The 72,089-nt window shown below is 40.8% G+C and overlaps 1 protein-coding gene across 4 annotated transcripts; it reads left to right on the top strand.

The window, feature by feature from the left end:
* The first annotated feature begins 29,889 nt into the window (after window positions 1–29,889).
* On the top strand, window positions 29,890–55,706 carry LOC121992400 (nudix hydrolase 15, mitochondrial-like). 4 transcript variants are annotated; one of them, XR_006114884.1, is made up of 5 exons: window positions 29,890–30,232; window positions 30,324–30,466; window positions 52,310–52,429; window positions 52,505–52,783; window positions 55,579–55,706. XR_006114884.1 is itself a non-coding variant. In XM_042546727.1 (4 exons), exons 1-4 carry the CDS (start codon window positions 29,971–29,973, stop codon window positions 52,727–52,729), a joined length of 750 nt encoding a protein of 249 aa, XP_042402661.1. In that variant the 5' UTR covers window positions 29,890–29,970; the 3' UTR covers window positions 52,730–52,864. The 4 variants fall into 4 exon arrangements, 1 of the variants encoding a protein (XP_042402661.1); XR_006114883.1 differs by lacking the exon at window positions 55,579–55,706 and adding an exon at window positions 54,884–55,185; XR_006114882.1 differs by lacking the exon at window positions 55,579–55,706 and adding an exon at window positions 54,494–55,185.
* The last annotated feature ends 16,383 nt before the right edge of the window (window positions 55,707–72,089 follow it).

The following is a 72,089-nucleotide window of genomic DNA, read 5'->3' as shown; positions in this document are numbered from 1 at the left end:
TACGTATAAGCCATCAGCCGAACGGCTGCTTTGTCACGCGTCTCATCCATGAAGTCCAGCTCCAGAAGCCTCCGCCGGGCGTTGTCTTCGCCATAGTGTTGTATTCTATTGGACTCGACTCCCACCTCGACCGGGATGACCACCTCACCGCCATATACGAGGTGGAACGGGATTACACCTGTGCCTTCTTTAGGGGTCATTCGGATTTCCCATAACACGCCGGGGGTCCACCCAGCTTCCTCTGCTGTGGTCGAGCCGAACTCGCAAAATTCGCAAGATCTCCCAATTGGCGACTTCAGCTTGCCCATTACTCTGAGGGTACGCTACGGAGGTGAAGGCCTTCTGGATGCCATACTCCTCACACCACTCTCTGAGTTTCCGTCTGGCGAACTGTCTACCATTGTCTGAGACGAGTCGACGCGGAATGCCGAATCGACAGATGATATGCTGCTAGATGAACTTTTGGACCATCTACTCAGTTATTTTGACCAGCGGCTCAGCTTCGACCCACTTGGAGAAATAGTCCACTGCGACGAGTAAGAAGTTTGGCTGCCCGATCGCCATGGGGAAAGGTCCCACAATATCTATGCCCCATTGGTCGAACGGGCACAACACAGTGGAGGCCTTCATCTCTTCGGTCGGTCGGTGGGAAAGGTGGTGATACTTTTGGCAAGATAGGCAGTTGACTACTGTCCGAGCGACATCTTCCTGTAGAGTCGGCCAGAAATACCCGGCCAGCAGGATCTTCCTTACTAGCGACCGACCGCCCGGATGCCCTACACAGGAGCCTTAGTGTACTTCTTGCAGTATATAGTCGGCATCCTCTGATCCGACGCATTTAAGTAATGGCCTGGAGAAGGCATTCTTTTAGAGCTGGTCCCCGACTAAGGTGAAGCGACCGACCCTTCTTCTCAATAAGCGAGCTTCCAGTAGTTTCTCCGTAAGTGTACGGAAATATCACAAGTAATATAAAAGATTATTGTATCCACAGGGACTGGAATAAGCACTAAGAATATCTCAAAACGAATTAGCTAGACAACAAATCAATGGATTAACAAAGTCTAGGTGTAACTATGAAAAGTAAACAAAAGAATGAAAGAATAGGCAATAAGAATAAAGGCAATGATAAGGGATATTTTAGGAGTTTTGGTTTCTTTGTAAGGTTCTTAAATGTAAATGATCTACCAAATCATTTTTCTCAATTGTCCATCATTTGTAGAAGGTTGTCAGTTCTCTCTTGCAATAGAGAACCGACCTAGGACTGAAATCCATACCTAGATTGATCAATTAGGAATGAATCTATATTGTCCTTACACGGGTCTGCCTGTCATGAGCGTCCCTCGGAAAATCAACATAAGAATCCATCACTCATCAACCCATCAAGATATAAAGATTAATGCATAAATCTATCCTACCCTCTTGGAATACCTAATTTCCCCTTCAAGATAATCCCTCAAATGTCCTTACACGGCCATGTTCCTGCCACAAAGGTCCCTCGGAAAATCGAATGAAGAATTACCTCTACAAGATCCACAAGATATCCAAACATTCAATCAAGCATGGTAATTAGGCACAATCACAACATTCCACATGAGATCAAATAGATGCAAAACAGGACAAAATCATATAAATGGGAAATTGGCATATCCACAAGAGTTTTACATCAAGAATTCTTTACAAATACTCCCTCCATCCTAGAATAAGATATCTACTCCATAAATCGAAGAAAGAATCCGAAAGAAACAAAGATTACAAGCATTTCTAAACCCTCAAATCCAAGAAAGGAGAGAAAGAAAACTTATCTATGGAGAAGAATGGTCTTCGGATCCAATCCTTCGATCTTGGAGTCGAATTGGTGAAGATCTTCCCTTAGATCGCCCAGAAATCCACCCAAGAATGGAAGGAATTCGCCCAAATCTTCCTTTCTCCCAAAGGGGAGAAGATCCCCTTTCAAATCTTGAAGGAGGCCTTATATAGAAGAGGGGTTTGGGTGCCACACGGCCCCGAGGCACGGTCGTGTGAGGTTCACACGGCTTGCTCCACTCTCTTCTCTGCTAATCTCACACGGCCGTGACTTGCCTCTATCAATGCTCCCCTTGCACGGCCATGTAGATCCACACGGCCTGCACTGCCTTCACCTCTGGAAACCTGGCACGGTCGTGTGGTGCACACGGCCAACACTCTCCTGCTCTCTGGAAACCTCACACGGCCGTGTAGCGCACACGGCCGAGGCTTCTCTAGTCTCTGGAAAATTGACATAGTCGTGTGGTGTACACGGCCCAGGCTTCCTTGGGCTTTAAAACTTGGCACAGCCGTGTGAGGTTCACACGGCCATGCCAACATCCTTCTCTGGTGCAGCTACACGGCCTCTCATCCTTACACGGCCTGGGCAAACCCCCATGGCAAGGCCGTGTAGGGTTCAAGTGTCATGGCTTCCTCCATCGCTTTGCTTGAAGATTTGGCCTCGAACACACATCTTTCACCAGATTCGACTCCTGTGTACAAAAAATGCACAAAAGCAGATCTTCGAACAAAGAGAGTAAATATGCTAAAAAGGAAAGCTGAAAGTACGCAAATGCATAGATCAAGCATGCTTAAAGTATGTGAATGTGCGTCAAAACATGCTAATAAGTGTATGCAATCTACGCACATCACACCCTCAGACTTAAACCTTTGCTTGTCCTCAAGCAAAATGCTGCAATCCAGATCCATATGCTCTACAATGCTCTCATATCCCTAATGCATTCTCCTAACTCTATCAAAAGGTTTCATTAGTAAGCATAATCATGAAAACAAGTTAAGCATGGCTCAAGCATAAGTACCCTGTGCATAGCGCAAAGACAACTCAAAACTCTTCAAGTTTCAATCTATGTCCTAGTCAAGTCGTCATCAAATTTGAATTCCTAATGTTTCCAGTGATTGACAAGTAACCAGTGATAGGCACTTACTTGTAACACCCATAAAATGATAAGCTATACCTATGAGTATTCTTCCTTTAGAATAAAAGAAAAAAAAGAGAAATGGAAATAGAAACAAAAATAAAATAAAAAGGAAATGAGGTTAAGGTTTGAACCTTGAACCTCCCACAAATAATAGAGTTAAATTGGTGTATGGTACCACTAGGATAATGAATGATAAATGAATAGAAAAGAATGGAAATTGTAGTTAAGAGTAAGAAGATAGTTAAGTAAAGGAACAAGAGAAAACCAAGTAGCTTACCTCCTTTTCCTCTTAGTTAAGGAAAGAAGCAAGCAAAAGCCAAGTTGCTTTCCTTCCTTTCTTTCCTCTAATTTCATGGGAATTAAGAGGGGGTAGAGATAGAGGGGTCAAGGGGATGAATGAAGACATGTTTCATTTACATGAGAAATAAATAGGATTGAGAGAAGAAAAGAAAGTTGTTAATCCTTCCTTCTTCTTCTTCCTCCTCCTTCTTTCTCCTTCTTCCTTCTCCACCGAGACATAGAGCCCTCTCTCCCTCATTTCTAAAAACCAAGCTAAGGTTTTCTCTCCAAGAAAACTAATTTCTAAGAAGGAGTCTCAAGGTTTACTCCTTACAAGAAAGAGAAAACAAAAGGAAGAACTAGGAAGAGAAGCTCCTTCTTCCTCCTCAAGGGTACCACTTTCTTTAGGATCAACAAGCGAAAGGAAGTAAGTATCCCCTCACCTGTGGTACAAGTTGTTTATGTTTTCCATAAGATTAGAATGCTTAAAACCTAGGATCACAAAGTGGAACTTTCGGCCAAGTGTAGATGAATGACCTAGGAAAGCTTAAGACCTAAACTAACCATGTTCACTATGTCCTTATGATATGTAGGCCATGATAAGAGATTGGTTTGGTTTTCTTGTGCTTGTATGTTGCTTTAAACTTAATCTCATGCACCTAAGGTGTTCGGCCAAGTCATGAATAAAAAGGATTAGCTAAGTTAAAAATTTAGGTTATCATGCTCATGATCTTCTCTATGAAATAGTATGAAAGATTCTAAGTGTTTGCATGCTTGTATGTTGTTTAGAGTTTATCTTCCTCTTCATGAAACTTTCGGCCACTATCCAAATTTAGGGTTAAAGGAAGCTAAAAATTTAACCTAGCATGCTCATGTATCTCTTTATGATATGATATGGATTTAGCTAGATATCTATGCTTGCATGTTGCTTAGAGCTTGGTTTCCTCTTCATGAATGTTTCGGCCATGAACAGATTTTAGGGTTCAAGGAAGATAAAAATTTAACCTAGCATGCTCATGTATCTCCTTATGATATGATATGAATTTAGCTAGATATTTATGCTTACATGTTGCTTAGAGCTTGGTTTCCTCTTCATGAATGTTTCGGCCAAGGACAAATTTTAGGGTTCAAGGAAGCTAATAATTTAACCTAGCATGCTCATGTATCTCCTTATGATATGATATGAATTTAGCTAGATATTTATGCTTGCATGTTGCTTAGAGCTTGGTTTCCTCTTCATGAATGTTTCGGCCAAGGACAAATTTTAGGGTTCAAGGAAGCTAAGAATTTAACCTAGCATGCTCATGTATCTCCATATGATATGATATGAATTTAGCTAGATATTTATGCTTGCATGTTGCTTAGAGCTTGGTTCCCTCTTCATGAATGTTTCGGCCATGAACAGATTTTAGGGTTCAAGGAAGCTAAAAATTTAACCTAGCATGCTCATGTATCTCCTTATGATATGATATGAATTTAGCTAGATATTTATGCTTACATGTTGCTTAGAGCTTGGTTTCCTCTTCATGAATGTTTCGGCCAAGGACAAATTTTAGGGTTCAAGGAAGCTAAAAATTTAACCTAGCATGCTCATGTATCTCCTTATGATATGATATGAATTTAGCTAGATATTTATGCTTGCATGTTGCTTAGAGCTTGGTTTCCTCTTCATGAATGTTTCGACCAAGGATAAATTTTAGGGTTCAAGGAAGCTAAGAATTTAACCTAGCATGCTCATGTATCTCCTTATGATATGATATGAATTTAGCTAGATATTTATGCTTGCATGTTGCTTAGGGCTTGGTTTCCTCTTCATGAATGTTTCGGCCAAGGACAAATTTTAGGGTTCAAGGAAGCTAAGAATTTAACCTAGCATGCTCATGTATCTCCTTATGATATGATATGAATTTAGCTAGATATTTATGCTTGCATGTTGCTTAGAGCTTGGTTTCCTCTTCATGAATGTTTCGGCCATGAACAGATTTTAGGGTTCAAGGAAGCTAAAAATTTAACCTAGCATGCTCATGTATCTCCTTATGATATGATATGAATTTAGCTAGATATTTATGCTTGCATGTTGCTTAGAGCTTGGTTTCCTCTTCATGAATGTTTCGGCCAAGGACAAATTTTAGGTTTCAAGGAAGCTAAAAATTTAACCTAGCATGCTCATGTATCTCCTTATGATATGATATGAATTTAGCTAGATATTTATGCTTGCATGTTGCTTAGAGCTTGGTTTCCTCTTCATGAATGTATCGACCAAGGACAAATTTTAGGGTTCAAGGAAGCTAAGAATTTAACCTAGCATGCTCATGTATCTCCTTATGATATGATATGAATTTAGCTATATATTTATGCTTGCATGTTACTTAGAGCTTTGTTTCCTCTTCATGAATGTTCGGCCATGAACAGATTTTAGGGTTCAAGGAAGCTAAAAATTTAACCTAGCATGCTCATGTATCTCTTTATGATATGATATGAATTTAGTTAGATATTTATGCTTGCATGTTGCTTAGAGCTTGGTTTCCTCTTCATGAATGTTTCGGCCAAGGACAAATTTTAGGGTTCAAGGAAGCTAAAAAATTTAACCTAGCATGCTCATGTATCTCCTTTTGATATGATATGAATTTAGCTAGATATTTATGCTTACATGTTGCTTAGAGCTTGGTTTCCTCTTCATGAATGTTCGGCCATGAACAGATTTTAGGGTTCAAGGAAGCTAAAAATTTAACCTAGCATGCTCATGTATCTCTTTATGATATGATATGAATTTAGCTAGATATTTATGCTTGCATGTTGCTTAGAGCTTGGTTTCCTCTTCATGAATGTTTCGGCCAAGGACAAATTTTAGGGTTCAAGGAAGCTAAAAAATTTAACCTAGCATGCTCATGTATCTCCTTTTGATATGATATGAATTTAGCTAGATATTTATGCTTGCATGTTGCTTAGAGCTTGGTTTCCTCTTCATGAATGTTCGGCCATGAACAGATTTTAGGGTTCAAGGAAGCTAAAAATTTAACCTTTCATGCTCATGTATCTCTTTAGGATATGATATGAATTTAGCTAGATATTTATGTTTGCATGTTGCTTAGAGCTTGGTTTCCTCTTCATGAATGTTTCGGCCAAGGACAAATTTTAGGGTTCAAGGAAGCTAAAAAATTTAACCTAGCATGCTCATGTATCTCCTTTTGATATGATATGAATTTAGCTAGATATTTATACTTGCATGTTGCTTAGAGCTTGGTTTCCTCTTCATGAATGTTTCGGCCATGAAGGAAGCTAAAAATTTAACCTAGCATGCTCATGTATCTCCTTATGATATGATATGAATTTAGCTTGATATTCAAGCTTGTATGTTATTTGGAATTTATTGTCCTTCTTCATGAACCTTCGGCCATGATAAGGATCAAAACCTAGGAAAGCTTAGAAATGTGATTAACATGCTTATGACCTTCCTTGTGATATGATATGAAGTTAACATGAGATTCTTATGCTTGTATGTGGTTTTGAGTTTAAGTTCATACTCTTGAACTTTCGGCCATTATGGGTTTAGAAGCCTAGATATGCCTCACATGTTACGTTATGAATTAAGAGATGTTATTTAATGATTCCATGCATGATCATGCCTTTTCTATGATAGGTGTTGTGTTCATTTACGTATACTTATGAACCATGCATGATTATGTCTCTTATGATGTGCTATGTGCCCAAATATGCATGCTTTATGATATGACAAATAACATGCTCATTTATGTATGCTTATGACCCATGCATAATAATGTCTCCTATGATGTGCTATGTGCCCAAATATGCATGCTTTATGATATGATAAGCAAAGGCCTAAGAGTTGCTTCCCTTCTTGTTGGGATTAAGAGCACTCTTTATGACATGATAAGTGAAGGCCTAAGAGTTGCTTCCCTTTGGGGATTAAGAACACTCTTCATGATATGAGAAGATAAGATATGCTATGCTATGACATGAACCATGATATGCTATTTTACTTTGTATGGCTTGTACCAAGGGTGGACTCCATAAGCGCCCCTAGGCCGACGGACTATGAACGGGTCTAGTAAAGGGATTGACTCCTTAGTACGCCCCTAGGTCGATGGTAGTAGTACGGACCTAGATCCCTAGTAGGTTCGGGGCTAGCTACCCTGTCCTAGGGATTGCGCGCATTTATGTATGTATGTGGTACAAGCCGGGCCCTCATGATGATATTATGTTCAAGTACTATATGATATATTTTAAGACATCTTGCATATGGCATGACACATGTTTTAAAAGACATCTTGCATGATATGATTGATGATTTATGTTATGATATAGCATGATGTTCTTGATGGTTTATGATATGACATGCTATGCTCTTATGATTTATATGACATGATGATTTATGATATGATATAGCATGATGTTCTTTATGGTTTATGATATGACATGCTATGCTCTTATGATTTATATGACATTATGATTTATGATATGATATAGCATGATGTTCTTTATGATTTATGATATGACATGCTATGCTCTTATGATTTATATGACATGATGATTTATGATGTGATATAGCATGATGTTCTTTATGAGATAATAGGTTATGATGCTATGTATTCACCATATGATGTTAGATGATTATATTCCATGATTATATACTTATGTGTTTATGCTTGATATATGGATTTTGTGAGTAAGAAAGGATTTTACTAAGCCTGTGTGCTTATAGCTTACTTTCCTTGTACCACAGATAAAGGCAAAGAATGGATGACCTAAGGGAGTAGCAGGAGAGGCAAGGAGATGTGTGTGGTAGTGGCTCGGCTAAGATAATTAAAAGACCTGCTTATGTTATTTTGTTATGATGACATGAACTAAGTGTGTTATGTTATTGTCCGCATGACTTCAGGATATTTCTAATGTTTTACTTTCGAAAGAAATTTTAATATGCATGTATGTTTCCGCAATAGTAATGTTTAAGTAAAGTAACCCCGCACCCACTAGCAGGAGGGGTGGGCGTTACAGGTTGGTATCAGAGCGAGGTTTAGCCCTTCCGCTACACACACATTAAGCCTCCATCCTGCCGCTCCAAGTAAGACTTTCTGTACTTAATTTATTTTATTTATGTATGATAGGAAATGTTTTAGTATCCATGAACCTAAGTATGACTGATATGGATTTCTTTCGTGTATGATAAGCAATATTTAATGTGCATGAATATAAGTAGGGATGACTCTAGACTTATGCTAGCCTCATTGTTATTTATGAAAATAGATATGGCTAGAAGACGCGGTAACAGGGCTGATGAGACAGTGACCCCACCAGATCTGACCCAGGTAGTCACAGATCTCCAGCGTCAGATCATGGAACAACAATAAGTAATCACTGCTCTGATGAATCAGCAAGGAAACCCTGTCACCCCACCAACAAATCAGAATGCAGTGCCCGTCATACCAATAGCTGCACCAGTACCACCGGTAGCCCCTACCCCAGTGGTCCGACAGGAGACCTACTTGATACAGTGGCTAAGGCAGAAGTCGGAGAACTTCTCGGGTACTTGTGAGCCATGGGACGCCCAAGCCTGGTTCACGACAGTCGGAAAAGATCAAATGCGTGTCATTCTGTTTTTCCGGAGATGCAAGAATGTGGTGGGAAAGAGTTAAGGCTAAGAGACAAATTAATCTGATGAACTGGACGGATTTCGAGACAGAGTTCTTCGAGGAATTCTTCCATATGCAAGTAACGAACCGGCATTACGACGAGTTCACCGAGTTCCGGCAAGGTGACTTATCAGTGAACGAGGCAGTGAAGCGCTTCAAACGTCTTGCACGCCTCTGCCCAGAGTTAGTCCGCACGGAAAGGGAAAGGGTTAGGCTGATGCTGAAAATGCTTCGACCCGAGATAGCATTGAATGTGGCCGGCAGAATTAATAGACCGCAGACTACAGAAGAACTGGTCAGCAGTGCCCTGATCACTGAACATTATCAGAAGGCGATGAACGAGAATAAGAATCAGGCACAGACACAAGGACAGAAATCTCAGGGTACCAAACCCAGCTGGAAAGGAAACTCAAATGGAAAAAGGAAACAATGGAACAACATCAAAGGAGGACCAGCAAATAAGCAACCTAAGTACCCTCAGTGTACCATTTGTGGGAAGCAACATTCCGGAGTATGCCACAAGGGTACGAGGAAGTGTTACAGCTGTGGACGGGAAGGACATATGGCCAGAGACTGCCCTACCCAGTCCCAGACACCATCCCAGCAGTATAATCAAAATAAGAGTGCGCCCTCACAGCTACACCTGATGCAGGTTGCCATTGAAGAAACTCCAATTAACCAAGGGAGATTGGAAGCCCCGCCAGCTACGATGAACGCCAGGGTTTTCTCTCTTACCAAAGATGATGTGGCAAGCGCCTCTACTATTGTCACAGGTCATCTACCTATTTTCAGTCAATATGCTAATGTGTTATTTGATACTGGGGCGACGCACTCGTTCGTCTCTACACCTTTCATAAAGAAGCTAGAGATACCACCACAAGCCTTAAATAGTAAATTCTTAACAACCCTGCCTTCGGGAGAAGTAATGTCATCTACTCATATGCTGCGAGCCGCACCCAGAATCGCAGACAGAGAACTCTACTATGATTTGATAGTGCTTGACATGCAAGATTATGACAGTATACTGGGCATGGATTTCCTGAGCAAGTACGGTGCCTCAATCGAGTGCCGTCAAAGAAAAGTGATTTTTCGACCTGAAGATGAGCCGATATTTGAATTTGTTGGAGAACCAAGGAAAGAAACCGGGAGATTCTTATCAGCCATGAAAGCATAAAAGATGTTAAATAAGGGATGTACTGGGTTTCTAGCACAAGTGATCGATACAAGTCATGCTGAGGACCAGAAACTAGAAAATGTCAGGGTGGTATGCAACTATCCAGAAGTGTTCCCCGATGAACTACTAGGATTAGCCCCCGATAGGGACATAGAATTTGAGATCGAACTGATTCCTGGTACTAAACCGATCTCTAAAGCACCTTATCGTATGGCGCCGGCTGAGTTGAAGGAACTACAGGGACAACTACTAAAGTTACTTGACAAGGGACTTATTCGCCCGATTCACTCTCCATGGGGAGCTCTAGTACTGTTTGTGAAAAAGAAGGATGGGTCTATGCGGATGTGTATAGACTACCGAGCGCTGAACATTGTGACAATCAAGAACCGGTATCCTCTTCCACAGATCAACGACCTGTTCGACCAATTAAGGGGAGCGACCGTCTTCTTTAAGATTGACCTAAGGTCCGGCTATCATCAAGTGAAAGTGAAACAGGATGATATACCGAAGACGGCATTTCGAACAAGATACGGACACTATGAGTTTATAGTTATGCCCTTCGGAGTAACAAATGCTCCTGCTGTATTTATGGACCTGATGAATCGGGTGTTCACGGCATATCTTGACAAATTCGTGATCGTCTTCATTGACGATATTCTCATCTATTCAAGAACCCCGGAAGAGCATGCTGAACACCTGAACACCATACTACAGATTCTTCGAGAGAAACAACTATATGCAAAGTTCTCCAAATGCGAGTTTTGGCTCGATCGAATATCATTCTTGGGTCATGTCATCTCCAAGGACGGAGTAATGGTAGATCCAAACAAGATCGAGGCTGTAAGTAACTGGAACAGGCCAAAGAACGTCAGTGAAATCAGAAGTTTTCTCGGGCTAGCAAGCTATTACCGGAAGTTCGTGGAGGACTTCTCTAAAATTGCAGCCCCTATGACAGTTCTCACCAAGAAGAATAAAAAGTATGAATGGACGGATGAATGCGAGAAGAGTTTCACGGAATTAAAAATGAGACTGACCAGTGCTCCAATCCTCACTCTTCCAGAAAGTAATAAAGGTTTCGATATGTACAGCGACGCTTCCAAATTAGGACTCTGAGTTGTACTCATGCAAGACGGCAAGGTTATTGCATACACCTCTAGACAACTCAAAGAGCACGAAAAGAACTACCCCACTCATGACCTAGAGCTAGCAGTCGTGGTCTTTGCTCTCAAAACATGGAGACATTATTTATATGGAGTCCGATGTAAGATTTATACTGACCACCAGAGTCTGAAATATTTCTTCACCCAGAAGGATCTAAATATGAGGCAACACAAATGACTTGAGTTAGTTAAGGACTATGACTGCGAGATCTTTTATCATCCTGGAAAAGCGAACAAGGTGGCTGATGCACTCAGCAGGAAGACCTATGCCACCTGATGTAGCTATTTTAAGTTCGAGGACGAACTTTCTATAAGGTATGGGGTACTATAACACCCACGAAATGATAAGCTATACCTATGAGTATTCTTCCTTTGGAATAAAAGAAAAAAAAAAGAGAAATGGAAATAGAAACCAAAATAAAATAAAAAGGAAATGAGGTTAAGGTTTGAACCTTGAACCTCCCACAAATAATAGAGTTAAATTGGTGTATGGTAACCACTAGGATAATGAATGATAGATGAATAGAAAAGAATGGAAATTGTAGTTAAGAGTAAGAAGATAGTTAAGTAAAGGAATAAGAGAAAACCAAGTAGCTTACCTCCTTTTCCTCTTGGTTAAGGAAAGAAGCAAGCAAAAGCTAAGTTGCTTTCCTTCCTTTCTTTCCTCTAATTTCGTGGGAATTAAGAGGAGGTAGAGATAGAGGGGTTAAGGGGATGAATGTTACATGAGAAATAAATAGGATTGAGAGAAGAAAAGAAAGTTGTTAACCCTTCCTTCTTCTTCTTCCTCCTCCTTCTTTCTCCTTCTTCCTTCTCCACCGAGACATAGAGCCCTCTCTCCCTCATTTCTAAAAACCAAGCTAAGGCTTTCTCTCCAAGAAAACTAATTTCTAAGAAGGAGTCTCAAGGTTTACTCCTTACAAGAAAGAGAAAACAAAAGGAAGAACTAGGAAGAGAAGCTCCTTCTTCTTCCTCAAGGGTACCACTTTCTTTATGATCAACAAGCGAAAGGAAGTAAGTATCCCCTCACCTGTGGTACAAGTTGTTTATGTTTTCCATAAGATTAGAATGCTTAAAACCTAAGATCACAAAGTGGAACTTTCGGCCAAGTGTAGATGAATGACCTAGGAAAGCTTAAGACCTAAACTAACCATGTTCACTATGTCCTTATGATATGTAGGCCATGATAAGAGATTGGTTTGGTTTTCTTGTGCTTGTATGTTGCTTTAAACTTAATCTCATGCTCCTAAGGTGTTTGGCCAAGTCATGAATAAAAAGGATTAGCTAAGTTAAAAATTTAGGTTGTCATGCTCATGATCTTCTCTATGAAATAGTATGAAAGATTCTAAGTGTTTGCATGCTTGTATGTTGTTTAGAGTTTATCTTCCTCTTCATGAAACTTTCAGCCACTATCCAAATTTAGGGTTAAAGGAAGCAAAAAATTTAACCTAGCATGCTCATGTATCTCCTTATGATATGATATGAATTTAGCTAGATATTTATGCTTGCATGTTGCTTAGAGCTTGGTTTCCTCTTCATGAATGTTTCGGCCATGAACAGATTTTAGGGTTCAAGGAAGCTAAAAATTTAACCTAGCATGCTCATGTATCTCCTTATGATATGATATGAATTTAGCTAGATATTTATGCTTGCATGTTGCTTAGAGCTTGGTTTCCTCTTCATGAATGTTTCGGCCAAGGACAAATTTTAGGTTTCAAGGAAGCTAAAAATTTAACCTAGCATGCTCATGTATCTCCTTATGATATGATATGAATTTAGCTAGATATTTATGCTTGCATGTTGCTTAGAGCTTGGTTTCCTCTTCATGAATGTTTCGACCAAGGACAAATTTTAGGGTTCAAGGAAGCTAAGAATTTAACCTAGCATGCTCATGTATCTCCTTATGATATGATATGAATTTAGCTAGATATTTATGCTTGCATGTTGCTTAGAGCTTGGTTTCCTCTTCATGAATGTTTCGACCAAGGACAAATTTTAGGGTTCAAGGAAGCTAAGAATTTAACCTAGCATGCTCATGTATCTCCTTATGATATGATATGAATTTAGCTAGATATTTATGCTTGCATGTTGCTTAGAGCTTGGTTTCCTCTTCATGAATGTTTCAGCCATGAATAGATTTTAGGGTTCAAGGAAGCTAAAAATTTAACCTAGCATGCTCATGTATCTCTTTATGATATGATATGAATTTAGCTAGATATTTATGCTTGCATGTTGCTTAGAGCTTGGTTTCCTCTTCATGAATGTTTCGGCCAAGGACAAATTTTAGGGTTCAAGGAAGCTAAGAATTTAACCTAGCATGCTCATGTATCTCCTTATGATATGATATGAATTTAGCTAGATATTTATGCTTGCATGTTGCTTAGAGCTTGGTTTCCTCTTCATGAATGTTTCGTCCATGAACAGATTTTAGGGTTCAAGGAAGCTAAAAATTTAATCTAGCATGCTCATGTATCTCCTTATGATATGATATGAATTTAGCTTGATATTCATGCTTGTATGTTATTTGGAATTTATTTTCCTTCTTTATGAACCTTCGGCCATGATAAGGATCAAAACTTAGGAAAGCTTAGAAATGTGATTAACATGCTTATGACCTTCCTTGTGATATGATATGAAGTTAACACAAGATTCTTATGCTTGTATGTGGTTTAGAGTTTAAGTTCATACTCTTGAACTTTCGGCCATTATGGGTTTAGAAGCCTAGATATGCCTCACATGTTACGTTATGAATTAAGAGATGTTATTTAATGATTCCATGCATGATCATGGCTTTTCTATGATAGGTGTTGTGTTCATTTACGTATACTTATGAACCATGCATGATTATGTCTCTTATGATGTGCTATGTGCCCAAATATGCATGATTTATGATATGACAAATAACATGCTCATTTATGTATGCTTATGACCCATGCATAATAATGTTTCCTATGATGTGCTATGTGCCCAAATATGCATGCTTTATGATATGATAAGCAAAGGCCTAAGAGTTGCTTCCCTTCTTGTTGGGATTAAGAGCACTCTTTATGACATGATAAGTGAAGGCCTAAGAGTTGCTTCCCTTTGGGGATTAAGAACACTCTTCATGATATGAGAAGATAAGATATGTTATGCTATGACATGAACCATGATATGCTATTTTACTTTGTATGACTTGTACCAAGGGTGGGCTCCATAAGCGCCCCTAGGCCGACGGACTATGAATGGGTCTAGTAAAGGGATGGGCTCCTTAGTACGCCCCTAGGTCGACGGTCGTAGTACGGACCTAGATCCCTAGTAGGTTCGGGGCTAGCTACCCTGTCCTAGGGATTGCGCTCATTTATGTATATATGTGGTACAATCCGGGCCCTCATGATGATATTATGTTCAAGTACTATATGATATATTTTAAGACATCTTGCATATGACATGACACATGTTTTAAAAGACATCTTGCATGATATGATTGATGATTTATGTTATGATATAGCATGATGTTCTTGATGGTTTATGATATGACATGCTATGCTCTTATGATTTATATGACATGATGATTTATGATATGATATAGCATGATGTTCTTTATGGTTTATGATATGACATGCTATGCTCTTATGATTTATATGACATGATGATTTATGATATGATATAGCATGATGTTCTTTATGATTTATGATATGACATGATATGCTCTTATGATTTATATGACATGATGATTTTTGATGTGATATAGCATGATGTTCTTTATGAGATAATAGGTTATGATGCTATGTATTCACCATATGATGTTAGATGATTATATTCCATGATTATATGCTTATGTGTTTATGCTTGATGTATGGATTTTGTGAGTAGGAAAGGATCTTACTAAGCCTGTGTGCTTATAGCTTACTTTCCTTGTACCACAGATAAAGGCAAAGAATGGATGACCTAAGGGAGTAGTAGGAGAGGCAAGGAGATGTGTGTGGTGGTGGCTCGGCTAAGATAAATAAAAGACCTGCTTATGTTATTTTGTTATGATGACATGAACTAAGTGTTTTATGTTATTGTCCGCATGACTTTAGGATATTTCTAATGTTTTACTTTCGAAAGAAATTTTAATATGCATGTATGTTTCCGCAATAGTAATGGTTAAGTAAAGTAACCCCGCACCCACTAGCAGGAGGGGCGGGCGTTACAGGTTGATCTCACTTGATTATCAGGATTCATAAACTCTAATACTTAAGCCTGGAGGTTTAGAGTTCGAATCCTGGGGGAGGCAAAAATCCACTGCCAGGGGTGGAAAGTTCTAGAGAGTAACGACACGGCCGACGGTCGACGACCCGAGGGTCGCCAAATGGGCTGTCAAATGGGTCGGGTCGTTACTTTAATTGTCAAACACTTGGTTCATATTTCTCAATCAACCCAAGGTCTCAAAGGCGTACTCAATCTCAAGAGAAGCTAACAGTCATTTCCCCAGTAACCCAACTCGGTCTCAAAGGGGTGACTTGCTAGATTTCACTCACGACAACTGTTTCTTATATCCCTTATTCACTCTTTTTTTCTTTGCTTTTTTTTCACATTTTTTTCATAAGCATTTGCATTGTGCAAATCTTATTTCACAAGTGTACTTTTAGCACAAATGTTGGGATATTTTGATTTTTCCAAATGAGCTTGCATGAGTTGAGTCTCATCCAGTAACCAAAATGAGATTTGAAAAATCACCATGGAAACCAAGTACTAAACAAACAAGATGAATCATGACTATTTCAATGATATCAACCATTCAAGTATCAAGTTAAAGTGTAGTGAAAATAAGATCCTTAAGGTAAAGCCAAGACTAAAACTTATCTCCAAATGATACTTAGCTTATATCATGCTATCCAAGATAGAGAAAAGAGGTGCATTAAGCATACTACTAGCATCATTTGAACAACATGAACCTAGATAATGAACGTGCTAATATTTAATCTTGAAGACAAGAAAGCATATAAGTGAAGTTTAATGTTCTCAAGATGTATGCCATAAGATTTCAAAAGATAGTCAAGTGACTATCAAAACAAGCAATCAAGCAAGATAATCGAAATAGAATGCAAAACAAAAACTAAACATGCAGAAAACAAGAAAACAAGCAAAAACTGAAAACTATAATGCAAAAAGAAATCAGGTTTGACACCCCCCCCCCCAGACTCAAACTTTTCATCGTCCCGATAAAATCAATATGGTGGAGGTGGAGGTAGATCAGGAAATTCAAGAAGAATAAAAGGGAAGTAATCAATAAACCACCTTACTTCATTTCTAACAAACATATGATACTCGAACAGTTTATCAACATCATCTTGGAAAACCTCATATAGCCTCGAAAATCTTCATTAAACTCAATATGGCCCCTATAAGAATTCATAAATCGAGAAATCTTTTCACACAATTCCCTCTCACTTTTGAAACAATCTTGCAGTTTTTTAAATCGTTCCTCTTCCATAGGTTTATTATTAGAAAGAAAATTTTCAGTCACATCTAAATCATTATGAATATTATCCAGAGCAGAGTGAAGTTCTTGGAAATTAAAGCTATGAACATCACGATTAACCAGAGGAACTCTTTTTGAAGTTGAATTTAACAATGTTTTCGAATGTTGAATTGCTAATTTCAAACACCAATTTTCCCTAACATGAATGGTAGTGAGGTCATGATTGGGCAGTCTTAAAGGGAAATTGTTCTTAATAAGAAGACTATATCCATGTTCTTCACGTCTTATCATTTTTATTGCTAAATATGAATTCAAGTCTAATCTACAAGAATTATCAATCATTTCCAATTCATTTAAATCACACCCTAACACCAAAGCAATCTTAGTTAACAATCCACCCAAAATAATAGGTGTGGTAGAGTCAGATTTCCCAAGTTTCACTAAATGTTTAAGGAAGAAATAACCAGAATTAATATCAACATTCTCAACCATTGCCCATAAACAGTATAAGTCTACAAGTCTTACTAAACCCTCTTTGTCTTCTCTCCCAAATATGGTATTCTTCATGACTAGATAAGCATATCTAAAAATGGGGTTAATAATGTGAAGAGCTCTAGAACTATGAGGGTTAAAATGTGATTGTTCAGAAATGTGTTGCTAAAAACGTGAATTTTTGAACTGAGGTAAAATTGTACACAAATCATTCTTGGGCAACTCATAATAAGTATTAAAATCACTCAACATCCATTCATAATCCTCATTAAACAGTCGAAAATTTAGTTTACCCCCACCCTGAACATTATCAATCGTTATGGAACTTAAAAATTCAAAAACAATTCTAGGATAGGTAGGATATCTCATTGTCATTAAACCACTCCAACCTATTCTTTCAAACAACCAATTTAAATCACCTTTAAACCCTAATGTTACCAAAGTTTCATCATCCATAAATTTAGTACTTACAAGGGGGCATTTACATAAAGAAGAATACCTAAAACGTTGTTCCTCACTAGAGAAGACAATACCAAAATCATTAGAAATACCTTTAAAACAAGAATTTCTCTCCTTTGTTGCAACCATCTTCTCCTTCCCTTTCCTTGTAGAAGAGGATCCCTCTATCACATTTTCCATGGTGGAAGAGATTTGAGCCTTCAAAAAGGAGAATGAGAGGAAGAAATTAGAAGTGGTGGTTGAAATCCTAAAGATAAGAAAATGAGAGAGAAGGAAGAAGAGGGAAGGGGGTGTGCGGCCGTGTGTTGCCCACACCCCGTGCCCTAACCCCTTTTAAGTGTGTGGACTGAGTCGTGTATCATTGCATAGCCTAGTTCCTCTTTCTCTGCATGGTCGTGTCTGAGACACGGCCATACTCATCTCCTTCTCGGGACATTATATACAGCCGTGCCAATTAGCACGACCAAATCCTTCTTCTTCTCGGCTTTCCTTGCACGGTCGTGTCTAGGACACGACCCCTACAGCCTCCTCTTCTGGAATCAGCACACGGTCGTGTCAGATGGCATGGCCAGTGCAGGCTTTTGCACTGGTTCCTTCACACAGCCATGTGTGAGACACAGCCAAGAAGCCTTCCTCCTCTGGATTCTTCACACGGCTATGTCTTGGACACGGCTAAAAAATTCTCCTCCACTGGAGAATCCACACGGTCGTGTCATGTAGACACGGCCCAAGCATCTCCCTTCTCTGCACCATAAGCCTGGTCGTGTACAGCACATGACCATGCTCTATTTTGTTCCAATTGACACTTCTCCTCCTTTCTACCTCTTCCAACACTTCCATGCCCATGAAGAAGTCATGGCCAGCTCATGGAAGTAAAATTTCAACCTGAAAACAAAACAAAAACCAAGTAAAAATACTACTAATGAAAATTTGAAACATAGAACAGAACTAACTAAGAAGTCAATCCGGAGGACGAGGTTCAGAAAAATACAACCTTTGTTTCTCCTCCAATTTCATACCGTGCACATATTTCTTCAACCGTTGTCCATTTACCTTAATCAATCCAAGATCTTTATTCCAAATATCTACCGCTCCAAAAGGATAAACCTTTTTAACCTCTAACGGACCTGTCCACCTTGATTTAAGCTTTCCTGGAAAAAGTTTTAGCCTTGAATTAAATAATAAAACTAAATCTCCTTCCTTGAAACTTTTGCGGAGAATGTGTTGATCATGTCATTTCTTTGCCCTTTCCTTATAAGATCTAGCATGTTCATAAGCATCCAATCTCAATTCATCAAGCTCATTCAACTGAAGCTTCCTTTTCTCCCCTGCTTCCTTGAGATTTATGTTTAGATTTGTAATTGCCCAATAAGCCTTATGTTCTAATTCTACTGGAAGATGACAAGGTTTTCCATAAACTAGCCGAAATGGAGTCATCCCAATAGGAGTCTTGTAGGCAGTACGATATGCCCATAAGGCATCATCTAGCTTCAATGACCAGTCCTTACGTGAAGTAGATACTGTTTTCTCTAGTATGACTTTAATTTCACGGTTGGAGATTTCAGCTTGCCCATTAGTTTGTGGATGATATGGCATTACTACTTTGTGGCTCACTCCATAATTTCTAAGTAAATTCTCAAACTATCTCTCTATAAAGTGTGATCCACCATCACTAATGATTGCCTTAGGCATACCAAACCTTAGAAAAATTATGCTTTTAAACAATTTGATGACTGTTTTCGCATCACTTGTAGGAGAGGCTATAGCTTTTACCCATTTGGATACATAATCCACTGCTACAAGGATAAACCTATTCCCATATGAAAGGGGAAATGCCCCCATGAAGTCTATTCCCCATACATCAAATAATTCTACTTCAAGTATGTAATTCAATGGTGTTTCATTCCTCCTAGTAATATTTCCTGTCCTTTGACATTGATCACATGATTGTACAAATCTCTTGGCATCTTTGAATAGAGTTGGCCAATAAAAGCCTGCTTGAAGAATTTTTGCTACTGTCTTAGAACTCCCCAAATGTCCTCCATAAGAAGAAGAATGACAATGAAATAAGATATCCTTGACTTCTTCCTCAGGTATACATCTTCGATAAATCACATCATTGCATTTCCTATAAAGGAGGGGTTCATCCTAAATATAATTCTTCACATTTGAAAAAAAACTTTTTCTTTTGCTGATTGGAGAAATTTGGGGGTAGGACTACGCTCGCCAGGAAATTTACAAAATCTGCATGCCATGGTATTTTAACACTCGATAAGGCTAGAAGGTGCTCATCAGGAAAAATATCATCAATAGGTAAGTCAAAATCCGCATCCTTTTCCTTATTTTGCCATACTCTGGATAAATGATCAGCCACTACGTTCTCCGCCCCCTTCTTATCTCTAATCTCGAGGTTAAACTCTTGAAGCAATAATATCCATCTGATAAGCCGAGGTTTAGCATCTTTCTTGCTTAGTAAATATCGGATAGCTGCATGATCAATATAAACTATTACCTTTGAACCCACCAGATATGATCTAAACTTATCAAATGTAAATACTACGGCTAGGAGTTCTTTTTCGGTAGTGGAATAATTCACTTGAGCTGCATCAAGTGTTTTACTTGCATAATGTATAACATGTAGAATCTTATTTTTTCTTTGTCCTAGCACTGCCCCTACTGTGAAGTCACTTGCATCACACATTATCTCAAATGAAAGATTCCAATCAGGGGCTTGAATTACCGGGGCTGAAGTAAGGGTACTTTTAATTTTACTAAAAGCCTCCATGCAGTCTTTGTCAAAACAGAATTCAACATCCTTGATTAGCAAATTTGTTAAAGGCTTAGCAATTTTTGAAAAATCCTTGATAAAATGCCTATAGAATCCGGCATGTCCTAGGAAACTTCTCACTCCTTTTACATTAATTGGTGGGGATAGTTTTTCTATCACTTCTACTTTTGCTTGATCCACTTCAATCCCACGTTCTGATATTTTATGCCCCAGAACAATTCCTTCTCTAACCATGAAATGACATTTCTCCCAGTTTAACACTAAATTCGCCTTTTCACATCTTTGAAGAACTGTAGAGAGATTAGATAAATAAGTGTCAAAGTCATTCCCGTATACTGAGAAATCATCCATGAATACCTCCATAATTTTCTTTATTAAATCTGAAAAAAATTGTCATCATACATCTCTGGAAAGTGGCTGGAGCATTACAAAGCCCAAATGACATACGAAGATAAGCAAAAGTGCCATAGGGGCATGTGAAAATAGTCTTCTCTTGATCTTGAGAATGAATTGGAATTTGAAAAAATCCTGAATATCCATCCAAATAGCAAAAATACGAGTGTTTAGCCAATCTCTCAAGCATTTCATCAATAAAAGGTAAGGGAAAATGATCCTTTCTCGTTTCCTTGTTTAACTTCTGATAATCAATACACATTCGCCACCCCGTTACTGTTCGTGTTGGAATCAATTTATTATCCTCATTTTTTATGACAGTCATTCCCCCTTTCTTTGGGACTATGTGTACTGGACTCATCCATTCACTATCTGAAATTGGATAAATGATCCCGACATCAAGAAGTTTGAGCACCTCCTTCTTTACTACCTCTTTCAAATTTGGGTTCAACCTCCTCTGGTGCTCAATTGAATTTTTATAACCCTCCTCAAGTAAAATCCTATGCATGCAAAGGGAAGGACTAATCCCTTTTTATATCATCAATAGTGTATCCAATTGCTTTTCTGTGCAGCTTTAACTCTTCAACCAACCTTTGTGTTTCAGACTCAGTTAGACTAGCATTGATTATAACTGGAAAAGTGGAATTTGGTCCGAGGAATTCATATTTTAGAGTTGATGGCAATGGCTTAAGCTCAGGTTGAGGTGATACTATCTCTGGCACAGTTAGCTCTTGCTCTATCAACTTAATCTCTTCTTCTTGGGACCCTTTCTCCAAATCTTCTTCATCTTCTAGAAAAATATTGTCCCCTTTCTTTTCCTCCATTGAAACTGCCTCTTCATTGAATATTTTTAAAAGAGACTCATAACACCAAGGCAATAATACTTGAAGATCATTCTGATTCAGAGTAATTCCTTTCTCCCTATTTTCCTTTTCTTCCACTGTATTAGCCATTAGAATTGCGTCGTTTTGTCCTGACCAATCATTAAAATTTGATGCAATCTTGCAGATTATCCCATTGGCTTCCTCTAAATTTTTCTTAAAGAAAGATCCTCCAGAGGCAATATCTAGTTGACTCTTATTTGAGAGAGAAAGCCCCTCATAGAATAAGTGCATAATCAGCCATCCCTCAATACCGTGATGTGGACATAATCGTAGAAGAGATGAATATCTTTCCCAGGCTTGATGTAGCTCTTCCCCAGCAAGTTGCTTAAAATTCAGAATTGGACTTCTCAAATAAGTAGTCTTCTAGGGGGGAAAATACCTGCCCAAGATTCTCTGCTCTAACTCATCTCAGGTTTTGATACTTTGAGATTTCAGGGAATTATACCATCTCTTTGTAGCACCTTTCAGACTAAAAGGAAAAAACTAATAGCTGTATAATATCAAATGGAACATCCTCATATTTCAAAGTATAACAGTATCTATAAAATTCCATGAGATGTGAGTAAGGGTCCTCAATCTCTAGGCCCCTAAACTGGACTTTCTGAACCATTGAAATGAAGGAAGGTTTAACCATAAAATTTCTTGCTTGAATTTCAGGGTAAACAACTGGTCTTAGTCCCTTGGCAGACCTTGGGGCTCCATAATCTCCTAATGACTTGAAAACCATTTTTGGTGTGCAAAAAAAAGAGGAACAAGAGATACAAGTTACAGTTATCGAGTTTAGAGAGAAAGAAAGAGACTAAATCAAAAGAAAATATAGAAAAGATTAGACAAGATGTTAATGTCAAAAATGCAGAATTAGAATTACAACAGAAAGAAATTGACAAGAATGTTATACAAGAAATGAAAAACTTATAAAAACATAATTCTAACAATTAGTTACAACTATGCAAATGAAAAGAAAAGTTATGTTTAGTATAACTCAATTGATAATTCCTAATATTATAGCGCAGTCCCCAGCAACGGCGCCAAAAACTTGTAGTCTCTCCGCAAGTGTACGGAAATATTGCAAGTAATATAAAAGATTATTGTATCCACAGGGACTGGAATAAGCATTAAGAATATCTCAAAACGAATTAGCTAGACAACAAATCAATGGATTAACAAAGTCTAGGTGTAACTATGAAAAGTAAACAAAAGAATTAAAGAATAGGCAACAAGAATAAAGGCAATGATAAGGGATATTCTAGGAGTTTTGGTTTCTTTGTAAGGTTCTTAAATGTAAATGATCTACCAAATCCTTTTTTCTCAATTGTCCATCATTTATAGAAGGTTGTCGGTTCTCTCTTGCAATAGAGAACTGACCTAGGACTGAAATCCATACCTAGATTGATCAATTAGGAATGAATCTATGTTATCCTTACACGAGCTTGCCTATCACGAACGTCCCTCGGAAAATTAACATAAGAATCCATCACTCATCAACCCATCAAGATATAAAGATTAATGCATAAATCTATCCTACCCTCTTAGAATACCTAATTTCCCCTTCAAGATAATCTCTCAAACGTCCTTACACGAGCATGTTCCTGTCACGAAGGTCCCTTGGAAAATCGAATGAAGAATTACCTCTACAAGATCCACAAGATATCCAAACATTCAATCAAGCATGGTAATTAGGCACAATCACAGCATTCCACACAAGATCAAATAGATGCAAAATAGGACAAAATCATATAAATGAGAAATTGGCAAATCCACAAGAGTTTTACATTAAGAATTCCTTACAAATACTCCCTCCATCCTAGAACAAGATATCTACTCCATAAATCGAAGAAAGAATCCGAAAGAAACAAAGATTACAAGCATTTCTAAACCCTCAAATCCAAGAAAGGAGAGAAAGAAAACTTATCTACGGAGAAGAATGGTGTTCGGATCCAATCCTTCGATCTTGGAGTCGAATCGATGAAGATCTTCCCTTAGATCGCCCGGAAATCCACCCAAAAATGGAAGGAATTCGCCCAAATCTTCCTTTCTCCCAAAGGGGAGAAGATCCCCTTTCAAATATTGAAGGAGGCCTTATATAGAAGAGGGGTTTGGGCGCCACACGGCCTCGAGGCACGGCCATGTGAGGTTCACACGGCCTGCTCCACTCTCTTCTCTGCTAATCTCATACGACCATGTGAGGTACACGGCCGTGGCTTGCCTTTATCAACGCTCCCCTTGCACAGCCGTGTAGATCCACACGGTCTGCACTGCCTTCACCTTTGGAAACCTGGCACGGCCGTGTGGTGCACAAGACCAACACTCTCCTGCTCTCTGGAAACCTCACACGGCCGTGTAGCGCACACGACCGAGGCTTCTCCAGTCTCTAAAAAGTGACATGGTCGTGTGGTGTACACGACCCAGGCTTCCTTGGGCTTTAAAACTTGGCACGACCGTATGAGGTTCACACGGCCATGCCAACTTCCTTCTCTGGTGCAGCTACACGGCCTCTCATCCTTACACGGCCTGGGCAACCTCCCAAGGCAGGGTCGTGTAGGGTTCAAGTGTCATGGCTTCCTCCATCGCTTTGCTTGCAGATTTGGCCTCGAACACGCATCTTTCACTAGATTCGACTCCTGCGTATAAAAGATGCTCAAAAAGTATATCTCCGAATAAAGGGAGTAAATATGCTAAAAAGGAAAGTTGAAAGTACGAAAATGTATAGATCAACCATGCTCAAAGTATGTGAATGTGCGTTAAAACATGCTAATAAGTGTATACAATCTACGCACGTCACTTCCTCCCGATCGGAAGGCGTAGCTCCCGATCGTAGAAACTCTATTATGGTCGTTCTTCAATCGTTGGGGAAAGTGAGCCCCTCCATCCGATCGACGTTGGCCACCAAGGATACTTGCTCGATCGGTTGAGTAATGACGATCGGCGAGAGTGAGCTAACTAATTTAGCCAGCTCGTCCGTTGCTTGGTTCTCCGCTCAGGGGATCTTCTGGATTATTACCTCCTGAAAGCTTGCCTTCAGCTTTTCGAAGGCTTCAGCGTACAACTTGAGCCACGTGTTACTGATCTCAAATGCTCTAACCAGCTGCTGAGCGGCTAATTGAGAATCAGAGTGGATAAGAACTCTGCCCGTGCCGACGTGCCGAGCGACTTGTAAGCCGGTTATAAGAGCCTTATACTCGGCTTCATTGTTGTTGCCCGGTACTCTAACAGAATGGATAACTGCACCCGCTCTTCCTGTGGGGAGATAAGCAGTATGTCGATCCCACTACCTTGCCGGGTGGACGACCGATCCACATATATTTTCCATATTGAGGCGGGCTCAGGGTTTTACACCTCTGTGACAAAGTCGGCTAAGGCCTGCGCTTTGATGGCCGTTCGGGGATGATATTGGATATCAAACTCGCTGAGTTCCATTGTCCATTTGATCAGCCGGCCGGACGCCTCTGGGTTAAGCAGGGCTCTTCCCAGAGGGATGTTGGTCATCACCACGATAGTGTGAGCGAGGAAATAAGGGCGAAGCCTCCGAGAGCCTCCGAGCGGCGAGCACTAAGGCAAATGCAAGCTTCTCAAGACTGGTGTAGTGAGATTCAACATCCTTTAATATATGACTCAAGAAGTACACTGGCTGTTCTTCGCCGTTCTGCCGAACCAGAGCCGAGCCGATAGCGTGCTGGGTCGAAGACAGATAAATTCGAAGCAGTTCACCGGTAGTAGGCTTAGCTAATACAGGTAGTGAGTTCAGATATACTTTGAGTTCCTCGAAGGCCTGGTTACATTCTTTGTCCCATTGGAACTTGGTGGCTCGTCGTAGAATCTTGAAGAAAGGTAGGCTCCGGTTGGACGACTTGGAGATGAACCACGATAATCCTGTTATCCGACCAATGAGGCGTTGAGCTTCCTTCAAGTTTCTTGGCGGCGACATGTCCTGGAGTGCCTTCACCTTGCTGAGATTTACCTCAATGCCTCGCTCGGTGACTATATATCCCAGGAAGCACCCACTCTTCACGCCGAACAGATACTTCTGAGGATTTAACTCGATTCCGTATGTCTGGAGGGTCTGGTAGGTCTCCTTAATATCGGTGCAGAGATAGGCATCTCGGAGGGATTTAATTAATATGTCATCAACATATGCCTCCATGTTACGGCCGATCTATTGCCGGAAAACTTTGTTCATCATCCTCTGGTAGGTGGCTCCCGCGTTCTTCAGGTCGAACGACATTACGTTGTAGCAGTATGTACCGTCGACGGTGATAAAACTGACTTTCTCTTGGTCTTCTCGGGCGAGCGGCACTTGATGATACCCCGGATATGCATCCAGCATGCATATCAGCTCGCACCCCGCCGTGGAGTCTACCATCTAATCGATCCTGGGCAAGGGATAGAAGTCCTTCGGGCATGGCTTGTTAAGATTCCGAAAGTCGATACAGACCCTCCACTTGTTGCTCGGCTTGGAGACTAGCACCACATTGGTGAGCCGGCTCAGAAACTGAACCTCGCGTATATGGTCGGCCTCCAGCAGTTTCTCAATCTCCGCCCGGATGATCAGATTCTATTCAGCGCTGAAGTCTCTCTTTCTCTGCTTCATCGGCCGAGTGTCTGGTCGAATGTGAAGCTCATGCTGCGCGATGCTCGGAGAAATGCCGAGTAGCTCATGCGTTGACCACGCAAAGACATCATGATTCTGCTGAAGGCATCTAATTAGCTCGGCCTTTTGTTCAACCTCCAAGTCAGATGCTACAAAAGTCATCGCCTCTGCTCGGCTCGGATGTATCTGTACTTCCTCTTTTTCTTCATAAATTAAAGTAGGGGGCTTCTCGATTATGGTGTTTACCTCGATCCGGGGTGTCTTCCGAGAGGTCTTGGCCTCGGTCTTGACCATCTCGACATCGCATCTCCGAGCAGCCAGCTGATCCCCCTTTACTTCTTCAACTCGATCTTCTACTCGGAACTTAATCTTCTGGCAAAAGGTTGAAACGACTGCTCGGAATTCATTGAGGGTCGGACGACACAAAATGACATTGTAGGCTGAGGGAGCATCTACTACGATGAAGTTGGTGGCCCTTGTCCTCCGGAGTGGTTCCTCCCTGAGCGAGATGACCATCTTGATCTGGCTGATCGGCAAGACTTCATTGCCGGTGAACTCGTATAGAGGGGTCGTCATTGGCAACAGTTCGCCTCTATCCATTTGGAGCTGGTCGAACGCCTTCTTGAAAATGATGTTGACCGAGCTGCCTGTGTCAACGAATATACGATGAATAGTGTAATTGGCGATTATCGTTCGAATAATGAGTACGTCATCGTGCGACACTTCCACTCCCTCGAGATCGCGGGGACCGGAGCTGATCTCGGGTCGGCTGGCCTGCTCCCGACTACAACCCACCGCATGGATTTCTAACCGCTGGGCATGTGACTTCCAGGCCCGGTTGGAATCCCCGCCGATCGGGGCGCCAGCTATGATGTTGATCTCGCCTCGAGCAGCATTGCTCCAATTTTCCTCCTCCCGAGCGGACGGCCTGCTTCGCTCGCACCTAGCTCTTGTTGGCTCTGCGCTTCTCCGATGAGGCCGCCTTGGTGATCGCCTTGCTTCTTCTCATCGATCGGGCCGATGATGCTCGTGTCGCCGGTCAAGAGAAGGGGATCGGCGCCAATAACTCTTAGGCGCCGGTTGGGCGACCGGATCGAACCCGTGACAGTCGCGAGTGTTGTGAGATGCAAACTGATGGAATGAGCAGAACAAAAGGGTCCATACCTTCCCCTTGGGCTTCGGCTGTTCTGCGGCAACATGCTGGACGACATGTGGTCTTGTTTCCTGGTGTGGGCATACTCCCTCGGCTCAAGGCCCTCTTGGAGGTTGATGGCTGGACGATGACCGTCGTTCAGTCGGCGCCGATGGTTCGGATGGAACCTCCTTCCTTTGGGCCGCCTGGGCTTCTTCTACATTTATGTACTCATTGGCCTTTTTCAGCATATGGTCATAGTTGCGAGGCGGCTTCCTAACGAGTGATCGGAAGAAGTCCTCGTCCACGAGCCCTTGCATGAACGCGTTCATCATGGTCTCGGACGAGACCGAGGGGATATCCATCGCCACCTGGTTGAAGCGCTGGATGTAGGCTCGTAGAGTTTCCCTTTGGCCCTGCTTCATGGAAAACAGGCTGACGCTCATTTTCTGATAGCGTCTGCTGCTCGCGAAGTGGTGAAGGAAAGTCATTCGGAAGTCTTTGAAGCTTCGGATAGACCCGTCCAGCAGCCTTCTAAACCACCGTTGGGCCGAGCTGGAGAGCGTAGTGAGGAAGACTCGACACTTGACTCCATCTATGTACTGATGAAGGGTAGCGGCGTTATCGAACTTACCCAGATGGTCATCAGGGTCGGTCGACCCGTTATACTCTCCGATCGCCAGGGGAGCGTAGTGTTTCGGCAACGGATCCTGCAGAATGACCTCTGAGAATTGTCGATTGATCCGCTTGGGTGATGAATCAACTCGGGGTGCTTTGCCTTTTCTTTCGTCCCGGGCGGGGGCCTCATCCGAGGAACCTCTATCCTAGTTGACCTGAGCAATCTCTGAGGGCGTCTGAAATAACGCCCGGTGAAATGGGATGGGCGCTGGCGGAACCTCTCCCGGAGTGCCGGTCGGCATCTTGTTCTGTCCCCATATAGAGTGTTGCTCCGGCCGGTTTTCATGCGTCGCTCGGCCCCCCGAGGTCGATGTTGCTTGCTGTGCCAGTCGGTCAGCTAGTGCCTTTTGTTGCTGCCGCTTGACTATCTTTGCTGCTCGTACTTGAATGAGCGCATTGAGCTCCTCTGGAGTGAGAGTCACGGTGTGGAGACGTCCAACTTCTTCCATATCCTCAGCTCGGATTCAGGTGTGCTCCCATAGACGATGCCAAATTTGATCCTGTCTTAGTGCGAGTAGACGGACGGTGGGAAGATGACGCTCACGTTGACTGGATGTCGACTGAAGGCGATGCTGACCTCCGACGAGCTAAACCTGCAACCACAGAGTCGTTAGTTCCGAGCCAGGGAGGGGTTCCCCGGCGATGGCCCTCCGACGCTCAAGTCAGTCACCGGTAGACGAACGAAGAATAAAGTAGAAAGGTGCAGCGTAACTGTAGCTACAGTAATCCCAAAAACATATCTCCGCCGAAGTCTGGGGGTCCTTATATAGGGCTCCTGAGAGGCGCGTACACGCTTCCTGAGGCATGCACACTTCTCAAAGCATACCTAGAAAGGATGTGTCAGAAAAGCGTGTCTGACGTCATACCTTAACAGCCCGGGCATATCCCTGACGCGATAGTGGAAGCTTCCACCGTACGATTCTCTATTTGACCCTGCCGCTAACCACGCCGCCTGTCAATGACACTGATCCTAGGAAGATATTACCAGCTGCTTCCTTTGTCTGTTATTGGGCCGAGCGGAAGAGCCGCTCGGCCAGTCGCCCGTCCGGACTATACAACAGTCAGGCCGAGTGTCCGCTTGGCCGATGAGCTACTGCCGATTACACCCCGTCGGGCAAAGGAGCTCTGCCTGTCAGGTCCAGGCTGCATCACTGTTTTGTTAATTTTAAATATATAATTTTTTATTTTGATCCATATTTTTATATTTTTTAAAATTTTTACAAATAATAACTCCTAAAATTTATAACTAAAAATAAATAAAAGATTATAAACATCTAAAAAAAATTATTCAAAAAAATAAAACTCATAAAAAATTGATTAAAAATGATTAAAAAAATAAAATCAATAAAAAACAAAACTTAAAAAAATAATAAATTGAAAAAAATACAAGTATTATGAAAACAATAATAAATAAAATTAATTAAAAAATAAAGTTAAATACAATTTATATAAAATTAAAAAATAAAGTATTGATAAAAAATAATAAACAAAATTAATTAAAAAATAAAAATAAATTAAATTTATATAAAATTATAAAAATAAAGTATTGATTAAAAAATAATAAACAAAATTGATTAAAAAATAAAATTAAATAAAATTGGAAAAAATAATAAATTGAATTAATTAAAAAATAAAATTAAATAAAATTGAAAAAATAATAAATTGAATTAATTAAAAAATAAATTAAATAAAAATTAAATAAAATTTTAAATATATAAATATGGGAGTTATTTTTAAATAAAATTAATTAAAAAAATAAAATTAAATTAAAAATAAATAAAATTTTAAAGAAGAAGAGGGTAAAGGAGTCATTTGAAACAGAGAGAGGGGAGGGATGCTGTTAGGGGGAGCAGCTCTCCAAAAAGATTTCCTGTCCGAGTCCCGAGTCCCGAGTCCGAGCCATGGACTCAGCTCCCGGCGGACTCTACGAGCTGATCCAGCGCCTACGCCTCTACAAGCCCCCGCCTCCGCCGGACGACGAGGACGACATGGACGAGAAGGGGAAGGTTTTCTCCTCGATGGGGATCTCCGAGGCCCAGGCTTCACTGCCGAAGCCGTTCCAGCCGAAGAGGGCAGCTGTCCTGATTTGCCTCTTCGTGGGCGAACGCGGCGAGCTCCGTGTGATCCTCACTAAGCGATCGCGCAACCTTTCCACACACTCCGGTACGTTGATTTAGAAGGTTCGAGAGAGATCGGATTGCGGATGTGGATTTTGGGGATCTTGCCTTCGACTAAGCACCCGTGGCTACTGCAGGTGAAGTGTCATTGCCCGGCGGTAAAATGGAGGAAGGCGACAAAGACGACGCCGATACTGCGACGCGTGAGGCAAAGGAAGAAATAGGATTGGACCCGTCGATTGTCACTGTTGTTGCTCTTCTGGAGCCGTTCTTGTCCCGGGTAACTCGATTTCAAGGATCGTATCTTGGTTTCTCTTGTCTTCTAGTCACAAGAAAGCATTTTTTTGGTTCGAATTGTTTATCACTGTTAATACTTGTTATCATTATTCATGACATAACTCTTAAGAAATGTCTGCCGTGATGATTGAGGCATGGAAACTCAGCCCATGACGAATAAACTCTGCCACGACCAGTCCCAAACTTGGATAAAGTAGGAGAGTTATATTAGATTGTTTGCCAATGTTAAAACATGGACAAATATTATGCATGGATTCATCAAACTATTATGTTAATGCTTAGTTATTCCAGAGGAACGTTGTAGGGATTGTAACATCTTAGCAAGGATCATTATATCTCTATGAGAACTTGTAGTGTTAAATATGTATGAATTCTCACACCCTAGGTTGGATACGAATAGACATTATAGAAATACTAATTATCTTAGATTTGGAATATGGAACCTAGGAACACTCACCGATAAAATAATGGAGATAGTAGATACGATAATTAAAAAAAGAATTAATATTTTGTATTTATAAAAGATAAATGAGCTGTGAATTTAGAGTACTTGACTCACATATTGAAGAATTTAAACAGGTCTTTCTTTGCATGTCTGGTTGCAACAACGATACCAAGGAGAGTCATCTGATAGACATTCACCAAATAATTCGTTTGTCCATAAAAATATGCTTATTGCTATAGTGGGTCCATCATTAATCTATCTAACTTGTACCATATCGTGTTGTTGAACAATGTGTAAAAGCAACTCTCAGATGATATATCAATTAGCCCCAAGACTAGAAAGCACTATAATATCTCTGTTACTTCCACTTCATTAATCTTCTTCTTTGGTGTTGCGACACTGTTAAAATCTCTCACCACTATCCATGGGTGGTCAAATCCATCCTATCCTTGAGATTATCCCATAGGGGTCTCTTGGTAATTACAATATGATATCCATATACAATATACAAAGCTGACTAGAAATGAAATGGATGTTACCTTGCAACTAACTTTGTAGTAAATTACTTATGGAGATATTTTGAAGGCCTTTAAAGTTACTATATCCGGATTCTACAAAACTAGCATCTTCCCTTGATTGGCTTCCACGTCACAAACTTTTTCTCTATGTCATCAGTTTTCTTATAGTAAGTTTCATCTCCAAAACTTCCATCAAGTCTATCTTGTGAGTCCTAATGAGGTGACACATCCCATTTTGTTTAAGGGGTAAATTAAAGCCCATTATATTCCATTTGACTAATTTCATTAAGTTATAAAGAGGGCTTGAGGCTTCCTTGCTCTTTCGTCGAGGTTCAATTTGCTAATAATTACTTTCCCTTTGGCCTACTTATTACTTGTTGTTTCCCCACTATGATATGGTTGACCAACATCCTGTATGAGCCCGTTTGATTATTTTCCTCAGCCTCCATACTGCTCTCGCATCTCTGCCTCCCTTCTATTATTCTGCTGCTCCCACTGTTGGGTGCTGCATCCGCACCCACCCCCAGTAATCTCACTGAAACTGAGTGGTTATCAGCTTGTTGTGCCTGACATGTATGCTCCAATGTACTGTGAATAGGAATTGGCTACTGTATTCTTGAGTCCAAAACATTCACAGCAACTGGCTTGCTTGTCTGTTCATATTTGTTCTCATGTGTTGTTTGCTGCACCTTTGCCCTAGAGGCCCTCTTACTTAATGTGTTTGCCATACCATTTGTTTGTCATTTCAAATTTCAACAGTTGGATGTTTTGTGCCCCAACATTTTGCAATGCAAACAAAATTATGGCTTATGTTCAAAGACAACTCTTTGCTCGTATCCCCAATAGGTAATTTAACTTCTTGAACGCATCTACTTCAACCAGCACTCGAGCATAGGATATGTGCTTCTTGATACGGGCAATCATGTCCGTATATAATGATTTACCCAGCTTCAATACAATTCGGCTCAAATAGGTTGCATTCTAACATTCTAAGGTCAAGCATGGTAAGTTGATCCAATTCGGTACACGAGTGATCTCATGGTCATCAAATTTAAACAATCTCGGCATGATTTTCAATATGTTTTGGCATAGATGAAATACGGTCCCCGCTTAGCACTTCATCTCTATCCTCTTCCTTCCCGAGTTTAAAGTTCAGTCACCCATTACCATGAACCGAATATGAACATGGGACCTCCATGATTTGTAAAGTTGAAAGATTGATGGGAAATCTAGTTGGGAAATATCTCATAAGACAAACCCTCAAGCCTTCTTGACTTTGCCTAGATCACTTGGCAGCAGTTGCACCTCATCTTCCTCCTGCATTTCCATAAGGACGATGTCACTCATTTGCCTCTTATTCTCCTTGAACACATTTGCCCTTGTGCCCTTGCTTGCCTTCCCAACCTGCTGTTCATACATTTTGTCAAACACTTGCTGTGCTTGTGCCATAGTGGTAACTCTCCTTCTACATCCTTGCTGGATTGTTTTCTTCCATGCTGATATCATCCTCTCCAAGGAACTCTGATGTATCTGGTGTCTTTGCTCCCTCATGGTCTCTAAACTCAAATCCTAGTGGCTGTTTCCCAATATCTTCTGTTCCTTTTGTCTTGGAAGATTCAGCTCACGCCATTGTAGCAGCTTCTAAGCACCAACACATTGAGGTTATTCCACTCAGGCTGTATGTCATCCTCCACATGAGTTGCTATTGCTAGTCTAGCTTCTTTATTCTTCCTCCCCATTGTTACAGAGTTCTACAGTTCCAATCAGAATATGTAACAAAACTACAATTAACTGACCTAAAATGATCCTTGATCCTTACTAATCATCTAAGCATTGGTTGGATCCTACAAGAAGCCTTGCAACTCCAACTTCAATTCACTAGCTTGTCTGTTCATTAGGTCCTTCCCAGATCAAATCCACAGTCATAAAACCCCCAACACCCCCGAGAGTCCTTGTCCTCAGTGGATCCCAGCAAGGCTGGTAGGGAAGGCGCTGGCGTGCCCTATCCCGTCACTTCAGCAAGCAACGCCATTTGAGAATCCAAATTCTCCTTGAATGCTCTGCAATAGAGAAACTTCCCAAGTGGAGCTCAAGTGTTTCTTGAATGCTCTGCAAGGGAAAGAAGGTCTTCCTTATATAGAAGGCCAGTAGAGACATTGGGTGCTCATTGGGCCCCATCATCACGTGCTCTTACTGCTTTGAGATAAGACAGCATCTTCTTTTGAGTCATTTGGATTGCTTTACAGCTTGCAATCCATTATTGATGTACTAGACAGGGAACATAAACTAGTGGGTTTGGTACAAGATTCTTTACGAGTCCACCATTTCCGCAAAGTCTTTACAGGTGGAAGGAGTCTATTCTTCTGGTCATGTCTTGTACTAGTCGTATAGCTGTATCCAGTTGTTCGTCCATTTGCTTGATGGTTGGATACCGGTCACCCCACCAGTTATCAGACGTACTCCTTCGCTGGTATTCTTGTCTTTTCATGGAGTGTAGCAGCTGAAGCTACTGGAGTGCTTTGTGTGCTTCTGTCGCTGCTTGCTGTTGTAGTTCATGTAGTTGCTCCCCGATCCTTTGGTCATCATCAATGTTGATGGGGAACTGCCTTCTTGATTGGAGTAATTGTTGATACTGCCATACGAGGCAGCCAAACTGTTGAGAACCTGGATCATCATCACTTGGGCCTCCGGACTGGGTTTTTCCTTTAACTCCAAGAGGGCCGGTGCAACGAGCTCCAGTTTGCTGAGGGTTTCGCCCGGCCATTCTGAAATAATAAGGGAATTTATTAGTCGAGATAACGCATCAGCTAACTGATTATCCTTCCCATCAATGTGTTCGAACTGGATGTCAATTCCGATCCCGGTGATATAATCTGTGAAAGCTAGCCATCTGACTCGGGATGGCTTGTTATTTGCAGATTTACCGGAAAAACTTATAATTGCTTGGCAATCTGTTCTGATGATAAGACTTTCTTTGTCCAAATAATAAATCTTCAGTGATTCCAGGGAATTCATAACAACTGTTATTTCCGCATCAATGGTGGATTTAGGAAGGTTAAACTTTCCGCTAGCATAAGCACAAACTCATTTAGTAGATCTTGGATCAAATTTGCTTTGCTTCCATTTGCATATACCGCTCCATCCATCCATGCATCCATCAACTTCTAGGATGATGAAACATTTTTCTGAAGGTATTTCTAAATCTGGTAGACATTGAATCAGACCCTTGATTTGTTTAATAAGGGCCCAATCTTGGTTATTTAGACATTTATCCCCATTTGCGCTAGTTTTCGCATATAATGGGCTTAAAAGCTTGCCCAAGTTGGGAATGTAATTTCGGGCGTAGTTGAGGAGCCCGAGCCATGACCTCATCCCTTTGGTTGATTTTAGCTCTTCATCCTTTAAGTCTGTAATTTTGGAGATAATATGCGGTTGTAATTTAATTTTACTATTTCCCATAATAGCCCCTAGGAATTCAATTTCCGAAACAGCTATCTTCATTTTTGTTGGGCTGAGGATCAGTTCATTCTTCCTGCAGATCTCTAGCATAGCCCTTAAATGCTTTGCATGATCTTTCTCAGTCCGTTAGAATACTAGAATATCATCTATATAAACTGCTATGAAATCTTCAATACCTTGGAAGCAATTATCCATTTTTCTTTAGAAGATGGCGGGGGCATTTTTCAATCCGAATGACATAACCAAACAGTTCTTCTGGTACCCAAAAAGTTGTCCATTCAATGGAATCAGGGTGCATAGCGACTTGGTGGAAACCACTTTTAAGGCCAAATTTTGAGTATATTTTGCTATTACTGACCTTTTTCATGATTGTATTGATTCCAGGAAGGCTGTATTGGTCTTTATTTGTTAAATCATTCAGTTGCATGTAGTTAAAGACCATACGTTCTTTACCCTTGATCTCTCGGACAGTTTTTGGATCTATAGTGGTACCTGAGTTGACAATTATAGCTGTAGTTATGTGTCTACTTTTGCTAGGCCTGATAACTCCAATTTCGAGTAAAGCCTTTATGTGTTTTGAGAAAGCTTCCTTTTGTTGAGGAGTTAGGTGCTTTAGAGGCCTGTCTTCTATGATAAAGCAGACAATTTGATTTTTTGCCCAATGTCTTAGGGGATCTTCACCAATGTAACCTTGATCTCTAACTTCTTTCAATAAAGGGCCAAATTGCTCGTTAAAATGTTGCTGTGATTGTCCAGTTGAATAATTCACCATTTCTTGTATCTGAATATATTCTTCCTCTTCTAATTCTAATTCTTGAATGGTTGCAATAGAGATGGATGGTAAAGTGTTAATGGTGGTAAGGTTTTTATAGAATGTTACCACGTTGCCTTCTATCCTTACTCCACCATGCATTGCTCTGATGAAGTTGTAACCAATTATCATTTGGATGATATCCCCTAGCGTCATGGGAAAACTATAAGTGTAGGGGATCCTGAATGTATTTTCGCCAATGTGTATCCTCCCTGGGCGCATCTTCATGTTTGTTGTCTGCTGGGAGTTTATGCCACTGAAATTAACTACGAACGAGTTTTCTTCTAGGGTTTCCTTTGGAACTGATCCTTGATCTACGCAGCAGGTGGTTGCTCCTGTATGTAGTATTGCTTTAAGGGGGAATTTAGGAATACCTGGTATGTCAACTTCTATGGTTAGGTTGTACAGTATGTTTTTAATAAGACGAGGGCCTCTTGCTTCTTGTGCTGCAACCTTATAGGTTGATTCTTCCAGTAACATATTAGCAGCTTCCTCGGCTTCATCCTCCTCGTTATCAAGCTGCCTCGGGTCTTCTCCTAGGCCCCTTTCCAATTGTAGTTCATCATATAAAGATTTATAGTATAGTACCTCCTTTTGTAGCCGCTCGATTTCTCCTTCGCACCATGAAATATAATATTGTTGCTCCTGAATTAATTTCTTTGGAAAAAATAGGGCAGGAGCTAATGGAGCGACAGGTACTTGCTTGTTAAGATAATAAGGTCCGCATAAGTTGTAGACCGTCATCTGGCAATTGGGGTAGTGTATCCTTGCTCTCCGTAGCGTTGCCCTTTTACAAAATGTGCAATTAGTGGGTTGAGGTGGTGTGATAACCTCATTGAGATGCCACTCATGTAGGCAAATTAACTGTTCCTCGGTTATTTTGATTTGCGGGCGATATCCTTCGTCTACTTGGCCAAGCATAAAGATAGAGTTTGTTAAATGTAGGGTCTGGATTAACCTTTGAAGTTCCTCGTTATCTTCTTCTCCTTCAGAGATGCTAAAGATAGCATCACTTTGTTCTTCCCCTTCCTAGACTGATAGTATCTCACAGTCTTCAGGGCTGTGTTGTTAGAGGGCCGAGGCACACCGAGGCGCAAAGGACTCCTAGAGCTCGAGGCATGAGGCGCGTGCCTCTTGAACATGAGGTTGATGACTACTAAACTATTGACACACTCATATAATATGCCAAATATGATAACTATTAATATTCCACACACATCAATATCAAATATGACAAGCAAAACAACACCATGATAAAATTAATAAAGTTTCAAACTTTCAAGTTTCAACTTTCTAATTTAAACTAACAAAATTCATCAAAACAAGCGTAATAAGTCAAATTAATCATCAAGCTCAAGATCATCCTCATTATATTCTTCTTCTTCTTTATCTTCATCTTCTTCAAATTCAATTTCTTCTTCTTCTTCTTCTTCATCTCTAAGTCTTAGAGATGAGTGTCTCATAGAGGAAGATGTATTTCCCTTCTCGACTTGTTTAGGCCTAGCATGTGAACTAGAGGTCATGGATGCAATATTTTCTCCTCTAGTACAATATTCAAGCTCTTCAGCTCCACTAGCCCTAGCAACGATATCCCATGTCAAGTCATCACCTTCAAAAACTAACTCATCTTCTTCACTATCACTTTCTCCATCCATTCTACTCATCAACCATTCATTACTATCATCAATATCTGTCAAAGAGATGGAGTCAATCTTATCACGTGCGTCATATCGAAATTTTAAGGCACGATTGTATTTCACAAATACCAAATCATTTAAGCGCTGTGAGCTAGCCTATTCTTTTTTTTGTTGTGAATTTACAAAATGTCAAAAATCACAATAAGTATAATAAAATAGCAAAGAATATTTTCTACTTATAAAAGTAACATACTAATAGTATTAAACATTTATATTTATTATATACCTGCTCAAATACACTCCAATTGCGCTTACAACTAGAAGCACTACAAGTGAGGCTAAGCACTTTAATAACAAACTTTTGCAATTCTGGGGTATTTGCTCCGTAGTATTCCCACCATTCTGCTAGAAATAATGCTCTTCTATGTCTAATTGCCACATTCCTCCCAAATAACCCTTCTGCCTTTCGATATATAGAGAGCTGGGCAGTGATTTTATCTTACTCAGCAGCGTTTGAAACCAATCTCTCCATAGTTTCAAACAAACCATTCACCACTTCTCCATAGATATTTGAATCTGTGTATGAATAAAAATATTCTGGATTCAAATAATGTCATGCAGAGGCCGATGAAGTTGGCATTCCCATCTCTTATCAATGATCTCAAATACTTCTTTATATTTCTCTTCTTTCTCCTTAAAGACCTTTATAATTGTTTCTTTTTCCCTATCTATAGCCTCATAAATATAGCCCATTGCAGGTTTTCTTTCGCTATCAACCAGTCTCAGAACACGGACTAAAGGGCCATATATCTTTAAAATATGTGCAATACTGCTCCAAAATCTAAGTGTCATGATGATTTTAGTTTTCTTCTTCCCCGCCGCTTCTTTTGCCCATTTACTCTCTGTCCAATCCTTTGAAATGAACATTTTTATTAAATTTTGCTTCTGTAGGTGCATCCTTTCAAGAGTGAGAAAAGCAGTAGCAAATCTTGTGACACCCGCCCGACAAAGCTCTTTTTGTATTGTGAATTGCCTCAACATATTTACCATGTCGGGGCGAACATAAATGTAAGCATTCACACTCATTGCCTTCTTCAATGTTGTTTTAAAATCAGACAATTTTTCAATATCTTCTAAGATCAAGTCGACGCAGTGAACAACACAAGGAGTCCAATACAAGTGTGACCTTTTTGCTTCTAATAATTTTCCTATAAAAGAAGTTAGAAAACTAGATAATTTTAACATATATAAATAAGAAAAAGCATAATGATAAGAAAAAATTAAATAAATTCTTACCAGCAAGCACATTGTTCTTACACTATCCGTAACAACTTGAATAACATTTACTTCTCCTACACGCTCCACAAATCGATCAAGCAACTGAAATATTATCAGCCCTAACAACACAACCCTGAAGACTGTGAGAAACTATCAGTCCAGGAAGGGGAAGAACAAAGTGATGCTATCTTTAGCATCTCTAAAGGAGAAGAAGATAACGAGGAACTTTAAAGGTCAATCTAGACCCTACATTTAACAAACTCTATCTTTATGCTTGGCCAAGTAGACGGAGGATATCACCCGCAAATCAAAATAACTGAGGAACAGTTAATTTGCCTACATGAGTGGCATCTCAATGAGGTTATCACACCACCTCAACCCACTAACTGCACATTTTGTAAAAGGGCAACGCTACGGAGAGCAAGGATACCCCAATTGCCATATGACGGTCTGCAACTTATGAGGACCTTATTATCTTAACAAGCAAGTACCTGTCGCTCCATCAGCTCCTGCCCTATTTTTTCCAAAGAAATTAATTCAGGAGCAACAATATTATATTTCATAGTGCGAAGGAGAAATCGAGCGGTTACAAAAGGAGGTACTATACTATAAATCTTTATATGATGAACTATAATTTGAAAGGGACCTAGGAGAAGACCTGAGGCAGCTTGATAACGAGGAGGAGGATGAAGCCGAGGAAGCTGCTAATATGTTACTGTCAGAATCAACCTATAAGGTTGCAGCACAAGAAGCAAGAGGCCCTCTTCTTGTTAAAAACATGCTGTACAATCTAACCATAGAGGTTGACATACTAGGTATTCCTAAATTCCCCCTTAAAGCAATACTAGATACAGGAGCATCCACTTGCTGCGTAGATCAAGGATTAGTTCCAAAGGAAGTCGTGAAAGAAAACCCGTTCGTAGTTAATTTCAGTGGCATAAACTCCCAGCAGACAACAAACATGAAGATGCACCCAGGGAGGATGCACATTGGCGAAAATACATTCAGGATCCCCTACACTTATAGTTTCCCACGAAGCTAGGGGATAACATCCAAATGATAATTGGTTGCAACTTCATCAGAGCAATGCATGGTGGAGTAAGGATAGAAGGCAACGTGGTAACATTCTATAAAAACCTTAACACTTTACCATCCATCTCTATTGCAGCCATTCAAGAATTAGAATTAGAAGAGGAAGAATATTCAGATATAAGAAATGGTGAATTATTCAGTTGGACAATCACAGTAGCAGTTTAAGGAGCAATTTGCCCCTTTATTGAAAGAACTTAGATCAAGGTTACATTGTTGAAGATCCCCTAAGACATTGGGCAAAAAATCAAATTGTCTGCCAATTAGATATAAAAAATCCAGACTTTATCATAGAAGACAACCCTCTAAAGCACCTAACTCAACAAAAGGAAGCCTTCTCAAAACACATTAAGGCTTTACTTGAAATTGGAGTTATCAGGCCTAGCAAAAGTAGACACAGAACTACAACTATAATTGTCAACTCAGGTACCACTATAGATCCAAAATTTGGTCGAGAGATCAAGGGTAAAGAACGTATGGTCTTTAACGGCAGGCGGTTGAATGATTTAACAAATAAAGACCAATACAACCTTCCTGGAATTAATACAATCTTGAAAAAGGTTAGTACTAGCAAAATATACTCAAAATTTGACCTTAAAAGTGGTTTCCACCAGGTCGCTATGCACCCAGACTCTATTGAATGGACGACTTTTTGGTACCAGAAGGACTGTATGAATGGTTGGTTATGCCATTCGGATTGAAAATGCCCTCGCCATCTTCCAAAGAAAAATGGATAATTGCTTCCAAGGCACTGAAGATTTCATAGCAATTTATATAGATGATATTCTAGTATTCTCACAGACTGAGAAAGATCATGCAAAGCATTTAAGGACTATGCTAGAGATCTGCAGGAAGAATGGGTTGATCTTAAGCCCAACCAAAATGAAATTGGCGGTTCCTAAAATTGAATTTCTGGGAGCAATTTTGGGGAACAGAAAAATCAAATTACAACCCCACATTATTTCAAAAATTTCTGACTTCAAGGAGGCCGATCTGATGACAAAACAAGGACTCCGTTCCTGGTTTGACCTTCTTAATTATGCCAGGGCTTATATCCCTAATCTTGGAAAATTATTAAGTCCTTTTATATGCTAAGACCAGCCTCACCGGTGATAAACGTATGAATTCACAAGACTAGTCTTTGGTCAAGAAAATCAAGGAGACAATTCAACAGTTGCCAGATCTTGAAATCCCTCTAGAGAAATGCTTTATTATCCTTGAGGTCGACGGATGTATGGAAGGATGGGGCGGGATTTGCAAATAGAAAAATAACAAATACGACCCCAAGTCCATTGAAAAAATCTGTGCCTATGCCAGTGGCAAGTTTTCTCCAATTAAGTCAACCATAGACGCCGAAATACATGCGGTCATGAACTCTCTAACAGCCTTTAAAATTTATAATTTGGACAAAGAAGAGTTGATCATCAGAACTGACTGCCAAGCTATAATGAGCTTTTTCGGTAAATCTGCAAATAACAAGCCATCCCGAGTCAGATGGCTAGCTTTCACAGATTATATCACCGGGATCGGAATTGACATTCAATTCGAACACATTGATGGGAAGGATAATCAGTTAGCTGATGCGTTATCTCGACTAATAAATTCCCTTATTATTTCAGAATGATCGGGCGAAACCCTCAGCAAACTGGAGCTCGTTGCACCGGCCCTCCTGGAGTTAAAGGAAAAACCCAGTCCGGAGGCCCAAGTGATGATGATCCAGGTTCTCAACAGTTTGGCTGCCTCGTATGGCAGTATCAACAATTACTCCAATCAAGAAGGCAGTTCCCCATCAATATTGACGATGACCAAAGGATCGGGGAGCAACTACATGAACTACAACAGCAAGCCGCGGCAGAAGCACACAAAGCACTCCAGCAGCTTCAGCTGTTACACTCCATGAAGAGACAAGAATGCCAGTGAAGGAGTACGTCTGATAACTGGTGGGGTGACTGGTATCCAGCCACCAAGCAAATGGTCGAACAGCTGGTTACAGCTGTACGACTAGTACAAGACGTGACTAGAAGAATGGACTCCTTCCACCTGTAAAGACTTTGCGGAAAGTACATCAATAATAGATTGCAAACTGTAAAGCAATCCAAATGACTCAAAAGAAGATGCTTTCTTATCTCAAAGCAGTAAGAGCACGTGATGATGGGGCCAATGAGCACCCAGCGTCTCTACTGGCCTTCTATATAAGGAAAACCTGCTTTCTCTTGCAGAGCATTCAAGAAACACTTGAGCTCCACTTGGGAAGTTTCTGTACTGAAGCAATCTTGCAACTTAAGTTTCTCTACTTGAGCTCATTGGTCACCCAGATAACTCTGATGGTGATGTTGAGGAACCAAGCAAGAGGCTGATAAGGTTTGTGCCCTAGGTCTCCTATCCAAAACATTTTTTTATTCGTAAGTTGGGATGCCAAAAAATATAGAAACATTCAGAACTTTCAATCTAAAAAATTCTTTTGATAATTGCTTGGCATATACAACCACATAAGCTTTCATAATTAATTTATTATTCTTGTCAAAATATTCAAAATTATATATTTATATTTGTACTAGTAAATATACATGTGACTTGGTGGTTACGGGATTGAGTCGCTCGTAGAAACAACCTCTTGCAATATAGAATAAGGTTGCGTACACTAGACCCTTCCCTGTACCCCGCATTGGTGGGAACTTCATGCATTTGACTAGCTTTGTTATTGTTGGGTTTTTCGGGCCGCGAAAACCGCTTTTCGCATCGCGGAAACCCCGAATCGCCCAAGCCACGGATCTCGTGCAAGGTAAAACTTTCGAAAAATACGAGTACGAGTTTAAATCTACGAGGAAAAAAAACATTTACCCTTGATGCGTGCCCTTCGTAATCCCGCAACGTCCAAAAAGGTAGCCGGATCTCGAGACCGTCAAGCGAACGGTCCTCTAGCGGTATCCACACGAACAAGGAGTGGTCTTCTACCACTCAAAGATGGAGAGGAGAACCCACAAGTGTGCTAGCACTTTCTAGGGCTCTCGGATTAGATCTAAAAGGTGAGAAAGGAGAGAAGGGAAAAAGGAACTCACACACTCCTCTAGGTACTCTCCTTTTGTGACCTTCACACCACCTAGTTGCTTGGAATCAACTCTCACTTCTTCTCCACCATGAAGCCACGACCATCAGCAAGCTGTAGAGAGGGAGAAGCACCCAAGGAAGAAGAAGCATTGAACACCATTCAATTGCCACCAAACGAAACCCTCTCCTCACTTAGTGTGGCCGGCCACCACATGTGTAACCCCCACATTAATGTGGCCGGCCAAATTAATGGAGGTGACACACCATTATATAAGGGGATGATGTGGCATGCCACGTAGGATGAGTCATCCTCACGATGTGTCAATTCATCAAGTCAAAACTTGATGTGTCAACCTCTATTTGGTCAAGTCAAACCAACGCCTCCTTGTTGAGTTAAATCCAAGTTGATTCAAGTCAATTTTAATTTAATGAATCTCAATTCATTAATATAAATCGACTCACGAATCAAATTTAAATTAGACTCATTCAACAATTGAATCTAATCGAGTCTAACTCGATAAGTCTAATTTGAATCCAATCTTTGATTCATCATATGAATCTAATCCTATTGGTTCATCATACGAACCTAATCTCCATGCACGTGTTCTTCCCATAGGTTCTTGTAACGTTGGCAATGTTATAAACTCCTTTAAAACATAAGCAATGAGCGGCATCTAGATCATCATACTCAAGTTACAAGAAATGTTGAGATCCAACATCACCTTGTGACTACTAATCGTGACTCACTATATGACAAGTGTCCTTCTATCCTGACATCTAGATTGATCAACGTGAGGCATAGACCATGTCATCCTGACCAATCTAAATCTTGAACCCCAGTAGACTCACTCAATCAAACGAGCTCAATATTTCATATTCTCATTTGGGTATGCCATACACTTCTGGTCTCACTCTATCAAGAATATCGATGTCTGTCATATAGGAGGGATAGATCTCATCTACATCACTCACATCCCTCTGCGTAATTTGTTATATACCCGAGTCGCTTTATAGTCCACCCGCCATTCGGTGACGCTTGACTAAACAAAGTACATAACTCCTTACGTAGGGATCCATGGTGACTTCAGGTCAAGGACTAATAGTCATACTAATAGCCACACGAGAAAGTATATAACACTCATATAACGATCCACGATACTTTCTCACTATGGTCGCTCAAGATACATTCTCTAACGATACCCACGTATCACGATATCTCATATCCACGACTGAGATCAGTCATCGAGTGACCTACATGCTAGTCTTATCACATTATCCTGAATGTTAATACTCGACTAGGAATGATTTAGAGTAGTGTTCCTATATCATCTCACCATCGATTCAACTAATCGATTGATATAGGTATGAACCTTCTACCAAGGACGCTATTATACTTAGTCTATTCGCACTAATACAAATAAGTATAATAACCAAATAAATGCCTTTATTAATATACAAGAATATGATACACGAGTCAATCATCTCATGATTGGTAATGGGGCTATTACTAACAATCTTCCACTAGACTAGTGCCAATCAAGATATCGAATGGCCAATGACCTAGTGTGACCATCACGCTCTCTCCGTGCCAAAGCCTTGGTCGAGGGATCTGCCTGTAGGTACTCTGAAATCTTCACATCTCCTCATCGATAATCTCTCGAACGAGATGGCCGTAGTACGTGCTTGGTCCGCTGGTGTGATCCTTCGTCTTATAGCTCCATTGTTGTCCAATAGAGCTCAACTGGGTCGGCGATGCTAGAACCACCCTAAGTTCGATGATGAACTCAGGATCCAGCGCCTCCTTCACGCCTCTGACGCAACAACGACTTGTAGAATCACCATCGTGATCCCGCTCAACTCTTCCAACCGACAGACCACCATTAATGCAAAATACGAACCCCGATTGCGATCTATAGTCATCCCGGTCGGTCTGGAAGCTAGATAACCCTTTACAGCTAGCTCATCATCGCTTCCATATATCAAGAAATATTCTTTAGTCCTTCTTAAGTACTTAAGAATATTCTTGACCGCTATCCAGTGGCTCGTTATGCTCAAAGCATACGAGACATCGGTCGAGTACATAAGACGGCGTATACGATCGATCCTATGGCCGTGAGGCATAAGGGATCCGATCCACGCGGTCTCTCTCCTCTGTAAGAGGGACCTTGAGTCTCGAAGACTCACGCCACGCGACATCGCGAAATCCCTTCGGAGTTCCGTACGGCAAACCGTAGAGTACCTTGTCAATGTACTCGACTTAGCCAAACAATCTCTTAGATCATCTCTATAGATCAGATCCTAGAATGCGGGTTGCCTCACCTAAGTCCTTCATCGAGAAGCAACTCCCTAGCCATGTCTTGATAGATCAAGCATGGATGTCCTTCCCAATGAGTAGTACGTCATCCACATACAATACGAGGAAGACAACTATGTCCCCTACAACCTTCTTGTAGACAAGGCTCATCTTCGTTCTCGATGAAACCAAACTGTTTGATCGTATCATCGAATCGAAGATTCCAGCTCGAGAAGCTTGCTTAGTCCATAAATGGACCTACGCAGCTCAGTATGATGTGGATCTACAAAACCCTCAGTCATGTACGCATCCTCGAGTAGGTTTCCATTCAAACGCGGTTTTGACATCCGCCATATCTCATAGTCATGGTAGGTCGTAATAGCAAGCACGATCCGAATGGACTTAAACATCGCTTGGAGAAAAGGTTTCATCATAGTCAATACCATGAATCTGAAACCTTTAGCTACCTAGCGACCCTTATAGATAAGTCCATCCATGCCTTTCTCTTAAAGACCCACTTACACCCAATGGGTTTTACCCTTCAGTGGATCAACCAAAGTCCATACTGGTTGGTGTACGTGGATTCCATCTCGATCTCGTGGCTTCTAGCTCGAATCTGTACATGAGTTGCACACATGAGTGGTAGGCTCATCCTCTATGAGCACAATGTCATCGTGGTCGACAAGAGAAATGAGTATCTCGATCGACGACGCACCCTATCGACTGCCAAGAGGTATCTATTGAATCGGCGGTTGTTGTTCCTCAACTCTTCTGGAACAACATCATCCACAACACTTTGTGGTTCCAGTTCAACTTCCATCGAGGCATCGATGCTATTGTTCGCATCTCGAACTTCTTCAAGATCGAACGCTCACTAGTCTTCTGAAACAAAGTCCCTCTCTGAAAGACCCGGTCTTCGCCACTACCTCAACGTCGAATGTAAATAATATCCCTTAGTTTCCTTGGGATATCGATGAAATAGCACTTGTCGGATTTATTGAGACTTGACGTCCAACGTAAGCCTAAAAACCCCAAATCCTCAAAAAAGACTCTCTCCCATCCATATCCTATACGGTGTCTTTATCACGGCCTTAGAAGGCTGCTGTGTCTAGAGCGTATCCCCATAGATACGTCGGAAGATCCGTGTGACTCATCATAAACCGTACCATATCTAATAAGGTACGATTTCTTTTCGGACACACCATTCCACTGTGGTGTTCGGAGGAGTGAGTTGGGATAGAATCCCACACTCGCCTAAATAGTCACGAAACTCACGGCTTAAGTATTCACCACCGCGATCGAAGTATCTTAATACTCTTGCCAAGGTGGTTCCGTACTTCATTCTTGAATTCTTTGAACTTTCAAAGGATTCGACTTACGTGTCATCAAGTACACATAACCATATCTCCTGAAGTCATCAGTAAATGTGATGAAGTATCTATAACCGCCTCTAGCAAAGACATTGAAAGGGCCACATACATCACTATGTATGAGTCCCAACAAATCAGTCGCTCTCTCGCTGTGTCCACTAAAGCGTTGGCATGACTCGCATATCTCATATGATTGAAAATCAAATGAGTCCAAAGAAACCATCCTTATGGAGTGGGATAAGCGCATTTATATGACCTAGCGGCGGTGCGGTATGTTTGGTTCGTGTCATTCGACTTGAACCTCTTAGTATTTACGTTATAGATAGGGCTCTCTAGATCTAGAATATAGAGTCTTATCGAGGTGCACTACAATAGAACATATCGTTTAAATAGGCTGAACAACATTTGTTCTTTATTATAACGAAAATCCTTTCTTGTCCAAACAAGAAACGGAAATTATGTTCTTAGTCAAGGCACATAACAACAATCATCTAATTCTAGTACAAGCCTGAGGGAAGAGATAGATGATAAGTTCCTACGATAGCGAACTCGTGCTCCATTGCTACTCGTAGGTCTATCTCACCTTCGTCGATGCCTGCTATTCCTCAACAGACATTAGTACAAATGTGCGGCACATCCAGATCTAATACCCACGATGAAGAATAGAGGGTTGACTTCTATAACATTTATACCAGTTAAATCTTATTTCTCTTCTTCTTAAGATCTTCCGGTATTCTTTGAGTTCCTCTTACGCCTTGCTTGTCCTTGATATAGTGACAAGATGTTCAACCATATCGTAAGCGCTCATCAACTCGTGTTTATTTCGAGTTCATGGTTGCGAGCGTAAGACAAGACACATCTAACGTCGTCTCGATGCTTCTTGTAAGTATCTCGATGCCTTTCGCTGGCGGTGGCGGAGGAGCCTCGAGATGGGCCGCCGAACGCGTCGATTACGCTTCGGGTGAGAACTATTCTCGTGTTCTGTGCATCCCAGAAATTTGCTCCGTTGAGCTTGTCCTTCTTAAGGATGGATCGCAGAGAGAAAATGTTCATATATGGTTATCTACAACAGAAAAATGTTGAAATAAATATCATATTCTTTAAAATCATTTAATTAGTCGTGATTAAGCGATGCTCCCATTGAATTCTATAATTCTTGTGGGACAAGATCCACATCATACTAACCCTTGAGTTAGCTTTGCTAATCGCCCAAAGCTTAGTATGATCGGTAGGTAACGATTACCAATTACATCTCTACGAACTCTTGTTTATAAAATCAATATCCGCATTTATATTAAAACTCGAGTTAGCTTTGGCTAACACGCCCGAGAGTTAATATAGATGTGATTTTGATCTATCTTTCCAACCGTTGGAATAATGCCTATAGTTGACTCGATCCAACCGAGTAACTAGGAATACTCAATCTAATTGAGCTCATATTCACCCACGTGCGTTGATAAGGGGACAAGATTGTCCCTCCGCACTTACTAAGATAATATGTATTGCTCGCTTTGGCGATTCAACAATACACGTGTGATCGAGGTAGTGATAGGTATCACGCACGGTTAGGCATTTAGAGTTGGTTCGATCGAGATCTAATCTAATCGAAAGGATGCATCTTGCACACTTAGATCTAATCTAATCGCAAGGGTGCGTCAACGCGACTTAGATCTAATCTAATCGTAGGCACTAATTAATTAATTACTTATTAAACATGCATCACATACACAAGTAATTAATTAATTTATTTGTGTCATGGCCCTACTACGATCTTCTCAAGCCAATGAGAAGATCGAATGGTCAACCTAGGGTCAACAGCTTCTCCAAGCTCCTCCCTTTGACCACCTTGTGTTGCTCGTGCCCGCCTCGGAACTCCGTCTCGTATGGACCCTCCACCGCTCCAATTTGTACATTACAATTTGAAACTCGAGTTACATTCGAGTCTAAATCTAATTTACAACAAGAATATAAGAGAAAGGCACGACGTGTAGGTCGCGGAAAAATAAAAACATACAACACGCGCAAACACATAACGGCACGCAGGCCGTATTATGAATTACAACACAATCCAATCATATTGGGTTTTTGGGCCATGACTATCACAAAATTAATATATAATTCAAAATGATATATTTTCATAATTTTCTATAATTTTAAAAATAATTTTTACAATTTTTACGAGTAAAATTTCCCGGCTGTCCCGTTTAGCGGTTTCGGGCGCAATCGCGGAACGGATCCCCTTGCGGGGCCAGGGGCAGCGCCCCTACCCGCGATCTAACCATCGCGAGGGTTCGTTTGCCATCCAACAGCGCCTAAACTCGCTGTCCCAAAACGATTTGGGCCAAGACATTGCCGTTTCGGAAAAATCTTCCCGGCGGGTTCGTTTTTAGCGATTTTGGGTGCAATCGCGGAGCAAATCCCCTTGCGGGGTTAGGGGCAGTACCCCTACCCACGATCTAACCATCATGAGTTGCTCCTTTGCGATCTAATGGCACCCAAGCCCGCTGTCCCAAACGGATTTGGGGCAAAACGAAGCCGTTTTGGAAAAATCTTTCCGGTAGACGAAGAGACACTTGTGCTGCGCTTCTACGGAAAAATTACCCATAAAATCATAAAAACTAATTTTACAGAAAATCACAGAAGGGTTTTATTTTCATAAAAATAAAACAAACTCGAAACCTTGACGTGGCTCGATACCATCGTTGGGTTTTTGGTCATGAAACCGCTGTCATCGAAACCGAATCGCCCAAGCCACGGATCTCGTGCATGGTAAAACTTAAAAAATACGAGTACGAGTTTAAAACACGATCGACTCTTAGATCTACGAGGAAAAAACATTTACCCTTGATCGTGCCCTTCGTAATCCCGGCAGCAAGGTGGCGGATCTCGAGACCGTCAAGCGAACGGTCCTCTAGCGATATCCACACGAACAAGGAGTGGTCTTCTACCACTCAAAGATGGAGAGGAGAACCCACAAGTGTGCTAGCACTTTCTAGGGCTCTCGGATTGGATCTAAAAGGTGAGAAAGGAGAGAAGGGAAAAAGGAACTCACACACTCCTCTAGGTACTCTCCTTTTGTGACCTTCACACCACCTAGTTGCTTGGAATCAACTCTCACTTCTTCTCCACCATGAAGCCACGACCATCAGCAAGCTAGAGAGAGGGAGAAGCACCCAAGGAAGAAGAAGCATTGAACACCATTCAATTGCCACCAAATGAAACCCTCTCCTCACTTAGTGTGGCCGGCCACCACATGTGTAGCATTAATGTGGCCGGCCACATTAAGAGGATTAATGGTGTGTAACCTCCATGAGGTGGCACACCATTATATAAGGGGATGATGTGGCATGCCATGTAGGATGAGTCATCCTCATGATGTGTCAATTCATCAAGTCAAAACTTGATGTGTCAACCTCTATTTGGTCAAGTCAAACTTGACCAATGCTCTTCCTTGTTGAGTTAAATCCAAGCTTTGATTCAAGTCAATTTTAATTTAATGAATCTCAATTCATTAATATAAATTGACTCATGAATCAAATTTAAATTAGACTCATTCAACAATTGAATCTAATTGAGTCTAACTCAATAAGTCTAATTTGAATCCAATCTTTGATTCAGCGTATGAAGCGAAACCTATTGTTTCATCATATGAACCTAATCTCCATGCACATGGTCGTGTTGGGTGACCCAATAGGTGCTTGTAACGTTGGCGATGTTATAAACTCCTTTAAAACATACGCAATGAGCGGCATCTCGAACTCAATCCTTGCTACCAAAGTTAGACGCACTGTTGAGATCCAACCTAACCTTGTGACTACTAATTGTGACTCCTCCAAATATGTGCCACGTGTCCTTCTATCCTGACATCTAGATTGATCAATAGACCGTGTCATCCTCTGACCAATCTAAATCTTGAACCCGAGTAGACTCACTCGATCAAATGAGCTCAATATTTCATATTGACTCATTTGGGCCATACACTTGTGGTCTCACTCTATCAAGAATATCGATGTCTCTCCCGACATGGAGGGATAGATCTCATCTACATCACTCACATCCCTCTCGTAATTTGTTATATACCCGAATCGCTTTATAGTCCACCCGATTCGGGTGACGCGTTTAAACTAAAGTACATAACTCCTTATGTAGGGATCCATGGTGACTTCGGTCTAAGGACTAATAGTCATACTAATAGCCACATGAGAAAGTATATGACACTCATATAACGATCCATGATACTTTCTCATGGCGGGTCATTCAGTATACATTCTCTAATGCATACCCATGTGTCAGCTTGATATCTCTATATCCATGACTTGTGAGATCAAGTCATCGAGCTGACCTACATGCTAGTCTTATTGTATTAACATTGTCCCTGAATGTTAATACTCGACTAGGAATGATTTAGAGTAGTGTTCCCTATATCATCTCACTATCGATTCAACTAATCGATTGATATAGGTATGAACCTTCTACTCAAGGACGCTATTATACTTAGTCTATTTGGCACTAATATAAATAAGTATAATAACCAAACAAATGCCTTTATTAATATACAAGAATATGATATACATGAGTCTATACAATCATCAAATGATTGGCTCTAGGGCTCTTACTAACAGTTATTTGTATATGTAAACGACAATGGAAGAAAAACATAAAAACATTTAATCCAAAATCCATCAAGAGAGAAAAAAACAGGAAAATTGCAAGTTCTCAACAAGTGCTCTAATACCACACTGTATATATGTTTGTGAATATGCAAATTTAGTCTTACATTTGCACAAGCTTTAATATCTAAATTTTGAATAAAATGATTTTCACACTATGAAACTTATGTAAATATATCTAATAACTACTTAAGAAAATGATAGCACCCCTCAAGAAAATTATATTCCCCCCTCTTGATCTATATTCTCAATTGTGCTTTTTGGTGGAGAAAAAATCTATTTATTAGGTAGAGGGATATCAACTTTTCAACCTTACAGTTCACATTCCATCAAAGTGTGCAAATTAATTGTCTCTTTATTTTCAATTAAATCTTTCATTATCATATTACACATTCCATGAAGTTCATCCTTATATTACACATTTAATGAATTTGGGTGTTGTCTCTTCATTAACCAATATTAATAAAGTAATGAATATAATAATGTGGTCATTTAATAAAAAAAATCATTAAAGTTTAACAATGTGTGCCATTTAATAAAAAATAATTCATAATAAAGTTAAATAATATGGTCTATTTAATATGAAAATTGAATTAAATTAAATTATTTCCAACGAAAGAATAGTTTCTATGTGAAAGTAATCTCTTTCCAATTTACACTAGTTATATCTCTATGGGAGAAGCTTTATATACGTTGGTCATATTTGTTAGTAATTATTTCCATTGATCCTTAGCATTAATATTCTTTTCAGATTATGTTCAGTAGATTTAAATATTGTATTATCTAAATGCTGCAATGCTGAGACTAAATGAACAAACAAAAACACTGAACCTTGCCTTCTAAAATTCTCATTAATTGATACAAAAAAATCCAATAGGTATGTTGCTATTCTCATTGTTTGGCAGTGTTTTAATCATATTAGAATGACTAGAACCATAGGTAATCTCTCAGGGAAACTTTACCAGAAAGATTTGACATCCAACAGCTCAAGTTTACATTTGAAAGCACTACACACCTTATAGAACGTTACATCTCATGTTTACACTTGAAAGTGCCAGAATATTTATATAACGTTAAGGTTCCACTTAACGTCTCATGTTTGCCAATGAGAGATGTCAGCATGATGCCAGGAATCAGGGAGGCTTTGATACAGATAATATGCTTGCTTACATTAGGTCAGATAATTTATTACCTAAATGATTTTGCAGCATCTACTCAGAGTAGTCCCTGTGATCGGTATACTTTCTGATAAGCAGTCATTCAAGTCAAAACCTAATGCTTCGGAAGTGGAAACAGTTTTTGATGCACCCTTAGAAATGTTCCTCAAGGTTCATGTTACTATAGTCATTATACTAAATTGTTTATCTATTTATTTTCTCATACTAGATATCTTTATTGAATAGGATGAAAACCGGAGATCTGAAGAACGAGAGTGGATGGGGGAGAAATATCTTATCCATTATTTCAACTTTGAAACAGAGAACAAACAGTTTGTTATATGGGGTTTAACTGCAGGCATCTTGATTCATGCTGCATCGGTTGTCTACGATAGGACACCTTCTTTTCTCGAGCAAAGGCCTAGGTATCGTTTCCCACGCTGCATCAAGGGGAACTGCACAATGCCATGAAATTCATATTATTTCTACAGAAAGCTCATATGTGCTTCTGTTTCCTTGTGTAAGGTAATAACGAGACAAGATAAGCCACCTCTCTAGTATCAAAATATTGCTTCTTTAGTTTTGAAAATAATGCTGATTTTTAAATGTAGATATTTTGATAATTTAGGAAAGATCAAAGGCATCAGAAACCTTATACCACCTGAAAAACATCAGAAACCTTATAATGGCTATATCAACAATAATGTATTGCACTATCAAAAATTATATCAATTTGCATGACAATTCACCTTATCCAACTCATTCGATCAAAAATTTCCTGTCGACCTAGGCAATACCCATAGATTGTGCTTCTTGTTTATCTCCCCATAAAATCTAAGTAAATGAATAGTAGTCATTGTTTGGGTTTTTATGTGTTAGGGTTTGATTTAACATTCATAATCCTTATGGGGCCATAAGACGGGTTGTGTTGTGGTCCCTCGCTGCATAACTCTGGCTTCCTAAGTTGTTTATGCATGTGCCTTCAAAGCAACATGAAAGAAGTAAACAGAAGATTCAACGTCAAACGAAGAGCAACCCTTTATGTACCAGAATGGCCACATAAAAATGTTACAGTATTTTTTTGCTTGACCAAGTTGTAAATTATAAAAAGGAGTGGATTTATTTGTAAAAAATCCAACTAATAACCTAACTCACTCCTTACCCATGTTTTTTTTTTCTTTATCTTGCTATTTTAACCTAGCAACCATCGCTCAAAGTCCACTGTTGATGCAATATAACATAAGGACAAAGATACGATGTTCATCCAAAGGAAGTGACTGATTCTAACGTAGAGAAAAGGAAATTAAAAATTATATTAACTCAAAAACTTGTCCATTATATGTGATTTTAAGTTTTAACTCTTTTTTTATAATTTGATAAGATCACTTATTTTTATAAAATAAAATATTTTCTCTAATCAAATTTGATTATCCTAATAAAACTTGATTGACTTTTTATTTTTTTTAAAAAAAACTTTTGATAAATTATAAAACTAATGACCCAGACAACTTTAAATAATGCTAAGTGAAATTAAAATTTTGACTATAATAACTTGACTTTGTCAAGTGGGAAGTTGAATAGTCAAGTGAAAAGGTAATGCAGTCATGAACACCTTTTCAACCAAATCATATAGTTGTTGATTTATTTTTCAATTATTGTTTTTTGATACTAATATATTTCTTTATTTGCATTAATTGTGTTGTTATCACTTGTCGATAGTTGCACAATAGACTCCACCTTCCTCTCGTGAACCTTTTTCTTCCTTCTCACACAACTTTCCCATTTGTTGCTGACGGCATATATCAAACCTTAATTAACATTATAGATTTAAATATGTTGTAATACCTGTAACTTCCTTATTAATATTATGACGGTAAATATATTGTAATTAGTAGAATAACTATAACTTCATGTAATTACTAGAAATCAGACTGGATCTATGGCTGGAAATCTCTAATATGTTCCATATAATGAGAAAAACTCTCATTGTGAGGGTATTCAATCCAATTGACATGGTATCAAAGCTTTAATTCAGAATTTTAGTGTCTTAGTATGAAGTCTAGATTTTGGCTCTGGTAATATTTATATTCTTGTTAGTGTTATTTCAATTCAATCTTTTGGACTCTTGGATCTGTTGATTTTCATCACTTGTTGCATTTGTTGGTTTACATTTTTTTTGAGTACTGGGTATCATGTTAACTAGCAACTTGGATATTTTTGGTGTGTGTTTCACAGGCAAGAATTATTCTACCTGGGAATTTCAGTTTCGTTTAATTGTCGTGGGAAAAGAATTATGGGGTTATATTGATGGTAGTGATTCAGCACCTACTATGCATTCTAAATTGGCTCACTGGGAAGTCAAGGATGTTAGAGTCATGACATGGATTTTAGGATCAGTTGATGAGTTGCTTGTTCCCAATCTGAGGCCCTATAAGATAGCTAAAGGCATGTGAGAATATTTAAAAAAGGTTTACAATCAAGACAATACAACCAAACATTTTCAATTAAAGTACGAGATTGCTAGTTACTCTCAGGGCGATCCCTCCGTTCAAGATTACTTTTCTAATTTTCAGAACTTATGAACTGAATATGTTGATGACATAATTTATGCCAAACTACAAGCAGGCTCTCTTTTTGTGGTTTAAGAGGTGCATGAACAGTGCAAGAGAGATCAATTTTTGATGAAACTACGTCCTGGATATGGGCAGCCCACTCTAATTTGATGAATCATGCTCCTCCTCTTTGAATGGTTTTTGGAGAATTGCTGTGTGAAGAGCAGTGTCTTGTAACACGAACAATTATCCTGCAAAGAAAAATGTATAATAATGCAATTGCTTATGCAGCTCAAGGGAAGTTTAATGCTATAGTTGTAAGGAATACAAACATTGTTGTTCACTATTCAAAATTTTTTACAACCATCGTAAGAAGTGTGGGCATAATATCAAAGAATGTCCTACTCGTCCTCATAATCATTAAGTTAATCAGGCTATTGTTACTCCTGAAATGGTTCAATAGATAACAAATGATTACTACAACTTTAGGACTTCAAGGTACATGTACTACACCATCTTTATCTTGGCTTGTGGACTCTTAGTGCATCCAATCATATGACTAGTTATCTTGAGACTCTTAGTAATGTTGAACAAATATCATGAAAATATTCATATGGTTAATGTTAGTACATTACCTATTCATGTTATTGGGGATATTAACTCTTCAATCAAAGATGTTTTGGTATCTCATAAGCTTTCTACTAGTCTCATTTCGGTAGGACAATTGGTTGATAATAACTGTAATGTCGTAACGATCGTGTTATGCAGGATCGGGTATCGGGGAAGATACTAGGGAAGGGGCCTAAAGTTGTACATTTTTGTCCTTATACGTCTTAGTAAAATGATGTTGCTGAACGAAAGAATCAACATTTGTTAGATGTTGATTGAACTTTATTGCTTCAATATTTTGTTCCATCTAAATTCTGGGTTGAGGTTTTTATGTACAATAATTTATTTAATTAATCGCTTCCCTTCACGTGTCTTGGAATTTGAATCTCCATATTTTCGTCGTTTTCCTAAACATCCTAATTATCTTACCATGCATACTTTTGTCTGTTCATTTGCCACCCTTATGAACGTCATAAACTTTTTTTTCTCAATATGTTAAATGTGCTTTTATGAGGTATAATATTTCACACAAGGGTTATGTTTGCTATGATCCTTGTTTTATCAGGTTTTGTATTTCTTATCATGTTGTTTTCATTGAAAATCAAAATTTCTTTTCTACTCATTTTGAGTCTTCGCCAGAGTCATCTGGCCTTCTTATTTTTGATGAGGTACCTACTACTTTTTACCGATTCAAGCCAATCTAACTTTGTGTATCAACGATTACAATGTCCAATTTTACAACTTTCTAAGACAATTCAGCTGTTCAACCAGCTTTTGCCATAGACAATTAACTCTCCAATGTCATTCCAAGTTGCTTTTCTAACGTGCATATTTTATATAAGGTTTTTGATATGTTTTGACGCACCTTTTGACCTACTTTGCATGCATATGTTTCACGATATTATATCATTATACTTCACTTCAATAAATTTATATTTCGGAGAATTGCTCTTGTGTGTTTTCCTTTGTTAGGATGCGAAATGGAGCGAAAATAGTGATTGAAGATCAATCATTTGAAGCCCCGAGCTTGCTATGGGTGCTCGTGCCAGTCGGTACGCGTTGTGTCCCATTCGACAAAGTACCTCTACAGTCACTGAATCGACCATGGGCGCTCGTGCCCACTAGCACGACCAGTGGCCAACACCCCTTTATTATCACTGAACCTAACACGGGCACCCGTGCTCGCCAGCATGGGCCATGCACCATTCGGCCAGAGACCCCTTGCAGCCGTTGAATGCGACATAGGCGCCCATGCTTGCCAGCATGGCTCGTGTCACACCAATCGCCCATTGCAAAGGCTAATTTTGACTCATTTAAAAGGATCCCCGATCTGGAGCCTCCCTAGGGCTCTAAGGCGACCTGAGAAGCTAATCTGAAGAGGATTCGATGCCATGTGGGCATGGAAGGAGGATTGGGAGCATCTGAAGATGAAATTTTGCATCGGGCCTAAACTCTTCTTCTCTATATCTGAATTTTTTATTTTTGCAGTTATGATTTCTAAACTGTATCTGAATTTGTGGCCGCCTAAACATAATTTGTTGTTGTAACTTCATTTGTATGGAGTAGACTCTTAATTCTAGGACTAGGGACTAACCTTTTGTTATGTAGATGTTTTTGATTTGATCTATGAAAGTATTTTTATTCTTATTCAATGATATGTTGATTTGTGGTCTGGATCTAATGTGTAAACATGATCTCGCTGTCAAAAGTATGAGATTTGTATCCGGGATGAATCGAAAAGAGAGCCCAATCCTTTGACCCGTAGAAAATTGAGACGCAGAGAATCAGCTACGAAAGTAAATCAGTATACCGTGAGGAGCAATGGACTATCATTGATCTTAATAGATTAATCCAATTCAGCGTCACGAAAGTAGGAGAAGGGTTAATTGGGGTTTGTGAGATCTTGTGACAGTGTCTCCTAGGAAAGTGATCCCTAATTTCAATCGCTCTGAAAGCATACGATGAATTGAGATCAAGTTCTAAAAGTTTATATCGGATATATAGCATAGTCTACCTACATAACCTAACATTGAGGATAAGAAATTAATCATAGATCAAGTGTTTGCTAATATTGTGATGAAATTGAAATCCTAGAATCACCTTCACCTATTGAATATTTTGTTATCTCTCTGCCTCTCACTTTGATTACTCTGCTTTCTTTCTGTGATCTCTCTACCTTCTCACTTTGATTACTCTACCTTCTATTTTATGATCTTACTGTCTTTTTTCTATGATCTCTCTGCTTTCTCACTTTGATTACTCTGTGTTCTTTTTGTGATCTCTATGCCTTCTTACTTTGATCACTTTGCCTTCTTTTTGTGATCTTACTTCTCATTTTGATCACTCTACCTTCTATCTATGATCTTATTGTATTCTTTCTATGATCACTCTACCTTCTCTCTGATTTCTCTCTTTCTAATTGATCAAATTTATTCTCTCATTTTATTTTTACCTTCCATTGAATTTTCTAGTTCTTGACATCCAAAATCCAAGATTAGTCTAGATAGTTAAATTTGCTAAGTAAGTTAGTACTCAACTATTAGTTTTTGTGGTTCGATATTTTTATTATTGGACGACACTTTCGACACTTGAGGATCTACACACATCTTTCATAATCACACGTCCACCTAATTGGTACGGATTTTCTCATACGTCTCTTCATACTACATTGCCCGTTGTTTCTATTCCTTCATGTTATTCAGAGGCTACTAAACATGATTGTTGGTGTATGACAATGGAAGAAGATCTTCAAGCTCTTGTGGACAATCACACTTGGGATATTATTCCTCATCAAACAAATGTTAAAAGTCATTTGTCGTAAATGGGTCTACTCCATCAAGCTCCGTTCGGATGGTACTCTAGATCGCTATAAGACACGGTTGCTTACCCGGGGTAACAAACAAGAGTATAACATCAATTATGATGAGACTTTTGCTCTGATTACCAAGATGACAGTCGTTCGAATGGTCATTTCACTTGATGCTTCACAAGGTTGGATATTGTTGGTGCGGGAAGCATCCGACGATCGAACTCGTGTTTTGATAATGGCAAAGGATTCAAAGTTAAGGTGTTTTGTAATCTAACAAGTCTGCTTGAGGATTTCAGGAAAGTCCTAGCTGCGGTTAGGCAAAGGGAAAACCCTAGGGGGTGGTAACCCTAGGTCATAGGGGGTGGTAACCCTATGCGGAAAGTCTTAGCAGGTCGATGACTTCAGGCAAAAGTCCTAGGGGGTGGTAACCCTAGGTGGAAAGTCCTGGTGTCGCGAACCAGGTGAAAGACTGGATCAGCCGGGAAGCGGAAGTCCAGCAGAAAGTCCGGGAGCCTCGAGTGCTGAGCAAAAGTCCAGTCGATCTGGAGGATCAAACTGGCAACAGGTAAATATCCTGAGTGGAGTAGGTGATGACGCGTTCCCCATAGAAGGAATAGTAGGCGTCGGGTCGACCTAGGGTTTCCGGACGGAAATCCGAAGTCAGACCCGGACAGTCCAGAGACTGTCATAACATTCTTTATTATTCATACCGTTATTTTGTGCTAACTTTGTGTTGCAGGATATTGTTTGGGACTAACATATCTTGCAGGTACAAAATAACAAAGTTTTTCCTCGGATAAACAGTGTCCGAGGCGCCTCCATGGAGCTTGGAGGCGCCTCGGGTGCAAAAGCTGACCTGGATGCGAAGCTTCAATGGAGGCGCCTTCATGGGAGTATAAGGCACCTTGGAAGGCACCTTGAGCAGAGTATAAGGCGCCTTAAATGGATGAAGTTCGACCAGATTAAGTTTGATCCACGAGGAAGACTCGGCGGCATGGAGGCGCCTTGAACAGCCTTCAAGGCGCCTTGAACACCCTTTATAAGGGGGTTTCGACCAGCACTTCAAAGTATCAAGTTCCAGGCTTTCTTTCTTCAACGTGCTGCTAACAAAGTCATTCCGAAGTGCTGCTGCAACATTCCGACGACCCGGAGCTCCATTTTCTTCTTCCTTAAGTTGTCGGTACAAAGTTATTTTAATACTTTCATTGTAATTTGTAATTTTTATCGAGCTTATAGTTGTTGCCCTCCGGAAGCGATCAAGGATCGCGGGCCTTCGAGTAGGAGTCGCCTTAGGCTCCGAACGAAGTAAATCCTTCGTGTTCTTCTGTGTGTGTTTCCCTATTTTCATTTCCGCTGCATTAATTTCTGAACGAGGTTTTAATTATTCCGATAGTTTTATTATTCCGATAAACGAACGATTTAGCCACGAGCGCTATTCACCCCCCCTCTAGTGCGATCTCGATCCAACAATTGGTATCAGAGCGGGGTTGTTTTGAATTGGTGCAACCACCATTCAAAACAGTTTTTTTTCGTGGTATTTTGTTTATTTTCTTTCGGAGTCAATTAGAAACTAGCTAAGTAGCTAAAATTCTAATTCTTTTCAAATCGGTGTTGCTCAAAGTTGGTCAATACCACTTGAGCTCGTTATTTTTTCTTCTTCTTCCCGCACTACTAATCCAAGACTCAGTCTTGGAATAGATCTTCTTGTTTGTGTTTTTTTTTTCAGATCTAAATGGCACAACAAGAAGGATATAGCACTGTTCGTCCCCCACTATTTTCCGGAGAAGACTTCGGATATTGGAAGGGGCGAATGGAGATATATCTGAAGATCCAGTTCGACACCTGGATGATAGTCAAGACAGGACTGCAACTACCAACTGATACAGACGGAAAGCCTACATCCTGTGAGAACTGGGAGCCAGCCTTTATAAAAAAGGTGGAAGCTGACATCAAAGCCACCTGCACCATCCAGTGCGGTCTTACCAAAGAAGAGCTCAACAGAGTTGGTCCGTTCTCTTCCGCAAAGGAGCTGTGAGAGAAACTGATCGAACTTCATGAAGGCACCTCGGAAACCAAGGTAAGTAAGCGTGATTTATTACTTAATAAACTATACAATTTAAAAATGCAGGAAGGTGAGACGGCAAGTTCGTTACACGCTCGAATTCAAGATATTCTGAACTCCCTTCATGGAATCGGGCAGAAGGTAGAAAACAGAGACATTATAAGGTATGCTCTTAACTCATTTCCTAGGAGTACATTGTGGGCATCGATGGTAGATGCCTACAAAGTCTCTAAGGATTTGTCTTCCTTAAAATTAGATGAATTATTTAGTGAATTTGAACTTCATGAACAAACTAATGCACAGTCATCCAAGAAAGGTATAACTTTGCTTGCAGGTACTAGTCGAACACGCGAACCAAGATCCCGACAAAAAATTGAACCGGAATCAGAAGATGAACCCGACTCAGAAGATTCAGAAGATGAACTGACCAGCGAACTAGTGAATCTCGTAAAGAAGCTCTACAAGAAGAAGAAGGGCTTCAACAAGAAAGATCTTAAGAAGGCAGTTCAATCCAAGGAGGCTCAACCGAACTCAAAGACAAAGTTTGAAGTCATCTGCTACGGGTGTAACCAGAAGGGGCACATCAAAGCCAATTGCCCCAATCAAAAGGAAGCCAAGAAGCAAAGAAGAAAGAAGGCCCTGAAGGCAACCTGGGACGAATCTTCTTCGGAGGACGATGACGACGAACTCGATCAAACGAGTCTACTCGCACTGATGGCCCGGGACCAGATCGTCGAGAGCGAGAGCGAGTCAGAGGCCGAGTCCGAGCAAAGCCACGGATCCGCATCCATTTCAGAAGGGCCAGACTCCACTGTAAGTATCCCAAGGCTCAATAATTTAGTCAATTACTTATTACGCAAGTTAGCTAAGTCAAACATTAGGATTAAATCACTTCTAAAGGAAGTAGCTGTCCTTAAAGAAGTGACTAACTCAAAATCCTTACCTGATCAAGTTCAGACTAAAGATTCAACTCAAGTTCAAAAATTTGAGGAAGAAAACTCTAGTTTGAAAAATCAGGTAAAAGATTTAAAAAATACCTTAGAACGGTTTTCTTTGGGCTCCAAGAATCTGGACCTAATTCTTGTGACACAAAGAGCCGTCTACAACAGAACTGGGCTAGGATATAAAAGTAAAAAGAAACATAAATCTTATTTATCCTTAATTAACAAACAAAGTAGTAAATTAGTCCAAGTATGGGTCCCCAAGTTCAAATTGATCAATCAAGTTGGACTTGGCCAATACTGGGTTCCGAAGGATCAAATACACTACCTTGATAGACCATATCGATGCCATGATCCAGGAGGAGCAAAAAGGAAAACGGTCCTATCAAATTGAAATTAAAATATAAATTCAAAATTCAAAATTCAAAATAAAATTAAAAAATTCGAAATTAAAATATAAATTCAAAATTCAAAATAAAAATTTAAAAATTTGAAATTAAATTATAAATTCAAAATTAAATTATAAATTCAAAATTAAAAATAAAATTAAAAATTAAAAATTAAATTATAAATTCAAAATTCAAAATCAAATTTAAAAATTAGAAATTAAACTATGAAAATTTTTAAAAACTTATAAATTCAAAATTCAAAATTCAAAATCAAAATTAAAAATTCGAAATTAAAATATAAATTCAAAATTCAAAAATAGATGGAGGATCCAAACTAGCTGGCACCTCCAACTGAACTACCCGACAGGGTAACTGAACCTAATCTACCCGGGATGGGTAAAACAAGAGTAGATTACTCGGCAGGGTAATTAAGGTTAGATTAAAACGGGCTAAGTTTAACTTGAACCACAGTCCTGGTGAAGTTTTTGGATGATAGTACGTTAGGGAAGCTTGGGCATCGCATGTCTAGGAAGATATGACTTCGACCTGGTGCATTTGGCCAAGTGGAACTGACCAAAGCTACCCTTAAATGGATCCTAACTAGTTAGACCAAGGATTAGTATTAAGTTCAATGGGTAGGACTATTTGGGAAACCTCGAAGGCATGGTTACTTTAATGAGCTCCTTGTGACTCACCATAGCCCAGAAGTTTATTCAAAGAACGCTTACTTGTTGAACCCAAAGCTAAACCTGAATCTAACACAAAGTTAAACCAGTCCCTTAAATTCAACAATAATTCATCTCACAACAATTATAGGGTTCCCTGATTGACTATTTAGATCGGGTGAGATGACTAAGAAATTAAACTATGAAAATTATTTTAAAAACTCAAATTTCAAAATTATTTTTAAAACATCAATTTCAAAATTATTTTAAAAACTTAAATTTCAAAATTATTTTTAAAACTCAAATTTCAAAATTATTTTTAAAACATCAATTTCAAAATTATTTTAAAAACTTCAATTTCAAAATTATTTTAAAACATCAATTTCAAAATTATTTTTAAAAAAAACTTAATTTCAAAATTATTTTAAAAACTTAATTTCAAAATTATTTTAAAACTCAAATTTCAAAATTATTTTAAAACTCAAATTTCAAAATAAAAAACTTAATTTCAAAATTATTTTAAAAACTCAAATTTCAAAATTATTTTAAACTTAATTTCAATATTATTTTAAAACTTAAATTTCAAAATTATTTTAAAAAACTTAATTTCAAAATTATTTTAAAAACTTAATTTCAAAATTATTTTAACTTAAATTTCAAAATTATTTTAAAACTCAAATTTCAAAATTAAATTAAAAACTAAATTTCAAAATTAAAAACTTAATTTCAAAATTATTTTAAAAACTCAAATTTCAAAATTATTTTAAAACTCAAATTTCAAAATTATTTTAAAAACTTAATTTCAAAATTATTTTAAAAACTTAATTTCAAAATTATTTTAAAAAACTTAAATTTCAAAATTATTTTAAAACTCAAAGTTCAAAATTATTTTAAAAACTTAAATTTCAAAATTATTTTAAAAACTTAAATTTCAAAATTATTTAAAAAAAAACTTAAATTTCAAAATTATTAACTTTAAAATTATTTTTTTTAAAAAAAAATTATTAACTATAAAATCTTTTCAAAACGTTAATTAAAAATAACCATAGGATTAAGTGTTTGTTAAATTACTTCGAATGCAATTAAGTAAGATAGAAAGTCTAAGAAGTCTACTTCAATTAAGCTATCTTTAAATCCATTAAAAACCAATTAAAACTACTTCATGTGTAGGAATTGGATCAATGGATGTTGAATAGTGGATGCTCCAGACATATGACTGGAGATAAGTTGAAGTTTACTAAACTCAAGTACAAGAAGTTAGGATCAGTTGCATTCGGCAACGACGGTAAACTTAAAGTAATCGGAAAAGGTAATATTGAACTTAGTTCTGATTTCATTATTCGAAATGTCTTATTGGTTGAAAATTTTAACTTTAATTTACTAAGTATAAGTCAATTATGTGACAGCGGATATCTAGTCAATTTTGATAAACCCTAATCTGGATGTCTAGTTAAAAACATCGAAAACCCTGAAATTAGGCTTAAGGGACTTAGAAAGAATAACATCTACACAATTGATCTATCAATATCCTCAATAAAGTGTCTCCTGACACAACAAGAGGAAACCCAACTGTGGCACAGAAGACTGGGTCACACGCACACTAGACTCATTTAAAAAATGAGTCAAAATGGTCTAGTTAGAGGTTTGCCCAAATTAAAATTTATTGAAAACTCAATCTGTGATGCGTGTCAAAAAGGAAAACAAACCAAGTCAACCCATAAGTCAACCAACCTAGAAAGAACTAACACCGTACTTGAGCTCCTTCACCTTGACCTATTTGATTCACATGGAGCCAAATCACTAAGCAAGAACCAATATTACTTAGTAATAATTGATGACTACTCTAGGTACACATGGGTAAAATTCCTAAAAATAAAAGATGAAACCTATGAAATATTTAGTAATTTTTGCAAATTAACGGAAAATGAAAAAGATACTAAAATCAAAAGAATAAGAAGTGATTACGGGGGGAATTTGAAAATCATAGGTTTACCCAGTTTTGTAAAATAAATGGATACCAACATGAATTTTCATGTCCTAGAACCTCCCAACAAAATGATCTAGTAGAACGTAAAAATAGAACACTACAAGAAGCCGCTAGGACTATGCTAAACGAATATAATTTAAGTCATCAATTTTGGACTGAAGTAATAAATACTGCAAATTATATTCAAAACATAATTTTAATTAACAAACTTCACAATAAAACATCTTATGAACTTTACTACCATAAAATTCCCAATCTAAACTATCTGATCCTGTCCGAATCACCGAACCAAAGGACGCTGGGCACGTGGCGCTTTCCTAGTCGATGGCGCAGGCCTCCGAAGCTCCGGCGATCCTGCACAAAAGTCGAGCCGGGAAGGGGTTCCCGGCGGCGACCCTCCGACGCTCAAGTCAGGGAAAGCTCAATAGAGAGAAAGGGGCTCCAAAACTCGTAGCGTGCGTACCTCCGGCGAAGTAAGAGGTTCTTTATATAGAGCGGTGAAAGAACTAATGCACGTCCACCGAGGTGCATACGTGTCTGCAGCCCATACCCCGGTATGCACCTGTCAGAGAGCTTACCTGACTCCATACTGCAACAGTCCCATTGCGCCTTCGATGGGACAACAGGACACCCCGTGGTCAGACTAGGAGTATGGCTTAGTCATATGGCTTGACGGCTGTCAGAAGATGTTCCCCCTTCTTTACTGCTCATAATCCGGGGCGTTCGACCGGCTGGACAGGGAATCCGTCCAGCCGGCCCCTCCTCCTTTTACGCGCTGGCCGGACAGCACTCACCTCGCGTCCGGCCTGCCGTTGACATTGGTGTGCTGGGGAAATTTCCAGTAGGCGCTATGTAGAGACTGTTAGCAGTGTCATTTTCTCCTGGTTCTTCCGCTCGGCTCTTAACTACTGTTTCGACAGAGCGTCGGAACCCCTACCCGGTCGGGGCGCCTTTTATTACCGAATGTCCCTTGGTCGGCCGATCGGTCTTATCCATTTCTTCCAAGTCCGGTCGGCTCACCCTTCTCCGGCGGGCTACTTGGGCATTTGACCTCCACGTGGCGTTGACCCCTCGTTAGGGGGTCCCGACCTCTTACCACCGGATCACTTGCCTTTCCCTCGAGTCTAGTCGAAGGAGGCAAAATCCGACTGACTGGACTGCCTATCTGACTGAGCAATGATCGCTGCATTGGGCCGCTCGGCCAGGCAGAAGGATGCTAGTCCGTTCGGCGGCATCTTGTCCGTGCCTTGTGTTTTCTTGGAATCCATGTCCGATGCTCTCCCCTACTATCTATCACGTGCGCTGCGCACGGTAAGGGGAGCTCATTAAATGCGTCCAATATCCCGCTGACACGTGGCGATCGTGCGTTTGTCAGCGTATGGCGGTGGCGTCACTTCCGATGGGACAGCCGCCGTTTGAAATGAACGGCTGGATGACGACCTTGATATCGGTGACCTGCATCGGACGGTGGAAATTGATGGCGACCGCCCATATAAAGCTCCCGACCCCTGCTCTTCGCCGCACTTCGACCTCCTCGTTTCCAGACATCCCGCTGCTCCTCCTTTCGCCGGCGACCCTGCGTTTCGGCTTTTCGGCGACCCTACAGCGTCTTCAGACCGTCTTCCTTGCTCGTAAGACCTTTTTTCTCGCTCCCAACGTTTTCTTCTTTCTGTTAATCGTCTCCTTCAGTCGGTTTCCATCCATTCCTCGCTCGAACCTTCCCCTTTTGTCCCGCATTCTTGTCTTTTGATCATGACCAGTACTTCGCAATCGACCGGCGGTGCTCCGGGTCTTTGGTATTCGGCCATGGAAAGCCGGTTCGACGAGGAGGACGCCTTGCACCTTACTCGAACCTATGACCTGCCGACCGACCACCAAATAGTGTTAGCCACATCGGCCGATCGGCCTCATGAACCGCCGTCCGACACAGTTCTTTTCTTCCGAGACCAATTTCTGGCCGGACTGCGTTTTCCACCCCACCAATTTTTCATACAAGTTTGCAATTACTTTCGCATTCCGCTCGGCCAGGTAGTTCCCAACTCTATTAGGCTCCTGAGCGGAGTGATAGTTTTGTTCAAACTGAACGGCATCCCCTTAGACCCAAAAATTTTCCACTACTTTTTTTATTCCAAGCAAGCCGAGTGGGGCACCTTTGTTTTCCAGTCTAGGATAGGCTTCGTCCTTTTTGATAATATGCCGAGTTCCAACAAACATTGGAAGGAGTATTTCTTCTATATACGTTTTCCCGAGCGGCCAACTTTTCGTACCAAGTAGCAGACGGTGATGCCGGCGCAACCGGAGCTCGGCAAATTTAGAGTTGACGCGGCCTACCTTCAGGCAGCCGAACGGCTGGTCGGCCAACGATATCATATCGACAAGCTACTTCTCCCGGGAGTAATGTACATATTTGGCTTGTCTTCTACCCCGGCCGATCTGCCCTGCAGCATGAGTAAGTTCCCTTATCCTCCCATTTGTTTTGTTCTAACTGATTTATTTTTTGCTTCTGCAGCTGAAGTCATGTGGCGCGCCAAGGCAACCGAAAAGCTCAAATTGAAAGCCGCTCAGATCGAGGCGGTGAAGAACAAAGAGGTCGCCGAGCGGGGCTTGGCTCCAGCTGATCCGGCCGGCGAAGAAGGTGAGGGGACTCCAACTGTCCCCGAAGCCTTAGACGCCCCTGCCTCTCACGATGAGGCCGTGGGCGACATAGAACCTTCTACCGAAGCCGAGGTGGAGGGCCGTTCGGCCGATGATGTGCCGCTACGCACTCGGAAACGCCGACGACCGGAATCCGCATCTGTCTCAACTCCATTTGATGAACCACAGCCCGAGCGGGGCGCGGATGCTCCGGTGTTGTCCGGGACGGTTTCCCTAGAGAGTACCCCGACCCCACATGGCTCTCCGAGGGCAAGCTCCGAGGTGCCGCCGTCCAGTCCTACAAGAACTCTGCGCCGTATCAGGCGCTTGGGCGAGCTTCCCTCCTCGTCCACCAGTGGGCCACCCCGAGCGGCCAGAATTTAATTAAAACCGTTCTGCGCCTTCCTTCGGAGGCGTACATGGCTGCTGCTGATCGGCCAATGGTCCCTGAGCAGCAAATCACCTTGATGGGCCCTCTTGCCCAAGCTTCGGTGGACGCTCGGCGTCGAATAGCCAAGATGACTCCCGGGCAGCTCGGCGACAGCAACCTACAACAGGCCACCGGGGTATGCTCTGTTTCTTTGTTTGCGTATTTGAATTATGTTTTTAACCTGTCCACATTTGCTAGCAGAACTGGGTGGAGCAGATCGCCATTAGCGATCGATTGGCCGAACTGGAGGACGAGTTGAAAAAACAAAAAGCTACGGGGGGTACCGGGCAGTCGACGGCCGCTCTGGAGAAGGCAAAAAAACTACTGGATGCCAAACGGAAAAGGGCTTCCGATCTAGCGAGCAAGGTCGTTCGGCTTGAGGCGATGATCAAGCAACGGGATAAGGAGATCAAGACGGCGACCACCCAGAAGCTCCAGGCCATCGATGATATGGACCGAATGAAGGTGGAGATCCGAGGGCTGGAGCAACGCATCAAGGATCTGGATGCTGTGCTGGCTACCGAGAAGGAGAGCCGCTCGGCCGATCTCCAAAGATTTGATGGAGACTTGAAGGATCTCCAAGCCGCCAGCGACATTGCCCACGCCGCGCTCAAAGAATATCAAGAGGGGGAGTCGGCCCGTTCGGACGAAGTGAGGAAGGCGTATCTCCGCTCGGAAGATTTCAGAGAGAAGTTTACTGACAAGATATCCCTCACTTTCGAAGAAGCGATCAAGGCGGCGGTAGATTACCTGAAGACCAAGGGCCACCTGCCCGCCGAGCTGGCCATCCCCCCCGAGGACCTCGCGACCGTGAAAGGCGCCATCCCAGACACTCTTTTTGACTTTGACGCGTGATAAGCGTTTTTTGAACTTTTTTGTATTCCAGCCGTTTGGCTCAACTTATTTTTGTAGTAACTTTTTTGGTTCACCCAGTGCATAATAGATAATCTTTTCTGTTCCTCCAACTTATGTTTTGACAAGAAATTTTTCTTTCGTCACATTTTAAGTGTTCTTTATAACTCCTCCGCTCGGCTTTACGCTATAACGTGGACTCAAGCCGCTTGCCTTCAATAACATCTTTCGCCATGCAACTAGGTAGCCGCTCGGTGCTCGAACGTCATTCGTTCACTTGCTCACATTTTTAATTCTAATTAACCATCTCTAGCTTTGCGCCTTATCTCAAAGGGGTTGGCACTAGATTCTTGCAATGCGAGCCGCTCGGACGTTTATAGACGCCGGCTCGTCTCTCGATATTTAACGTCGGATCTCGACAGTCTTCGGGTCGGACGTTTATAGACGCCGGCTCGTCTCTCGATATTTAACGTCGGAGCTCGACGGTCTTCGGCTCGGACGTTTATAGACGCCAGCTCGTCTCTCGATATTTAACGTCGGAGCTCGACGGTCTTCCGCGCGGAGGGTTTATAGACGCCGGCTCGTCTCTCGATATTTAACGTCGGAGCTCGACGGTCTTCCGCTCGGACGTTTATAGACGCCAGCTCGTCTCTCGATATTTAACGTCGGAGCTCGACGGTCTTCCGCTCGGACGTTTATAGACGCCGGCTCGTCTCTCGATATTTAACGTCAGAGCTCGACGGCTAACTTTTAACTGATTATATACGCCCTGCCGAGGGGCGAGGGGTCTTCTCTATCGAGCGTGCGGCTCGTACAATATACCTCTGGCCTAACGGCCCGGGGCCTTCGATATTGAGCCTTTGGCTCGGGTACAATTCCCCCTGCCGAACGGCGCGGGGTCTTCACCTTCGAGCATTTGGCTTATATATTTATACGCCCCAGCCGATCGGCACGGGGTCCTCACGCAGTAAGCCGTTCGGCGGATAATGCTCAATGCGTTTTCATCTTTTTGCTTCCTGCATTACAAGGACGCAGGCGACTAGTATATACACAAAAATGAATTACATTCATGCACCTTTCATCCAGCTCGATAAGGCTGGAGATGATTTGCACTCCACGGTCGATCCAGCTGCCGCCCGGCTTCATCCTCCAAATAATATGCGCCCGAGCGGAGCTTTTCAATAACTTTGAACGGGCCCGCCCACGGTGCCTCCAATTTGCCGACGTCGCCGACCGGCTTGACTTTCTTCCAAACAAGATCGCCAACCTGGAATGATCTGGGGATTACGCGGCGATTGTAATTTTTCTTCATCCGTTGTCGGTACGCCATCAGCCGGACGGACGCCTTGGCTCTTTCCTCTTCGACCAGATCCAGCTCTATGTTCCTCCGCTCGGCGTTGCCCTCATCATAGCTTTGGATCCTAGCGGATTCGACTCCGACTTCAACAGGAATGACTGCTTCGCCGCCATACACCAAGTGGAAAGGCGTGACGCTCGTCCCTTCCTTTGGAGCCGTTCGGATGGCCCATAAGACGCCCGGCACTTCATCTGGCCAACTTCCTCCCAAATGGTCGAGCCGAGCGCGCAAAATACGAAGAATTTCTCGATTGGCCACTTCGGCTTGACCGTTGCTTTGGGGATAAGCCACGGACGTGAAGTGTTGCTCGATGCCGTAGCTTTTGCACCAATCCTCTAGCATCTTCCCTGTGAATTGCCGCCCATTGTCTGAGACCAATCGGCGAGGGATGCCGAACCGACAGATGATGTGTTGCCAGATAAATTTTTTGACCATCTGTTCGGTGATCTTGGCTAGCGGCTCGGCCTCCACCCACTTGGAGAAATAATCAACCGCCACTAGCAAAAATTTCCGCTGCCCGGTCGCCATCGGGAATGGACCAACAATATCCATTCCCCATTGATCGAACGGACAGGAAACTGTTGATGCCTTCATTTCTTCCGCCGGTCGGTGGTTGAAGTTATGGTACTTTTGGCATGAAAGGCACGTCGACACTGTCCGAACGACATCTGCTTGTAAAGTCGGCCAAAAGTATCCAGCTAGCAGGATCTTCTTAGCTAGTGCTCGTCCGCCCGGATGTCCTCCGCACGATCCTTGATGTACTTCTTGGAGGATGTAAGCTGAGTCCTCCGAGCTCACGCATTTCAACAACGGGCGTGAGAAAGTCTTTTTATAAAGCTGATCGCCGATGAGTGTGAACCGACCGGCTCTCCTCCTTAACAGCTGGGCTTCATACTCATCGGATGGTGTGGCGCCCGAGCGGAGGAACTCTATGATGGGCGTCCGCCAGTCGCTTGGAAATGTGAGGCCTTCCATCCGGTCGACGTGCGCTACCAACAGTACTTTTTCAATTGGCTGCTGAATGGCGACCGACGTTATTGAGCTCGCGAGTTTGGCTAACTCATCAGCTGCTTGATTTTCTGCTCTGGGTATCTTCTGGACAATAACTTCTCTAAAATCGGTTTTCAGCTTCTCGAAGGCTTCAGCGTAGAGCTTGAGCCGAGCACTATTGATTTCGAAGGTACCGGAGAGCTGCTGAGCGGCCAACTGCGAATCCGACTGGAGCGTTACCCGACCGGCTCCCACATGCCGGGCAGCCTGCAAGCCAGCTATGAGGGCTTCATACTCTGCTTCATTGTTGCTAGCCTTATAATCCAGCCGAACAGATAAGTGCATCTTTTCTTCTTGAGGGGAGATCAACAATATTCCAATCCCGCTTCCGAGCCGAGTGGACGACCCATCCACATATATTCTCCACATAGCTTCCGGCTTCGGCCTTTGCACCTCAGTCACAAAATCGGCTAAGGATTGCGCTTTGATCGCCGAGCGGGGCTGGTATTGGATGTCAAATTCACTTAACTCCGTCGTCCATTTGATGAGCCGCCCGGATGCTTCTGGATTCAGTAACACACGTCCGAGCGGGCTATTGGTCTTGAAGTATGGACGGAGGCGCCGAGCGGCGAGGATCAGAGCAAAAGCCAGCTTCTCGAGCCCAGTGTAGCGAGATTCAGCATCTTTTAAAATATGACTAAGGAAATACACGGGCTCTTCTTCGCTCGTCCTCACTAAAGCCGAGCCGATTGCATGCTCAGTTGAAGATAAGTACATATAAAGTGGCTCACCAGCAGTCGGCTTGGCTAATACTGGGAGAGAGTTCAGATAGGCCTTCAAATCTTCGAACGCCCGATCGCATTCTTCATCCCAGTGAAACTTAGTGGCCTTGCGCAATATTTTGAAGAAAGGGAGGCTCCGGTCGGCAGTTTTGGAGATGAACCTGGAGAGAGCCGTTATCCGACCGGTCAAACGCTGCACTTCCCTCGTGCTTCTCGGTGGCGGCATGTCTTGCAGGGCTTTCACCTTGCTGGGATTTGCTTCAATACCCCGCTCGGTCACGATGTAACCCAAGAAACGTCCTCCTTTCGCTCTGAACAGACACTTCTGGGGATTTAGTTTGACGCCATACCTCCTCAGTGTTCGGAAAGTCTCCTCCATGTCCTCCAGGAGATCGGCCGCTCGGACGGATTTGATGAGAATGTCGTCCACATATACCTCTAGATTCCGCCCGATCTGTTCTCTGAACACTTTGTTCATCAAGCGCTGATAAGTGGCTCCTGCATTCTTCAGTCCGAACGGCATCACATTATAGCAATAAGTGTCGTCGGTCGTCACAAAGCTGACTTTTTCTTGATCTTCACGGGCGAGCGGCACTTGATGATAGCCTTGGTAAGCGTCAAGCATACATATTAATTCGCAGCCGGCCGTAGAGTCTACCAGCTGATCTATCCGGGGCAGGGGATAAAAGTCTTTCGGGCAAGCTTTGTTGAGATCCCTGAAATCTATGCATTCTCTCCATTTGTTGCCCGGCTTGGAGACTAATACTACGTT

This window comes from Zingiber officinale, chromosome 6B, assembly GCF_018446385.1.
Source record: "Zingiber officinale cultivar Zhangliang chromosome 6B, Zo_v1.1, whole genome shotgun sequence".
Classification (NCBI taxonomy): Eukaryota; Viridiplantae; Streptophyta; class Magnoliopsida; order Zingiberales; family Zingiberaceae; genus Zingiber; species Zingiber officinale.
This window is presented reverse-complemented; position numbering and strand designations above follow the sequence as displayed.

Excerpts from the sequence above, each read along its gene's own strand:
- LOC121992400 (XM_042546727.1), top strand. The coding sequence starts at position 29,971 with ATGGACTCAGCTCCCGGCGGACTCTACGAGCTGATCCAGCGCCTACGC. Across the intron at positions 30,233-30,323 it reads CAACCTTTCCACACACTCCG|GTGAAGTGTCATTGCCCGGC; the intron begins GTACGTTGATTT and ends TGGCTACTGCAG. Across the intron at positions 52,430-52,504 it reads CCTTAGAAATGTTCCTCAAG|GATGAAAACCGGAGATCTGA; the intron begins GTTCATGTTACT and ends TTTATTGAATAG.